General features: G+C 38.3%; 1 protein-coding gene across 1 annotated transcript; it reads right to left on the bottom strand.

The window, feature by feature from the left end:
- Window positions 1-247: 247 nt before the first annotated feature.
- On the bottom strand, window positions 248-40,936 carry FAM241A (family with sequence similarity 241 member A). Its single transcript, XM_059066663.2, has 2 exons — window positions 40,609-40,936; window positions 248-5,647 (listed from the first exon to the last, which is right to left on the bottom strand). Exons 1-2 carry the CDS (start codon window positions 40,765-40,767, stop codon window positions 5,402-5,404), a joined length of 405 nt encoding a protein of 134 aa, XP_058922646.1. The 5' UTR covers window positions 40,768-40,936; the 3' UTR covers window positions 248-5,401.
- Between the last annotated feature and the right edge of the window lie 20,012 nt (window positions 40,937-60,948).

The following is a 60,948-nucleotide window of genomic DNA, read 5'->3' as shown; positions in this document are numbered from 1 at the left end:
TCAATAATTCTAATTTACACAGTAGTCAACAGAAAGAAGAAATACAATTTCTTGATCTAGATTTTCCCACTACTCTATTGCCTGGGAAGCCATACATACATCAGGCCTTGGCTTTCTGCTCCAGCAATATAGATGAGGAAAATAAACAAGCTGTTTTCACTCTCAGGTGACAGTTTCCAAACTTGATGTGGCAGCAATTAACTGACAAGTAGAACACAATATAAGGAGTCAGAAGGGAGACTCAGAATGCAGGGTTGTGAAAGAGTATTATTTATTAGAAAGAATAACAAAGTATTTATTCTGGAGCCCAAAATACCAAGCTTACATACTTGAGAATTCCTGCTCACAATTCTGAGATTTTTAGAAAATTAAAGTTTAGTAAATAAAGGTCTATTGAAAAATACTGGAAAAATATGAAATTCAGGTAACATGAGTGATCCAATGCATTTTGGAGAAACAGTGATTCCAGCAAGCACAGCACTGAAAATACATTTTCTCCTAAAAAAGGCAAGCGTATAGTAGAAATACTGTATATGTATGCAAATAACAGCAATATTCTTCCATCGAAAGTGAATAAACTTTATAAATGATAACATATACATCAATCACTCTATGCACAATAAGTACATTTTTGGAGTCAAAAAACTCTAAAGTACAGCCAACTCTAGATCTTCTGTTAATGCACTCTGGGGAGAGCATGAATAAATGAAGCTGATTTATTCATTTGACAAAGATTTTGAGCACATACTGTATGCCAGGCATTGTTAGGCAGTGCAGTTATGAATGCGAGAGACATGTTTTCTGCAGTGTGAAGCCTATTGTTTAATGGAAGAAGCTGACCATAAGCTTTTACAATATAGCAATAGCATGATAAATGCTGATAGGGGAAATACAGGGTTCTCTGAAAGCACATGAAGTACCAAAACTGGATTTAAAAGAGTCAGAGAAGTTTTCCCCGGGGATGCGATGTCTAAATTGAGGCCTTAAGTTGTGGATATGTTGGTCAGTTTGGTAGGGAGGAGTTAAAGAAAGAAGGTAAAGTATGCACAGAGTCATGGAAGGGAGAAACACATCACTCAACTGAAAACAAAATCAGTATAGTGAATCTTGGAAAGAGAAAGTGGAAGTATAGAGAGGTGAGGTATATAAGAACCAGTTCATGAAGGACCTTGTAAAACATATTAAGGAGTAAGGATTTTATCATAATGGTAACAGGAAGCCATTGAAGAGATTTAGGCCAAGGAGATTAGAGTCACATTTTAGAAAGATTATTCTGATTATAAAGTGGAAAAATGAAGGCAGGAGACCAATGAGGATTCTGAGATAGCAATCTATGGATGGTGGTATGGACTAAGTGATACTGGGAATGGAGAGAAGTGGAAAGATGAAAGATATTTTTAGGAAGTAAAAGAGCAGGGCTTGGTGACTGGTTACAGTGTGGGCAGTGTAGGAGGGGATTTTGTCATTTGCTGAGACTGGAAACATAGGAAGAAGAAAAAGTTTGGGAGAAGGATGCTGAGTTCCTTTTTGGACATATTAAATTTGGGGTACTAAGGGATAAGCAAGTACAAATGTTGGGCAAGCAACTGAATGTACGAATCTTATATTCTGTATGGAACTCTCTGAACTGGAGATGTAGACTGGAGGGCTGTTAGTATGAAATGGTAATTGAAGCCATGGGAGTGGTAATATTGCCCAGGGCAAGGTGTTGATTCATGAGAGAACAGTCAAAACACCAAAAATTAAGAGTTGGGCAGAGAAATAGGACTTACAAAATACACTAAGAAATACACTAAGTCCAGCAATAATCATAAAGCCATAATTTGTACATTAGTTTATATTCTCCTTGGTCAAGTCCAATACTAGAAGTCCTAATAGGTATGAAAGTCTTATTTGATTTTTTTCTCTTCTTTGACCTTGTAAAGCCATTAATTTGCAATGAAAACATTTAAAATAAAGTGAAATCAATAAACTTTTGTAAAATAACTCAGAATAATCACAAACCAAACAGTCCTTTATTGCTCAATACCTAGCTTTGATTATTTTGAGGTTAATACTTTACAACAGACCTTTACTTATGCTGTAATTTGCCCTCCATCAGTTCTGTAACTGTTTCTTATTTCCTGATCATCTGGATCATCTTTAATGGATTTGCAGATTAGTGATAGCCCGGAGAGATTTTCTCTGATCAAAACGTGATTAAACAGAGATATATGTTGGTCAGAAGACAACCATAGTCCATAGTTCCCACATGGAAAAGATTCAAATACAGTTTTGGATGGGTCCATGGGGATTTCCCTTAATATGTTTCCTTTATATTTGTAGGAGTAGAAATGGAAATGTGGCCTCTAGAGTGGCTAATCAGTGATGTGCTGGTATATGCTTAACAACTGGCTTGCCAGGAAAAAAGAGCCCTGATTTGTTGTGTTTGCCAATTTTTATAGTGTAAATACTGCTCCCATACTCAATGACAAGCTACCAACTTGATGTCACTGCAGGCAGAGTAGGGATAAAATGTATGCAGTTGGCTCTTGCAAGCCAGTGAAAGCTGGCTCCAGCACACTACTGGACCAAGAATGATCTGACTGGTGCCTAGGAATGGAAGAATACCTTGTATATGACAGCTTAACATATGAGACAACTGAATTCTACAAAACTGAGTTTTTCCCTTAATGAAAATTGATTTATTCATCTATAGTCAGTTTACTTGTATCTTGACCGTTTCCCTTTGAATTGAGGGCTGGTGGTATGAGTGACATATACACTAATAATCTAGTAATGCAGCCTTGTAACTTCTATCTCTTTATTCATAGCAGTACTAGTTTCTAAAGCTGGCTCGTATCTGAGATTGAAATGATTGAGAAACATTTTTTTCTCCTCCCTCGCACTTTTTTTTGGCTGCACTGTGTGGCACGTGGGATCGAACCTGGGCCCCCTGCAGTGGAAGCACGGAATCTTAACCACTGGACCACCAGGGAAGTCCCTGAAAACCATTTTTGAACAAATTCCTTATACCAGTGGTCCCCAACCTTTTTGGCGCCAGAGACTGGTTTTGTGGAAGCCATTTCTTCTATGGACAGGGTGAGGCGGGTGGCAATGGTTCAGGCGGTAATGCTAGCGATGGTTCAGGCAGTAGTGCGTCGCAGCAGAGGAAGCTTTGCTCACTCGCCCGCTGCTCGCCTCCTGCTGTTCCTAACAGGTTCCCGACTGTACCGGTCTGTGGCCCATGGGTTGGGGACCCCTGCCTTATATCATGGAGCAAAGAAATGACCAGTTTCTTTTCATTTCAAGATATAAGTATAATTTGCATTCTATTATATTTCATAAGAGAAAATATTTTATTTCCATCAAATGAGCAAAGTTTGTTTTTTCCCTATAAAAGCAAATAATTTGATGGTATACTGCTCTAATAATATATGCAAAAAGAATAGCAGCAAAATATCTCATTTCTTTATAGAATTTAATATATACTCTATTAACAGCAGTGTGCAGATGCATAGTATTTGACAGTATACTAAATAATTACAATTAAAACTTACTTTCAAAATATTTTCAATATTAGGCACTGGTGGAACCAGAGCTTTTATTATGCATACTATATCTTTTTACATTCCAAAAGGAAATTAAAATTCTTAGTAGTATTAGAAAAGAATACACTTTTTAATATTGAATGCAGATATACAAAATCTTATGACTTCTATTAAAAACCTCTCAATTCTACTGGACACAAATAAAGACACCTTTTCAAATTACTCGCACTTATGCCAGGTTCTATAAAATATTCTATAAAAATATTACAAATCCAATAAAAACACAATAATATAGTGCAAAGTCTTTTTCTTTAAGTCAAACTTTAAAAGTGCTGTATTTATACAAATGCACAATACTTTTTAGTGCCCTCTGACTGGTATTGTTGGTTCAGGATGATCTAATTTTAGAAATCTAAATTGAACATTTTCATCATTTTTCTGCTTCGGAATGGAAGACACTGAGAACTTACAGAATAAATTTTAAAACTAGGATTGGATAAAAACTTTATAAAGTAGAATAGTAAACACATTACACACTTTAGTTATTGCCCTGCCAAAGATAAAAATGCTCCATTGTTCCTCTATTTAACTTAAATTTCTAGATAATTATCTTAACTACCTATCCTTTGTCTACATAGAAAGTCTTTCAGATGAAAGTGTAAAGATTTTAGATTCTCTAACAAAATCCAAAATATCAGTAAGCCATTTTCATTTTCTAAGTATATTGAAAGAAATGCTTATTTCAATATAAAACCCCAAAGTGCTGAATTAAGTCACATTAATAATATGCCTGGCTGATACTGTCTTGGCTTTAGCCTTAGAGGAATATTATACAATTGGCTGCTAAGTTCCAAATTTAAGCATTTGGTTTTATACTGTAATACTGTACTTTCTAATACAGAGATCAAAGAAAATGAGATGATTTTTTTTTTTAAAGGAAGAGTAAAGAATTTAAGCCATAATACAAATCAATTTTGGGGGGAAAATATCCGTATCAAGGTAGGAAATAGATTTTTAAAATCTTAGAATAATTGCTATAAAAGAACTATAAAATATAAATTTCTGAAAAAAATACACTGAAAATGTCTCTCTAGGAAAAAAATACACAACTGGTTAGATACAAGAAAATATTCATTACCATGGGGTACAACCAACTATGAACCTGGCTTATGAGACTTTAAAAATTCACAAAAAGTAATTAGCACCAAAACTGTCTAAAACTTCAAATGACATACTGAAGTGATTCTAAGCCCAAGTATTACATTATAAAAAAGTTACATTTAACTTGAGAAGTTTCCCCAGCAATAATAAATATATTTCTTTTCAATCTTTAGAAAATGTGCTAGCTTTACTGATTTTCATCAAAATATTAAGGTAGTATATAGAAGTTATCATTTACATTGGTTTCAGCTAAGCAGGGACAATGGAAATTCAAATTATTTCCCAGATAATATGGGTTTATTTGGTGGGGGTAGGTGGGGTGCAGTTCTCCAATTACAACTTATTTTTAGCTCCTTGTTTCATCCTTTTTCTTCTAAAATGTTTTAGAACATTTAGAAGAGTGAACAGGGGAATATTCCCTGCTCACTTTTTGGTGTTATTCAAGATTTGGCATGGGAATAGGAGTGTTTAAAAGTGGGCACAGATCACAGTAGTTAAACAAGAGTTATGAATAAGCTACAAAATATATATTCAACCCTGTTATAATCGAGTTGAGTTTAATTTTATAACAACATCAACTTATAAATTTAATTACAAAACAGCACACAATTTGAAACAAGGCAAAATTTTCAGCCTTTATGTGGTGACATACATAACTTCACTAATTACGTATATGGCTGCCAAATGTCAGTAGTTCATTCGGCCATATTTCACTGTTGCACATAAATAATGACAAGGCAAAGAACAGCAACTAGTCCAAGGGCTGATAGGCCAAGGAACCACAGCATAAGCCAAAAGAAAATGACTATTACTGGTTCTACAATTTGTTCTCCAAAATACATCCTTGTGAAGCCCATGTTGAGGAGGCTTTTGTTCAGTTCACCAAAAAGTGTTCCCATCTTTTTGTAGTCATCTCCAACAGGCTCGCCAGCTGGGTTTTGTGATTCTTCAATATCCTGAAAAGAACAGAACAAGACAAAACAAAACATAAACATAAAATGAGAAATAGGTGAAGGTCTTTAAGGATAATGACTATCTTATAGTTCTTCTTTATCTTCCAAAGTAGGTACTGGGCATACTTCTGATAATCATTCAGTAACACTTGGGAATGTTCCTTTTGATTGTCATAAAAAACAACTGTGTCTGTGCCCACCTTTCAGGAATATGAAAAGCACTGATTTATTGATTTGTGTGGACTCAGCATTGACTGGACACTCAGCTGCTAGAACACTGATTTACAAGATGAAGGAAGTAGCTGATTCATTTCCATTCATTGTCTAGTTGCCTGGAATTGCACAAAGACAGCTTCTTAAATGAAAAATCATGTTTGAATTTCTCTTATCAATGACTGTGATTTCAGAACAACCTTTTTCTACCAATCTCCTGTTTTTTTTTTTTTTTTTTTTTTTTTTTTTTTTTTTTTTTTTTTTTGCGGTACGCAGGCCTCTCACTGTTGTGACCTCGTCACTTGTGGAGCACAGGCTCCGGACGCGCAGGCCCAGCGGCCATGGCTCACGGGCCCAGCCGCTCTGCGGCATGTGGGATCTTCCCGGACCGGGGCACGAACCCGCATCCCCTGCATTGGCAGGTGGACTCTCAACCACTGAGCCACCAGGGAAGCCCCAATCTCCTGTTTTGAGGCAGGCTCTGGATTGCTCTGTCCTGGTAAATAAGCCTTTTTTTTTAGTCCATTCCTTTGACACTAAGACTTTAAGGAACCCAGCCTCAGTTGACTGGAGCAGGGCTTGCTGCTACTATTGAGCCATCCTCAGCTATTACGGCTGTGATCTTTCAGTTTTAGCTGGGTAGCTAAGAAGACTTCAGTGTAGGTCCTTGCGTATTTTCCTGTCCAAATTCTATAGCTGTCCTAAATGTTTCTTATTAATCTCATCAGGAGAAACATATAGTCTCCAAATAGGAATCATTTTGTAAAATAAGCCCAAAAGTCTACCTAGATATCAGTCGCCTAGAAGATGTCCATCTGTACCCAATTATAGATACCCCAAATTAAGTACTATTTCTATTACCTCTCAGTCTTATTACAATTGTGGTCTTTTTTTCCCGTTGCGGAGCACAGGCTCCGGACGCGCAGGCCTAGCGGCCATGGCTCACGCGCTTAGTTGCTCCGCGGCATGTGGGATCTTCCCGGACCAGGGCACGAACCCGTGTCTCCTGCATCGGCAGGCGGATTCTCAACCACTGCGCCACCAGGGAAGCCCCAATTGTGGTCTTTATGCCAGTTAATTAAGCTACTATCTCTCAGCTTCAACCCCACCCTTTGGAATTCTGGAAACAATCTGTCTCCCTGTTAGTCTCTGCCAATAGAGGAACTAGAGAGACATTGCACAGCTGGAGGAGGAAGGGATTTGCTCTTTCCTTGTTTGCCTCTCATGGGTTTCTTGATCCTGTCAGTCTCTAGTGATAGTTCACTCTGGCAGTTAGTAGGCCCTTCCGGTAGCAGCCACTGATCTCAATTTAGTGGCTTCCCAACACTTGCAGAACCAATCTCAATGTGCCTTCTTGAGACACCAGACCAAACTCGTGGGTTCCTTTTCCTCAGATATCTGGTTCCCAAGGCCTATGGTGTCTCTCTTTGAGCTCAGAAACACCAGCACCAGGTGAACAGTGATCGGTTCTTGGAGGTGAGTTTCAGCTGCGTGGGATGGGGCCTTTCCCAGTCTTCTCAGTTTTACTATTCTACCTCTCTTCTTTACTCCTCAGGCCCAGGAGTGGTCGCTGCTTCCTGCTGTTACTATCTGTGGCCCTCTAGCCTACTTTAGTGCAGTGTTTTTAAAATTTAGCATAAGTTACGATCCCTTGGAGGGCTTTTTTTTTTTTTTAACATCTTTATTGGGGTATAATTGCTTTACAATGGTGTGTTAGTTTCTGCTTTACAACAAAGTGAATCAGTTATACATATACATATGTTCCCATATCTCTTCCCTCTTGCGTCTCCCTCCTTCCCACCCTCCCTATCTCACCCCTCTAGGTGGTCACAAGCCACCGAGCTGATCTCCCTGTGCCATGTGGCTGCTTCCCACTAGCTATCCACCCTACGTTTGGTAGTGTATATATGTCCATGCCACTCTCTCACTTCGTCACAGCTTACCATTCCTTGGAGGGCTTTTAAAGTATGGATTGCTGGCCCACTGCCAGGGTTTCTGATTTAGTAAGCCATGAGTGGGGCTTGGAGTCTGAGAATTTGTACTTCTAGCAAGTTTCCAGGGAATGCTTATGATGCTGTATTTTCACCATCTTTTGAATATCACTGCCTTAATGTTTTTGCCTTTTCTATTCTTCAATGCCTACTTAACAATTCTTTATATTAGATTATCTTTGTTAAAATAATTGGTATAGTTTCCCTCTCTTCACTAGCCCCTAAGGCAGTCACAAAAGAAAAACTGTCATGTAGATGACATAGTTGTAATTATAATTTATTAAACCTAATTTCTTTTAGGAGTGATGATTCAAATCAGTAATTATTTATTGAACATATACTTGCTCATAGTAGGTGCAAGGTAGAAAGTTACTTGTGTAAAAAGAAGACTTTGGGTACAGGGTTTCACATAATAACAGGTAAGTATTAAATGCCATTAATTTTGCTGTCTATGCCAAAAAAAGTTAATTAGCTTAACTTGAGGCACTCTTCAAACACGTGAATCAAACTTAGATTCCTTTAGTAGAAACCAAAGCTTAATCATTTCAGTAATCAATACGTAAATAACTAAAAATATTTTTTCATTTAAAAATGCCTTATTTTCTGTTGTACATATACAGTTTAAGGAAAGAGAGTGAAAAAATCTAATTTTATTTGCAATAGTCAGAAAAAATGATTTTCAATATGATTTTAAGGTGGTGTGTTCCCATATAACAGTAATTTGTGTAGCACACAGAGTGTCATTGGTGTTGTGGAAAAATTAGACTCAAAGGGGCAACACTGTTAAGTCTATATTTTAAGTTTAAGCCAGATTTTTGAGTGAACAAGTACATATAATTTAATAAATTACTTTTGGATTTCCATTTCTACCAAAAATAGAGAAAAACCATATGTTGTAGAGATATCTGGAGAGTTCAAATCTAGTCTCCCAACACTTCAACTGAATGACCTTGACCAAGTTACTTCATTTTCCTCAGCTTCAGTTTTCTAATCCATAAAATGGGATTTATATGAACCCCTTTTGATACTGATAATACCCTCTTGAATTATAATTTATTTGTTAACCTTTCCTTATTTTTTGTATTTTAACTTCTAAATTATGTTTTCCTTCACTGATGTGCTGTAATCAATTTTATGTTTCTCAGCTTCTCATACTTTTCTATGTGTTCCATTATAATACACTATATTAAAAAAGAAAAAAATCTTGTTCTTGCCTGAGGTTAAGGCTTTCTTTTCTTTAGGACAGAACTTGAACAGTTCTTGATTTAGTTTGTAATTCTTCTGGTCCCTCAACTCTCTCTTCTACTCCAGTGTCTAGCATTGCTGGTATCATTGTTTGCCTCTTTTTTGCATTTTTTTTATTAAAGTTTTTTTTTCTTTTTACCACCTCTAATTTCTTTTAATCTATGCACTTATTGTACTTTGGAGTTTTCTGTTGTTACTGAACCTTTTTAAGACTTTTTCAGTATTTTTGTGGTTTTAGTACAAAGCAAGTACCCTAATCTGAAACAGTTCTTTCTGAAGATTTCTTTGAATTCTTTTACAAGCTGCTTGTGGGTTTTTCAGGGGAAGAAGTAGGTGTTGCAATGCTTAGTTAACTCCTAGAGTCCAGGTGGGGAGGCAGCAGTTAATCATATCATCTCAGATCCTGGGAGCAGCTGGGGGCACTGAGAAGGGAAGTAGAAGGCCCAATAAGTACTGGCCTAGGCGTGCTGTGGCAGCCTGCCGCTTCTTTTTTTAATATGAAAAATTTCAAACACACAAAATTAGAGAAAATAGTACAATGAACCGCTAAATACCTATCAACCAGATTAAATAATTACTAAAAATTTGCCACTTTACCGAAGCACTTCTTAATCTGGGCAATCTAAAGGAGAGGAAAAAAGTAAAGTCACTGGAAGAATGCCTAAAAGCGGCATATGTTCACAAATGAAGTTCTGTGGAAATGTCAAAGATATCCAGCAATGAACTGGTTGGGGGTTTGAATAATCCTAGAGGAAAGACACTTAAAAACATGGAAAAGAAAATAGGCAGCATTCTTAAATCACTGGCATTACAGTTAATCTCATTATGGTATTTTCTGTATCAGTAAATATTTGTTGAATAGATGGAGAGAATTTATCACGTGTCAGGCAAGCATTAAAGCAATATCTTGATAGGTTTTCTACCTGCTCCACTTTTTGCCAAACAAAAGATGGTCTTATTTTTCCAAAGTATTATTTATTATAGTAATCTCAAAACAATGTATCAATTTTTATGGAATTAGCAGTCTTTTTTTGTGGTGGATATTAATAAGCATCCATTCACTCACTCTTTCCTCTTTCCTATTAGAACCTTAATCCAGTCTGCATTCTTTATGTGAGGAAAATCCCACTTACAGCTTCAGAGGTGATGGGTCTAAGGGTAATCCCCTTCCCTTTAGTAGAAGCTGGCTTTTGGAAAGGCCATGTGATCTACTTTGGAATGATGACTTTTGTGGGTTTTCTGGGAAAATTCTTCCTAGCTCTTCTGATACAGCTTTGGAAAGTGATCCTTCTTCTATTTCTCCACATATAGACCTTAAATAGAGAGAATTTACTGTATTTGTATTAATTTTCTATTGGTGCCATACCAAAGTACTCCAAATTTAGTGGCTTAAAACAACACAAATGTATCACTTTATAGTTCTGCAGGTTAGAAGTTATGTCAGCAGGATTGTGTTTCTTTCTGAAGGCTCTAGGAGAGAATCTATTTCTCTACGTTTTCTAGCTGCTAGAGGGTGTCCATATTGCTTGGCTCCTGGTCCCCTTCCTCTGTATTCAAAGCCAGCAATGTTGCAGCTCTCAGACCATCCTTCTGTAGTTAACTTTTCCCTCTGACCCCAGCAGGGGAAGGTTCTCTGCTTTTAAGGACCCATGTGATTAGGTCTAGCCCAGTTAGATAATCCAGGATCATTTCCCCATCTCAAAGTCCTTAAATTTGATCACATCTACAAAAATCTCTTTTGCCATGTAAGGTATCATATTCAATAGGTACTAAGGATTAAGATGTGGACATCTTTGTGGGGGTGGGGAGAAACCATTATTCTGTGCACCACGATATTTAATTTTAAAATTATTTCTTTATATATTTATTTCTCACTATCTTTGATAGGAAAGGTCAAGTCATTAAAGGCAAGAACCATATCTTATAGTTCTAACATGAGTACTTAGTATAGTGCATTGTGCCTGGCCCGTTGTAGGCTCATAATAAATATTTGTTGAATAAACAATAGAAATATTCTATAATAACATATCAGGTAAAAAAAAACTCCCCGAAAAATAAAAACAAACTTTACATGTAACATGAATTATTTTATTTTCCCATGAGTACAGTTGTGAATTTGTTCAAATATTTTAAGTAAGTTCTAGATTTAGACTATAAGATATGGGAGCTGTTAGCTGAAATTCACATGCTCAGTTTGATTCCTAAACCACTGTATTTTAAGAGCAGAGGCTAATATGAACGGATGAGTTCTTGAGTCCTTGACTCACTCTCAGATGTGTGCAATTTTCAGAGTAATAGTAGTGGTGGCACTATTGTTAACGGTATAGTAGAACAGCTAACACTCAGGGCTTACGATATGGCAGGCACTGTGTTGTGCGTGCATTCTCTTGTTTAGTCTTTCCAACAGGCTGTGAGGGAGGCACTATTATTTTCCCCATCTGCAGATAAGGAAACTAACTTTCAGGGGAGTTAAATGCCTGGCCATTGACTTATACTTAGTAACTGAAGGAGCTATGATATGAACTCAGACATTCTTACTCCAGAGACAACACCATTAATCCCTATTGTTATACTCCCTCCAGTTATTATTATATTATTAATAGCTAGCAGCTGTCTAATGCTGCAGAGAGAAATATTGATCTCTGAAAAAAGACAAGCTATGTAAGCACATTTTCATTTTTCATAGAAAGAGTACACTTAACATAGTGAAATCAACATCAGTATCTTTTTTGCATTACATCGTTTTTCAGTTTACACTTGAAGGTGAGTTTATCAAGCACAAAACTTGCTCAAATTTTAATTTTCATCTTATATAAAAATTCAAACAAGGTAAAGCTATTTGCAGCAGTTTAGCAAATTTTTCATAGCCCTTTCAGTATTGACTAGAATTCAGATTCAAATGTGAGGAAAAAAAAAGAAAGACTCCAAGCAAGAATGAGGAGATAGGCTTGGCCGAGTTGCAATAAGGCAAAAATCCAACCAACCAACCAAACATACACACACAAACACTTCACACATAAAATACACCAATGCAAAAATGCAGATGGCATTTCGCCCCTGTTCTAATATTAGTCACTTTGTGTCTTTACCAAATTTTATTCTTTGTATGTGAGGTCCCAATGGAAGAATATTTGTCAAATGTACAGTTTCCTTCATGATCATATGATAGTACTGACTAATGACATGCACATTAAAAAGTGTTCTCACCAAAATAGTGATATTATTTTTGTCCATGATTAATGACATAGGGGTGTTATAATTAATTGAAAATCCTTCTTTAAAAATATGCAAAATTAGTGATGAGAAATTAAAGGTGGGGACTTCCCTGGCGGCGCAGTGGTTAAGAATCCACCTGCCAAAGCAGGGGACACGGGTTCCATCCCTGGTCCAGAAAGATTCCACAGGCCACAGAGCAACTAAGCCCATGTGCCACAACTACTGAGCCTGTGCTCTAGGGCCCGTGAGCCACAACTACTGAGCCCTCGTGCCACAGCCACTGAAGCCTGCGTGCCTAGAGCCCGTGCTCTGCAACAAGAGAAGCCACCGCAAAGAGAAGCCAGCGCACTGAAACGAAGAGTAGCCCCGGCTCGCTGCAACTAGAGAAAGCCCGTGTGCAGCAACGAAGACTCAACACAGCCAAAAATAAATAAAATATAAAAAAATAAATTTATTTTAAAAAAATAAATTAAAGGTGAACCCTTAAATAATCATAGGATTATTAAGAGCAAAGGATCCTTAAAGATAATTTAAACAAAGCCTCTTACTTCAGAAACAAGAAATAAGAGGTTAAGTCACACAGCTTATTAACAAAAAACACAGGCTTTGGAAGCAAGGTGGACAGATTCAAATCTTTCTGTCACTTATAGGAGGCAAATTACTTAACCGCTGACCCTCAGTTTCCCCAGGTATAAAAGGAGCATATTAATATCTACCTTATAGAGTTGTGATAATAAAATGAGGAAGCAGACAAAAAGCTTTTAGAATAGGTACAACAATCATTCAATATATGGTAACTAATATTATTACTGCAGTTTTGGTAGAATTTATATCTTGTGATTTTTACTTCTATTCTCTTTCTATTGTAACATGCTGCCTGAGATAATTAATACCTTATGATCACGTTTCTTGTGATAATTAAATTCAGTTGTATTTTTCTTCAAGTGTTACGACGATTTAATTATATAGAAGTTGAGATGGGATGTTTTCTATGGCACATCCTTACCTATGGAACAATCTGTGCACATTAGTATGGCAGAGCCTGCTTATTTACTTTAAGAAGAGTACAAACTACATGCTATACACAGGCTTTCACTGAGTGGGTGACAATTTAAGATTCACTTTCAGCTGTTTTCACGAGTGCAGTATTGGAAGTCTGCTGTTTTTGCCTGTCTGATTTTTATGCTACTTTCTTCCGCAGGTACCACCTTGATTTAACTTTGGGAAAACCCTCCCCTGCCCACTCTTGGTCCATGTGTTTGGTTGAATGTGTGCCCATTCCCCAGTTCCAGGCCTGGACAATCAGAACATTTCATTTCCTTGGGCATATGATTAGTTAAGGAATGAGCATGTGACCCAAGCAGGCCAATGAAAGCTCTACCTGAGACTTTTGCTGCAACTATTGAAAAAGTGACATTTTTTCCCCCCACTGATATTGGTTAGCTGGCAAAATGGAGGGCATCTTATTGGGCTGGCCAAAAAGTTCATTTGGTTTTAAGTAAAAATAAAAGACATTTTTCATTTTCACCAAGAACTTTACTGAACAACATATTCATTAACTGAACTTTTTGGCCAACCCAATATTACAATGAGGAGAAAGCTTGCTATGAATGAAGCTAATATAAAGTAAAGCCAAGAAATGACATAGTTGATGTTGTTTGAATACTTGAATCCAGCTAGGGCATCTACCTGTTTGTTTGTTTGTTTGTTTGTTTAATAACATGAGCCAGTAAATTCCTATTTTGCAAAACCTAGTAAAAGTTGAATTTTTGTTGCTTGGAGCTAAGAGTTCGGACTATAGATGATGATGATGATGATGATGATGATGATAAAAAGTAGTAATAGCTACCATTAGGGACTTCCCTGGAGGGCCAGTGGTTAAGACTCCACACTTCCAATGCAGGTCATGCGGGTTCAATCCCTGGTCAGGGAACTAAGGTGCCACATGCTGTGCAGCGCAGGCAAAAAGAAGGGCCTGAAACTTGGAGGCAGAAGTAGGGTTTGGGACTTCCCTGGTGGTCCAGTGGTTATGACTCCATGCTCCCAGTGCAGAGGGCATGGGTTCGATCCCTGGTTGGGGAACTAAGTTCCCACATGCCTTGCAGCCAAAAAAAAAAAAAAAAAAAATAGTAGTAACAGCTACCATTAACTGAATGTTTTCTACTGTTAGATACTGTGTTAAGCACTTTACATTCATTATGCCATCTAATTATTATTTATTATTTTGTTTTTGTTATTTATTTATTTATTTATTTTGCGGTACGCAGGCCTCTCACTGTTGTGGCCTCTCCCGTTGCGGAGCACAGGCTCCGGATGCGCAGGCTCAGCGGCCATGGCTCACGGGCCCAGCCGCTCTGCGGCCTGTGGGATCTTCCCAGACCGGGGCACGAACCCGTGTCCCCTGCATCGTCACCGGACTTCCCAGGGAAGCCCTAATTATTATTTATTATAATAAGTATTATTAGTTAATTTTTAACTAAGTGCTCAAGAACTTCCTCATTAATTTGGTCTTATTGCTACTAGCAGTAATTAACATGAAGAATGTATTAATAATATTAAAAAATAATAATGGGGGTTATGTAAGTAGAAATTTTTAGATATAACTTTCTAAAAGTGTTTAAAAACTACGCAAGAATACATGGATAAATGGTTATTGTATTCAGATAACACGAATACAGAGTAAAGACTAAGATGCTGATTTCTCCTTGCCACTTTAGGTTAACCTTCCCTAGCTATCAAGCAGAGACAGCCTCAATAACCCAAGCCCATGGAAATCATAACTGGGAAGGTAAATTTATTTTGGTATACATATCAAGATGTATACTGAGCAAAAGTATTTTTGGATAGCACATAGTAGTCTGTGAACTGAGGTTTATTAAATGAATGAAGAAATGAGTGAACAGCTCCTAAATCTTCTTGCTGCAACCTCTTCTCCTTTCAACTTGTTTATTCAACTGTAGGTTTCCCCTGCTATCCAAAAGTAAAGTGTTCCTATAAAGGCTTTCGTAAACCGAAATGGTATAAAGCAAAGAAGTAATTATCTTAGGGCACATCTTGCTAATGGATACACAAAACAAACTGAGAAAAAGCACAGATGCTCACAGACACAGTTCAAAACTATGGTGGCCTGATGCTGAGTGTAGTTCCTGGGGAAGGAGCTTGATCTTGTCACTCTAGCTACTTGGGATATGTGCTGCCTCTCTAACTCGCTACAAAACAAATGCTGAATGCTATTTTCGCTTTACACCTTTTTTTCTTAAAAGCAAAAATCCTCTTTGGATCGCTTTTGCTTATCGAAAACAGGTACAAACTAATGTAGGTCTTTCATAAAAGTGAAGTGGCAGAAAGCAAATTTTCGAAAGCAGGGAATACCTGTACTCCCACTGTTTTTCAGCTTCACTGGGATTGTAGTCCTGTCTCTAACTTCTCTCAATCCACTAGCCCTCTTCTTCACTTTCCACATTCAGCTTGATTTCTATGACCCAAAGTTTAAAAAACTTTAATAAAACTCCTTTGTCTCATAGGGGAAACCCTAATCTTACAGTAACAACTATTTTCTATGTCTGCACCTGAGTACCTGTGGTGCTAGAGAAAGTCACACCATAGGGTACCAAGAGTTTATGACAACCCCAAACAGATCTTCAAGTACATTCCTACTTCATTTCTCTGCTCTACTTTTTTTGTGTTTGGGGGGTTTTTTGCTCTCTACACAGGGCTGTTTCAAATCTCTTCTTTTAAAAATCTTGAACTGCCTCCTACTCCTCTCTTTATCCCTCTTTTCCAGCAAATTACCTGACCTCCTATTTCTCAGGAAAAAGAGAAGCAGTCAGAAGAGTTTCCTTAACTTTGTGTTACTAAATGTATCAACTACCAAAGTTTACATCCAACTTCTCTTCATTCTCTTTTGTTACAAATAAAGAAATAAGGAAGTATTCCTCTTTCTATGTCCAATTCCTCTTACCTATGCTTAGGCTCACATCCTTTCCTACCTTATATTATCCCTTTCCCATTATCCCTCTGTCTTATATATATTCAGTCTTTTCCTTTCAGTTGCCTGCTTCTCATCAGTATTTATACATGCTTAGATTTTTTCCCCCTTAATGCCACTAGCTCTGCCTTGCCTTTTCTTCTCCTTCATAACCAAACTGTTTGAAACAATTCACTCTGCTTGTTTCCATATTTTCATCTTTGTCAGGAACTGTGAAGGGACTGATGTTTTATCCTACTTGCAAATTAACAAGTTAGCCTGTCTTGGTTTCATGGATACTGGCAGAAGACACAAGCCTCCTCGGTCAGAGACAAAGGACTTTATTACTCATGCCACAGAGAGCAGCCTGAGTTTCATGTTGATGTTGGTTCCCTTTACCTCCTAAGTCCCACAGGGTGACAGAGTGGCACAGGTAGATGCTGCAGGCAGTGGGCTTATGTCTCAGCTGAAGAACTCTGAGCTTAGGGAACTCTCATCTTTTACAATGGGCTGTAAGCAAATCTGCCTGATGTTTGTCCCAGAGGGAGACATCATTTTTATTACACTGGGTAGCAGACAATCTGCCCTCTGCTCCAAAAGGAGACAATATTCCTATCTTCCAAGTCTGTTCATTTAACAAGCATCCTTGAAAAACAGTCCTAAACAAAAGTTCTCAATGCAAGAGATCCATGGAGAATTGCTCCTAACAATCTTCCAAGTCAGACCTCAACTTAGTCCAGTGTGGCCTCTGTTCCTATTAAACCACCAAAACAGTTCTTGAAAAGATTACCAATAAACTGCCATATCAGTAAATTAGAGGGTTTCTTTTGGTGGCGGCAGGGAGGGTCATTCCCTGGCGGTCCAGTGGTTAGGACTCCACGCTCTCACTGCCAAGGGCCCACGTTCAATCCCTGGTCAGGCAACTAGGATCCCACAAGCCACGCAGCAGGGCCAAAAACAAAAGAAAAAAAAATTAGAGTTTTTCAGTTCTAATTTTATTCAAATCCTAAGCAGAATTAATAACCATTTTTTTCTTTTCTTTTGAATTATATGGTATTACATTCTTCTGGTTCGACTCGTTCTATTTTCATCCCTCTGGCTATGCCTTTCTCAGTCTGCTTTGTGGGTTCACCATCCTCAACCTATTAAATATTGATCCTCAACCTCTGGTCTTAAGCCCTTATCTCTCTCTTTTTAAAAACTAAATTTATTTGTTTATTTACTTACTGCTTTTTGGCTGTGTTGGGTCTTCGTTGCTGCTCATGGTCTTTCTCTAGTTGTGGTGAGCGGGGGGCTACTCTTTGTTGCGGTGCACGGGGCTCTAGGAGCATGGGCTTCAGTAGTTGTGGCTCGCGGGCTCTAGAGCACAGGAGCAGTAGTTGTGGTGCACAGGCTTAGTTTCTCTGCGGCACGTGGGATCTTTCCAGACCAGGGCTCAAACCCGTGTCCCCTGCATTGGCAGGCGGATTCCTAACCACTGAGCCACCAGGGAAGTCCCCAGCCCTTAACTCTTTTCTTTCCGTATTCTCTTTGCAAATAAGCTCATCCAAACTTTACACTTTCAATTACCACCAATAAATCAGTTATTTAAGTATTATAGCCAGCTCAGACCTTTCTTCTACACTCTAGACCCATATATTCAACTGCCTTCTCGACATTTACGCTTGGATATCTTGAATATACTTCAATATTCAACACACCCAAGGCCAAACCCATGATTTTCCTCCTTAAAATTGGTCTTCATTCAATGAACAGATTCTCAGGAATAAAATCCATCCTTAATTTCTGCAAGTAAGAAACTAAGGAATGATCTGCAAAACCTTCTTTTTCCTAATTTCCTATATCCAAATTATCAGTGGGTTCTGTTGATTTTAAATCCTAAATATCTCAGGCATTTATAGTTTTCTAATCTTTCTTGTTTGTTGGCTGGGTACAATCTGTCTTCTCAACACCTTCCTTTCTGGTTCTTTTTATTCCTTCCTGTGGATGTGAGTCACTATTTGGTGTCATTTCCTTACTCCAATACAACTTTGTTTCCACCTTTGTATTTTGTGCTGATATTGTCAAATATATTATATTTCAGTATGTTATAGGCTCAACAATACAATTATATATACATATGGTTTTATGCAACTGCTTTTAAATCAGTCAAGAGAAGATGGTGCGATTATACTATCTTTTGTAATTATCTACATTATTGCCTTTACCAGTGCTCTTTGTTTTTTTGTGTGGATTCAAAGTACTGTCTGATATCAGATGCTTTCATCCTTATAATTTCCTTTGATCATTCTTGTAAGACAGGTGTGCTGGCAAAAAGTTCTGTTTTTATCTGGGAATGTGTTTTACCTTTATTTTTGAAAGATAATTTTGCTGGATATAAGACTGTGGACAGGTTTTTACTTTCAGCACTTTGAATGTGTTGTCCAATTGCCTCTGTCCTCCAAGTCTCTGATGAGAAACCAACTATTGATCTTAGTGGGGTTTCCTTTTATGTGATGAGTTGTTTTTGCCTTTGCTGCTTTCAAGATTTTCTCTTTCTCTTTCAACATTTTGACCATAATGTGTCTAGATGTGGATCACTCTGTTTATCCTCCTTGGATTGCATCGAACTTCTTGTATGTGTAGCTTAATGCTTTTCATTAAGTTTGAAACATTCTCAGCCATATATATCTTAGAATACTTCTTCTGTGCCTTTCTCTCCTCTCCTCATAGTCCCATTATTTGTATGCTGATGTGTTTAATCATGTCCTACAGTTCTCTGAGGCTCTGTTCATTTTTTCCATTCTTTTTTCTCTCTGTTCTTCAGATTGCATAGTTTATATTGCTCTCAGGTTGTATTTAAGCCCCTTGTTCTTTGTAAGGCTTCTTCCCTGTGTTGATGGGTCTGTGTGCAGTTTAGGGAATGCTTTCAAGTCTGCCCCACAACCTGCTACAATTGTTCCTGAGTGGGTGCAGCCTAACACATGTACACTTGCCTTCCTGATCCTCACAGGTGACTATGATCCCAAGAGGGTTCTTCATGGCTGACTCTTTCCCTGGTTCTTTCTTTAAAACCTCTGGCTGCTCTGTTGTTTTGATGTATTATGGAGCTACCAGCCTCCTCTTAATTGCTCTTCATCAAGATCTATACTGTTTTCAACAACACCTTTAGGCATGGAGTTCTCCATTCCTTCTTCCAGCTGAAGTCAGTCTTCTCAGGCAGATCCAAAGAGCTCTTTACTTTTATGGTCTGCCTTTTCCCCTGGGCAGAACAGCTGCACCACTGCACTGGAGTTGGGGGCAGGGACCCTATTTTCCTAGAGTGACAATCTGGCTCTATAAGGAGGTCCTGGGGTTGGGGAGCAGCTCTTGGTCGTGGCTTGCCTCTCTTGGTGTGGAATCTCTACCGTGTAGTGAGTTGGGACAGGGAATTCGGCCTCAGTGTTCTCAGCATGCTGTGCCTAGGGTGGGGGTTGCTTTCGGGGAGGGAGACTTGGTCCTTTCAGCCATGCCTACCTGGAATAGACTTCCTGTAACATGGAGCTGAGGGGGAAGGGAGGAAAGGGATGAGAAGGCCTACCCTTGCCGGTGAAACTGTAGCCCTAGACTGGGAGTTAGGGGGAGAGGGGAACTTCAGCTTCTTGGCTACACATGCTGGGGATTCTCAAAGATTTTAAATGATATTTTATTTTTAAATAATTTTCACCAGTTAAATTGTTGTTTTGCTGGGATAAAATCTACTGAGTTCCTTACTTCATTGTTCTGGAAGTCCTGCCATGTTGTTTCTGGACATTAATTACTTCTGATGGTGAACTGAAGGATAATTCCTATAAGGATGAACCAGCGGATCCTGGGTAGTACTCAAGCTAGTTTTCTGGAATCATCCATAGGACCTTAAGCACTTTGAAGAGTGTTTATTTTATTTTTTTTAAACAAAGTGAAATTTGAGGGATATTTTGGCTGCATTGGGTCTTCGTTGCTGTGCGTGGGCTTTTCTCTAGTTGCAGCGAGCCAGGGCTACTCTTGTTGTGGAGCACAGGCTCTAGGTGTGCAGGCTTCAGTCGTTGTGGCCAGCTAACATATTTGCTAGACTCTGCTAAGCAAAGAAGGAAAACTGCCTCTTTAATGGTTGGTAGGAAAGGAAATGAGAAAGGAGGAAAAGAAACCCATTGTTTTTTATTCATTTAAGCTTTAAATATAAGTAAATATTTAAAGACTTTTTAAAAAAAACAGTTAGTGAAGAACCATATGATTAAATGGAACTTCAAAAGTTGAACTTCAGCTGGTAATTAACTCATTTTAAAAAAATTAAGTCTAAGGAAAGTTAACTGGAAATTCAAGTCTCAGAATAGTCCTATTTTCCCTTTAGTTGCATCTAATACATTAAATTTTACACCCAAGTCTGTATTTTAAAATAATTTTTAGCATAATAAAATACTTTTTATCAGTATTTATAACTCTCTGGAAAAGTTTCTAAGAGTTGCAGAAATGTCAGAAGTAAATCAAGAATGCTTTGTGAGCATTAAAATCATCTCCTCTTTGCTAACTCCCCATATTAAATCTCTGGCAGCCCAGAAAGAAAAAAATAAACAAAGAAATAAATATACTAATACATATAAGAACAAATAAAACTATCTTAAGCTATCATATATATTCAGTAAAACATTTAAAATTATTTTACTGTAAAAACACTTCTGCTTTATAGAACCAATTCAATTCAACAAAATTTTCCTGATACCTAAAATGTGTTAGATAAATAAGACTATATCCTTAACTTCAAGAAGCTAACAATTTAATAAAAAGGTTAACATTTATAAAAAAAAGTATATTTTAAGGCAAAAATATGATGTGTTTAATAGGAGTTGCAAAATGCTTGGCATTTAGTTCAAGAAGGGTCAGTATAGTCAAAAAATTAAATCAGGAGAGCTGGAAAAAAAAGTTAATGCAATGCTTTCAAATATTTAGATGATGCTTTAAAAAAACGATATTGCATGTTTAACTGCTTTTGTCTTATTATATAACAGAATAGTGGTTTATAGCACTAATGTACTGCAAATTGATTCTGTGGTTAAAACATCTTTACTTCAAAAAAAAAAACCAGGCTTCCCTGGTGGCGCAGGGGTTGAGAATCTGCTTGCTGATGCAGGGGACATGGGTTCGTGCCCCGATTCGGGAAGATTCTACATGCCGCGGAGAGGCTGTGCACGTGAGCCATGGCCGCTGAGCCTGCGCGTCCGGAGCCTGTGCTCCGCAACGGGAGAGGCCACAACAGTGAGAGGCAACCATCTTTACTTCAGCATTTAGTTACAGGCAAAGACTCATTTTTTGCTTTTTATTCCTCTTCATTGCAAAGGCTGGCTCTTTGTGGAGATGCTCTGATATATAAGCCTTAAATACAATAAATAATGTTAAAATGAAGTTTTGTGGGGGTTTTTTTTGTTGTTTTTTGGTTGTTTTTTTTTTTTTTTTGCGTTACGCGGGCCTCTCACTGTTGTGGATCTTCCCGGACCGGGGCACGAACCTGTGTCCCCTGCATTGGCAGGCGGACTCCCAACCACTGCGCCACCAGGGAAGCCCTAAAATGAATTTTTAAATGAATTTCACAATATATTTATTAATTTTAAAAGCCCTAATACTTATTGAATATCTGTTATGTGTTGGATAGTGTCTTAAGTACTTTGACCTTCAAAACATAAAGAAAACTGAAGAAGGATTATGTAATTTATTCCAGATCACCTAATAACTGGTGGAGTGAAGACACATATTCAGGCATTCTGCCCTAAAACCCATGTTCTAAAACCCTATACGATATGCTATCTTATAATTATAAAATCACTCTGTAATCACTCACATTCTATTTATTTTATTTATTTATTTTAAAAAATATTTATTTATTTAGTTGTGCCAGGTCTTAGTTGCAGCAGGCGGGCTCCTTAGCTGGGGCTTGCGGGGCTCCTTAGTTGTGGCATGCGCGTGGAATCTAGTTCCCTGGCCAGGGATCGAACCCGGGGCCCCTGCATTGGGAGCACGGAGTCCTAACCACTGCACCACCAGGGAAGTCCCTCCTTCTATTTATTGTAATATATCAGTTTCTAATAGCAGTTCAAACAGTTACACTTGTTTTGATTAATTTATATTCAGTAAAAATGTCATTTAAAAATGGTTTTGTGATGGTTACATTTGACTCACTGTACAATATAGCAACTGGTCTTAATTGTGATACAGTTTAACCGGATTTAAAATTTTTCTTTCTTTAACACTAAAAACCAAACCAACATCGAATTCTTAATTCCACCACTTCTCCCCATAAACTGGCATAAAGACTAAGCACATAGAACACTACTGAAGTAGATTTTTGGTTTCATTTTTCTAACTACATCCAGTGAAGAGAGAAACATATATTTTATTTGGACATAAAATAAACTTTTCTTTCCCTTTGAAATTTTCTTGCCTTCGTAGTATGAACAATGAACTTCTAACATAGTAGAATGTGCTCCAATGATCATAGAAAGGCTGCCTTTATAGATAATGTAATTTTTGATTGAATATAATTATGGAGAGACAAAAATGAAGGATGAATGACAATAGAAACAAGCTGGGAGTCAGTTTCAGAGAGATTTTAAACTGAAAGTCTTCCCCTCCAAAATACTGTAATTTTGTTTCTCTCAATCCACCTCACCATTCCACTGGACCTCTCAAAAGAAAGACCTGTTTTGAAAAAGATCTTGTTGCTTTCTTTTAAAAGGGCAGGAGTCTCACATTTGCAAAACATCAAGAGACAGTATCATACTGCGATAAACAAATATGTGAAAATAGATATTAAGAAAGAAGTAGTTATAAAATTTAAAAGCCTCTGGATTTGTTATAGATTTCGCCCTTTATTTTCTCCTTGCAGTTTAGAACCCACAGTCTACCATTTCAACCACAAATTCATAGCCACATATTCTCCCATAGTTTCTGACTTTCAGCAGCCTCCAATTTCCCTGCTGCTTCTTCTAGGCTGCTAAGTGTTGTTGTTGGTAAAAATTGTGCTCAGATGCCTCGTTATAAAATCATGTTGTCTCAGTGTTCTTGGTACTACTTCTATACTCTTAAGTGGAGAGAGTCACCTCTCGGTAACTATCCGTCCAATTCCAAATATTTATTGTTCCAAATCTTTCCCACTCTTATCATCTCCTTCTTAGAGGTGTTGCTGTTTGTTTGTAAGGTTAACCAAGATTCATAATCCCCAATTTTTGCATCCATACATCTAAGAACAAAAATGGATTTTATACTGTAACATACTTTCATTCCTAAAGCAAAAGAAGCAAAACAGAGATCCTGATTGAAACTGGAACATTTGTGCATTAGGCAAGTCACACTTCCTTTTAAGAAAAAACCAAGAAAGGCAAAGATATTACAAAATCAAAGACACTGGTCAGAATCTGAGGCATTAAGTAGGTGAGGACTGATTCTTTTTTTTTTTTTTTTGCGGGACGCGGGCCTCTCACTGTGTCTCTCCCGTGGCGGAGCACAGGCTCACAGGCTCAGCGGCCACGGCTCACGGGCCCAGCCGCTCCTTGGCATGCGGGATCCTCCTGGACCAGGGCACGAACCCACGTCCCCTGCATCGGCAGGCGGACTCTCAACCACTGTACCACCAGCGAAGCCCTGGAGACTGATTCTTAAAAGCACTGGGTCTGTCACTGCTGTTCCAGTTGCTTGACCATATCTATTTAAAGAATCATCAACATTTGTGACTTTGTGAATGCCCTCTTTTAAAATTAAATTTTATTGTAGGAGTTTTAAGTTTGCAAAGGAAGTATTTAGCTTTATGAAAGTTTGAAAATTCTACTTGCTTATGCTATTAAATATCTTTTCCATATTATATTTGAAGAGTTAAAGATAAATATGGCTGGTATGTCTAATAGAACTAGGCAAAAATATGATCCATCCTTGTTAGAATTAAGTTGCCTTTAAAGTTAGCTTTTTATAATTAATTTCTTACTAAGATCCATAATGGGATTTTGTCTCAAAGAAAATTTAACAGTACTTATGAGTGGGACAATCTTTAAGAAAGCTATGAAAATGCCACTCACATAACAATGTTTGGGAGTTGTTTATTGTGTTCTGTACAATAACAGCTTCTTGTTTTATGTACTGCACTTTTTGTCCAATCCAGTGACTTGGCTGATATTTTTCTTTGTGTTCTGAAATAAACACTGCAGTGCAATACTTATGAAATGAAATGCCTGTTGAGTTATCAATCAACCATTTGGACTAAGTGGGGAAAAATTTTAATTGCTTCTCATTATTTATGACATTAAAGAATCTGTAGGAATCTAGTTTTGTAAATAAAAGTATGTGGATTTATAAAATTTCTTATGGAAGAAATTCTTTGAAAAACAGTATATCCATATAAAGCCACCTTATTTTATAATGGAATATATTAGTTATTTAAATTTTGGGTCAATAGTGATATAGTGAAAATGACAAGTTTTCTGCCTACTGTAATGAAGTCTGTAGTCATGTTCTGACGTTATGATCCTCTCCTCTCAGCATGTTTTACATCTGCATTTTATGCAAGATGTGTTGTGCCCTACTTGTGGCAAGCCTGCACAGACCTGACTGATTTGCCAGACTGACAGCTGCTTACTTTCAGGAAACCGCACTCTGGTTCTTAGTGTGTGTCATGTCCTCCCTGAGTGTCACTAATCTTTGATTACTAAATTCCAACTCTGATCATCACAGCCCTTGACTCACAGAATAGTCTGGCTTGCAAAGTAAATCCTTTAGGCAATTTAGTTCAATTCAATAAATAATAATAGGATGCCTACCATGAACAAGGCAAGTGCTGTGAGGTACAGAAAGCAAATAACCTATACTCCTTGCCATTAAGCTGCTTAATACATAAGGAAAGATATGTACTCAAATCACCGTATTCAAATCCCCTAACAATTAAAATGACCCATACTTTTATAAAAGATTCATAGTTTCCTTCTGATCTTTCTCAGCTCAGGCAATTTTTCAGATTTCTAGACTTGTATGCTCAATTGCATGTTCAACATTTCCCAGATGTCTTAGAGGACCTCAAACTCAACATGCCCCGTATCAAACTCATAATGATCTGCCTTAAAGTTGGTCTTCCTCCACGCGTCCCTTACCTCAGTGAACGGCACAACCCAGAAGTACAAGCAAGAAGCCTGCTAGTCGTTCTAGGTGTCTTTACCTCCTTTGTCTTGCTTGGTCGACTTTTGCGGGCTCATCTCCCTCTGAGTCTGTGTTGGAACTTCTCAGGGACTTACCTATAGGCCTTCTTCTCTTCTTACTCTACAGTCTCTCTTCATGGAGCTTTCATGTACTCTAATGATTTTATTAATTCTTAGATGGTTTATATGCTGAAGACTCCCACTTTTTAAATCACACCCTGGCCAAGAGCAAATTATTAGTGAAATATTTTTAATTTCTTCAGGAAAAAAATTCCTGTAGTTTTGATTCTCCCCCCACCATTTTTTAAAAATAAATTTATTTATTTTATTTATTTTTATTTTTGGCTGCATTGGGTCTTTGTTGCTGTGCGCGGTCTTTCTCTGGTTGCGGCGAGCGGGGGCTACTCTTCGTTGTGGCGCGCAGGCTTCTCATTGCGGTGGCTTCTCTTACTGCGGAACACCGTCTCTAGGCGCGCGGGCTTCAGTAGTTGTGGCTTGTGGGCCTCAGTGGTTGTGGCTTGCAGGCTCAAGAGAGCAGGCTCAGTAATTGTGGTGCATGGGCTTCATTGCTCCGTGGCATGTGGGATCTTACTAGGCCAGGGCTCGAACCTGTGTCCCCTGCATTGGCAGGCAGATTCTTAACCACTGTGCTACCAGGGAAGCCCTCCCCCATCCTCTCCCCATTTTATTTGCTTACTAGTCATTTGTTCAATAAACTTATTAAACACACATATTCCAAGCATTTGCTCCTCACAAAAATACCGTAAGGTGGATATTACTAGACTCTAGAGGTCAAGTGACTTCCCCAGAATCAGACAACCAGCCAGAATTTGAGCACAGGAGTCTTCTGACTATAAATTCTGAGCTCTTTCCAATAAACTGCACTGCAGACCTCTAAATCCCTTAGTACAAAGGAACTAAACCAGGTATTAAGAAGAAAACAAAATATTTAAACAAATTCATTATAAGGTGTGATTATATAATACTCCTTAAGAAATATACTTTTTAATATACAATGGAATATTACTCAGCCATAAAAAGAAATGAAATTGAGTTATTTGTACTGAGGTGGAGGGACCTGGAGTCTGTCATACAGAGTGAAGTAAGTCAGAAGGAGAAAAACAAATACTGTATGCTAACACATATATATATAGACTCAAAGGAAAAAAAAATGTCATGAAGAGCCTAGGGGTAGGCAGGAATAAAACAGACCTACTAGAGCACAGACTTGAGGATATGGGGAGGGGGAAGGGTAAGCTGTGACGAAGTGAGAGAGTGGCATGGACATATATACACTACCAAACGTAGGGTGGATAGCTAGTGGGAAGCAGCCACATGGCACAGGGAGATCAGCTCGGTGGCTTGTGACCACCTAGAGGGGTGAGATAGGGAGGGTGGGAGGGAGGGAGACGCAAGAGGGAAGAGATATGGGAACATATGTATATGTATAACTGATTCACTTTGTTGTAAAGCAGAAACTAACACACCATTGTAAAGCAATTATACTCCAAAAAAGATGTTAAAAAAATTTTTTTTTGCGGTACGCAGGCCTCTCACTGTTGTGGCCTCTCCCGTTGCGGAGCTCAGGCTCAGCGGCCATGGCTCATGGGACCAGCCGCTCCGCGGCATGTGGGATCTTCCCAGACCAGGGCACGAACCCTCATCCTCTGCATCAGCAGGCAGACTCTCAACCTCTGCGCCACCAGGGAATCCCGAAATATACTTTTTAAAAGATGAAGTCTTTAGTTAATTTACTTAAGTCCATAATTAATTTGGTTTTTCCTCTCATCTTTCCACAAGGGATTTTAATTTGCTTATAGTAGGAATAAATGAATAAACTAGTAATAAAATATAGAAAACTGGAAGGGGGAATGGATGAGAAGAATTGAGAGTCTAGACTGGGGAAAGATATGTTACCATGATTACTAAGACTGAGCCTCAAATTTGGCTCTACCCACCATGGAGTCAAAGCAAAAGGAGGGGGCCAACCAGTAATTCTCACTTCCTTAAGACTCTGCTCATATTTACCTTAGTGAGCATTTACATGATCATCTTATTTAAAATAGCACCCCTACCCCATACACATACTCCCCCATCCACCTTCCCTACTTTATTTTTTTTTCCATAGCATTTATAACCCACTGATGTACTTGTTTTTTTATTCATAGTCTCTCCCTACTACAATGAAAGATTAATGAGAGGAGAGATTTGGCCTGTTTCTGTTTGTTTCTTTGTGTCCCGGTGCCTACAGCACTGCCCAGGAAATAGTAGGAGCTCAATAAATGTTTTGAGTGAATGAATTAAAAGCTACCAAGAAAATAAGGAACAAACAAATAACAAATAATAACTGATAAATAATAATAAATAATGAATACAAATAATAAATACAGAAAACCATCCATAATACAATGACTGTTATCAGTTGTTAAAACAATTGATGTTCCATATGACACAAATGGATAAGGAAAATATCTTTAGTATATGGCCAGGTTGTTAGCACAACTGAAGTCTTAAATTAGTAGCCTAACATAGGGTACTCAAAGGCTGATTTCCAAATACTTAGTCATTTAAACTACTTAGTCATTTAAACTCCAAAGGGAAAATACTATCATCCAGAAATGGCACAATCATTGTACTATTTTTATGATGTTACTGTTAAATAAACTTTACTTACTGAATAATAAAGAAAGAAGCTTAGTATTTAATTTTTTCTTCATATATTTATTCTCAAGTATTTTACACTGAGTATTTTTATTGATATCAAAAATGGTTATAACTAACTGGTTAATCGCTATGAAGAAATCACTTCATTCTTGCCCTCCTTTAAATTTAAAAGCTTAAACCAAATGTGCCTCTACACTCCCATGAAACTCCTTAGTAGACAAAGTTGTCTGTGAAGCCAATAACCATTCAACATGTGGAGAAAGTATGCTAGGATGCTAGGAACAAGCAATTGGGATTTGTGTGCTGAACAAAAACTAGACATGGATATGGAATCCTTGGAGCAGCCATCTTGTTCTTATCAAAATTTGTTTTTAGTAGTTATCTGACTATCAGGTTAATTTTAGTTATAACTCAACAGAAAGAACTTCAAATATAAATCAATCCTTGCTTTTCCCATGCATACAAATCATACATTTCCACATGTACATTGAATGTATGTATACAGTACTACCATGGAAGAAGACTAGAATAGAATTAATCTTTTCTAGCAGCATGAGACATTGTAAAGGGAAAGATCAAGTACCCTCACTATCCACAAATTAATCTACTCTGTGTAGCAAATTTTAGAAATTACTTTTTTTCTTTATTACTATAAGAAAATTAAGAATAAGCAAAAAAAATTATGGCTCTCTCCATGGAAAACTGCATAGTTTGTAATACTACTGTTTGGTCTTTATGGCTTTTGAGATATTTTACAAGTCTGTAAATTACAGATAACCAACAGCAATGCAAAATAATTCATATCTATAGACAAGCAAACAAATTCTGTTCCAGTAGAGGTTCAACTGTCTTTCCTCTCTGCCTATGGAAAAAGCCAGTCTCGTGGCCATTTGTAAATTCATTTCAACATACCTTTTCTCCACATACATTTCTGACTGATTTCTCCTTTGAAGCAGTTGTAACAATTGCCTGGTTCCCTCTTTAATGACGAGTTAAATAAACTCCTTAACATGTGTTCATTTTATATTTAATGAGCACTATAATTTTACCTCTTTTTGAAAATTATCCTTTAACATTTTGCCATTATTGAAATGGCTGAAGGGCTTCCCTGGTGGCGCAGTGGTTGAGAATCCGCCTGCCGATGCAGGGGTCACGGGTTCGTGCCCTGGTCCGGGAAGATCCCACATGCCGCGGAGCAACTAAGCCCGTGAGCCATGGCCGCTAGGCCTGCGCGTCCGGAGCCTCTGCTCCGCAACGGGAGAGGCCACAGCAGTGAGAGGCCCGCATACCACAAAAAAAAAAAAAAAAAAAAAAAAAAAAAAAAAAAAAAAAAAAAAGAAATGGCTGATCTGAATTTAAATCTATGTTAGCTTTGGGTTTCATTTACTGTCTTTCCTATGTTTAGTTCAAGAAAAATTAAAAACAAAATTGCAAGTTTTTACCAATTACATAAATTAATGCCAGTTAGTATTCCAAGATTCTGTTTGTCAGCCTTTCACCTTCTTGATATTGTGGTGGTTTTTAAATACATCACATCAAGGAACGCAATCCTTGCCTAAATTCTTACAAATGTTTTACAGGGACCTTTAGCTCAATGCACAAACTAACACCACTCGTTTCTTTTCTGTTGATTCTGACAATAGAGTATGTTCGTGTTACACACAAAGTCCTCTCTCTCTTCAAAACTAAATTTTGTTATGAAAGTTTCCCCTGGGAAACCACATTGCTTCAGCAAAAACATCAATTGAGTTTTTACCAGCAGTGTTATTTTAGATTGAAGTTTTTATAGACTCTGTACTACCTCAGAGATGCCAAAATAAATGTCTGAAGCATTTGCCTTATGCAATCTCTGCTCTCATAGAGATGATGTTTTAGTGTGAGCCTGTGAAGGAGAGAGTGGGAAGTGGCAGAGAATAAACATGTTAACAAACAAATAAATAAAATACTTTCAAATAGTGTGAGAGCTACGAGGAAAATGAAAGAGTAATGGAAGAGAGGAAGAGGGCGTAGACTGGAGGTTCTTTCTATATATTAGAGCTGAGCTGAGATCTCAGAAAGGTTATAGTTAAGCCGATGATATGAAGATCTGCCAAGGGAAGATTTGGGGAAAAGAGTCTAGGCAGAGGCCTTGAGACAGAATTGAGCTAGCTGGGCTAGGGCTGTGATCTTGATTGTGATCCACAATAAGATATTTTGTTTCTTGACCCAGTACATATAAATTTCCATGAAATTACATTCATACCATGTGTGATGCATTCTAACAATTTCTGTCCTATCCTATCCTGTTCACAATCCACTAAATTGATTTCATGGACCAACACTAGCTTGATTGTTAAGAACTCAGGCTTCAAGCATGGGTTTGAATCTTAACTCAGCAACTTACTAGCTGTGATACTTTCAATATGTTACTTAACATCCCTGTGCTGCAGTTTTTACACCTTTAGAGTGAGGGGCAACAGCAGTCTCTACCCATGAGGTTTGAAACCAGATTTCCCTCCAGAAAGACTGAATCAATTTTACTTCTAACTTTAGTGTATTCTTATTTCATACACTGTTTATTTAAACCCACACCATTCATCTTTTTAATCTTTATCAACTTGATAGGTGAAATATTATTCCTAATAGTTTTAATTTGAATTTCTTTTATTTAGTGATGCTGGACATGTTTCCCTCCTCATTGGATACTAAATGTAGTTGCAGTTTTTAATTTCCTACAAAATGTACAAAAATAATATGTTAAATATAAAATTTTACTAGGTATTGTATTTATAACTTTTTTGTCATTTTTAAATTAAATGCAAAGTTATAACATTTATTTACACTTATCTTCCACTAAATTACATATAACCAATAAAGGAAAAAATCTTTTGGGGGGATGGATACAAATCAATGAGAATATCAGCTAGTTCTTGAATAAGTCTTTGAAATGATTATAAATGGAGAAATACTAAAATTTGTATTCATTTTCATTTTAACCAATAGAATTCAATATTTTAAATCATAGTTACAAACGTAGACAAATGAAACCACCTTCAGGCATACCTACCAAAAATATTAAAAGAGTTGCCTATTGTAGTAGAAGAGAATGGTTCTGCAATGAAAAAATAAATTAATTAATTAAAATTTAATTATGTGCATGAACTAGTGATAGATAATAATAGGCCATGAAGTGAAGAATATGATTAATTAAAGCTGCAAATTAAAAATTTCAACATTTTGTACTTTCTCTAAAATTTACTTTTTTTTTTTGTTAAGAAATGAAGTTTCTGGTGACATTACTGAGTACCTTGTATGCCAGCTGCTACCACAGGTGGAATCACTTCTTTATTTAAAGTAGCCACAACCAAACATTTTTCCTTAAAAATGACTTTCCTTCTCAATTTGTGACAGTGACAACAGCTTCTGTTATATTTTATTACCTCTGAAAACAATGGAATAAGGAATTCTGAATCAATCAAACTGATGAAATTTGCCAGCCATGGGAAATCAAACTTAAATTCCCTGCCTCTGTAGATGGTCTGCATACATCTCAGTAAAAGTTTGATCAGGAGGATAAAAGACAAGGGCTTCCCTGGTGGCGCAGTGGTTGAGAGTCCGCCTGTCGATGCAGGGGACACAGGTTCATGCCCTGGTCCGGGAAGATCCCACATGCCGCGGAGCGGCTGGACCCGTGAGCCATGGCTGCTGGGCCTGCGCGTCCAGAGCCTGTGCTCCGCAACGGGAGAGGCCACAGCAGTGAGAGGCCTGCGTACCACACACACACACACACACAAAGACAAATTAATTGGATTAATTGGAAGAGGGAATAAAAAATATTTCACAGATGTTAGAAAAAATGATATCAAATGGAATATAGTAAAAACCACAAATGGAAATTTAATTTTCTTAACACTGTTTTAAAAAACATTTAGGTATTAAGTATTAAGAGATAATAGATATTAAGTATTAATAGATTTGTTTAGATATTAAGTATTAATAATTAGTTTATCCTTCATTTCCCGTAAAGTTCAAAATATTTGCACCATGCTTTCTCTTTGATCAGAAATCTGATAAGATCAAGTTGTTGCTATAAGAAAACAGCAACAACAAATAAAGCCAACCGTTTCCTCTTCCTTAGCCAAGATAAGGCACAGCTGACAATGATGTTAAATGGAAAAAAAAAAAACCCAAAACACTGGATATAGGAAAAATTAGATCAGCAGATAGAAAGTAACTTCTGCATTAAGTTAATTAGAAAATCAGTTTCTCTGCTCGGATGAAACTACTCTTTGATTATCTTATTAATTGCCTTACACACACGCACACGCACACGAACACAGCACACACTTAATGAAACAAAACATGACTAGTGGAGACTCTTAAGGTTTTTTGAAGATATGTGGCTGTTACTGCAAGACAAGACTATGACTCCAGAGAAGACAACGACACGGAGCCAAAGCTAGTGTGGCTGGGGCTTAAAGAAGGCCTGGGAAAGATACAGTTTCTACTTAGGTCTCTGAGGGCAAGGTTAATGTTATGGTACTACTTTAAGTTTTACCCTTTAACCTTGCTTTACCACTTCTCTTGAATAGTAAATTGAGAATAACTTATACAGAGGAGGGTGGGTATTTTTCTCATCAAGGGTCAGTGATCCACAATAGAAAAAAAATATCAACTGGTGATATATACAAAAAGCAAATTATTAATAATTTAGGTTGGTGGGTTAATTTTTTTTAAAGAAATATGAAACACATCTGATCTTTAGATTAGGAAATCTTAATATTTTGTTCAATAAATAATATTTATTCTATAAATCTGAAAATTACATGTACTAAAAATACAGTTCTATGATGTGGTTAGTTAAGAAGAAGAAGAAAAAGGGAACCAGAAAGAAAGATGGGAGAGAAGATCAGGGCAAAATAGGGAGATGATATTCACTGAGGACCTACTATATGCTAGGTATTTCATACACAATAAGTTACTGAATCCTCATAAGAACTTTAAGTGGATAGCATTATACTCATTACAGTGAGGAAACTGAGTCTCTGAGGGATTAAGTTATTAGGATGACAAGGCTTGAACTTAGAGCTGTCATTACCCAAAACCTTCTTCATTGCTCCATAATGCTCAGCTTCTACAGAAGGAGGAGGCAGTGGGGTGGAGAAGAGGTATGGAAAAAAAGAGAAAGTGGCTGAGACGGGAGGTGGGGAAGAATAACAAACAATGGGAGAATGAGACACAGTAGAGAGAGAAGAAAAAAAGATGCGTGGTAGGACAGAGGGGCAGAAAAAGAATATGAGAGTATATGGCTGTTAGCATAACTGATGCCATCCAGGGCCCGTACAGTTCCTCTTGTCCTTCCGCCAATCCCACCCAGGACTGTACTGTGAGGTAAATCACATCTCTGTTGTCAAGGACTTTGTAGCTAATAGATATTGTTTAATAATCATTGGGACCAGGCTGGCCTCTTTGCTCTGTAATCCTCAAACAGTGATGAAAACCTTTGCTGACTTATTCCCTGTGTCCACAACCGGGGTCCCCAACCCCCGGTCTGAGGCCTGTTAGGAACCGGGCCGCAGAGAAGGAGGTGAGCCGTGGGTGAGCGAGTGGAGTGAAGCTTCATCTGCCGCTCTCCATCGCTCCCCATCGCTCCCCGTCCCTCTCCGTCGCTCCCCATCCTTCCCCTCGCTCCCCATCGCTCCCCATCTCTCGAATTACCGCCTGAACCATCCCCCCAACCTCCGCGGAAAAACCGTCTTCCACGAAACCGGTTCCTGGTGCCAAAACGGTTGGGGACTGCTGGTCCACAAGACTAGTTACCCATTCATAACTATTGACTTAGGAATGCATTTCCTGTTTCCAAGCACATACCCCTCTACCCTATGTTAACTATAAAATTGCCTCGGTGGCCCCTTGGCAGTGTGGAGTGCAGCTGCAAATGCTTACAGATCATCTGCCTGACCCCACCCTGTGAGCAAGTTACCCTGTAATAGACTGATCCATTGATTATATGGAGCTGCCTGCCTTGTTTTTCAGTCTCAAGATAACTTCTCAGTTTGGTGGGCACTTTTTGTTCCCTCTGTTCTCCAACAAAAGGGAAAGCAAATAGAGAAAGTTGCATATAAGGAGTTGCTGGAAGAAGAGATGCAAGAAAAGATCTGTAGGGAGACTACCTGTTTGGAATGTAGGTGTCAAAAAAATACACAATTATTACCTATCCATTGGAATATCTATCAACAGAGTAATTATTCTTGACAACTCAAACCACTATAATCCTAATATATTTTGAGCAGAGTTTCTCAACGTCAGCACTAGTGACATTTTGGGTCAGGCAATGCTTTGCTGTAGGCAACTGTTCTGCACATTATAGGATGTTTAGCAGTAACCCTGGACTCTTCCTATTAGATGCCAATGGTACTGTACTCCCTTAGTCTTAACATTCAAAACTGTCTCCAGACATTGCCAAATGTCCCCCGTGAGCAAAACTGCCCCCAGTTAAGAACCACTGATTTAGAAGTTCCATTCTTGAAATAATGATAAAAAATGGACAAAAGATATCTACCATATACAAAATTATTCCCTGAGTTAGTGACTAGATGCCCATTGGAAAAAAATTAGATTAAGTTTAGGGCTGAGTTCATCTAAACTCAAAGCACTTGCTACAGTATTGCTTGCAAACTGCTTTTAAAATATGTGAAAGGAAGTGGGTATAAACAAATATCTATTTTTGAACCACACAATCTAAGGAGGAACAGCAGATTTATCAGACTGTTCTCCCATCATAGGTGAGGGCTCTTTGCATTTCTGAAACAAAAACAAAGCCGGCTTTGGAGTTTGGAGACCTGGGTTCTGGTGTGCTCTAGTACTAGTTAATTGTAAGACCTAGGGCAAATCACTTGGCCTGGAGAAGCAAGCCTTGTTGGCTTCTTACACTTTACCAAGAGTTCTAATATACCCTTCTAGGGAAATAGTAAAATAACTTCCTTATGTATATATATCTATTACTGATACTATGTCGAAGGGCAAGTTTGTTGAATACTGTGGATTGGTTTGCTTATTATTCCCTTGCCACTCGAAGTGTGGTCCATGGGCATAGCATCAGCATCACCTTAGGAGCTTGTTAGAGATGCAAAATCTTGGGCCTCACCCCAGAACAACAAAATCACAACCTGCATTTAACAAGAGATTATTTGTCTACACATGAAAACTGAGGAGCACTGTTCTATTCCACCTTCCTCCTAGGGTGGCTTTCTAATTGCAGAGTCTGGAAAACTTAAAAATCACATTTCTCAGATATCTTTTCACTTAGGTTCTAGTTGAAAATTAGGTCCAAAAGCTAATCCTTACATGCTTATTATATGCTAAGTACTGCTCTAACACTTTACATATATTACATACATACATATAACAGTTCTATAGGGTTGATACAACTATTATTCCCTTTATACAGATGAAGAAACTGAAGGCCAAAGAGGTTAATTAACTTGCCCAAAGTTACAGTTAGTAAATGGCAGAGTTAGGATTCAAACCTAGGTATTCTGGATCTACAATATGTACTGCTAATCATATCTTTGATGATAGATCAAAAAGGAGGTATGAGGCTTCCCTCTGGTACCATTTTTTTTTTTTTTTTTTTTTTTTTACAGAATGATCTCATGGAACATTCTTTGATAAATGCTGTTATACAGGTTCCTTCATTTATTTACGTAAATATCTATAAGCCAGCATTTATCTGAAAGTTCCAACATTGAAAAAGGCAAGAAATAGAAATGAAGCATTACCATCTGAAAGGAAGCAAAATCAACCTTATCTATAAAGTGGATGATTATATACCTAGAAGATGCAAAAGAATCAAGTCTAAGAGATACTAGTATATATTAGCATTAGCATTAACAAAAGAATTCAGAAAGGTAGCTAGTTTAAAACTAAGTAAATAAAAACCAATAGCTAGAAACCAGCAGCAAAAACATGATGTGGAAAAAGAAATCCCTTTCACCATGCCAACAGAAATGTAAAAGCTTAATATAGACTTCAGTATTTATAACTACTATAAAGGATTGCAAAGCCAGGGAGAAAGTGGATTATTCAATGATTAGGAAAAAAAAAAAAGATCAGCTCCATACCTCACACAATACATAAAGTCATTCTAAAGAGATTAAATATATAGAGTAAAAAAAAAAAACTATAAACACACACATAAGAAAATAATGGTGGATACTTTAAGTGTAGGATTAGAAAGAATGTTCTAAACAAATATAATAGATATATGTATGTATGTGTGGGGTGTGTGTGTGTGTGCATGTATGAGGGTGTGAGATGTGTGTGTATGAAATTAACAAAAAAATTCCTTTGGCTAATAAAAATTTAAAGCATTTCTAAGTCAAAAACATCATAAACAAAATTATAAAGTAAACAGCAAGCAGGAAAAATAATTATAATCTATGTGAAATATGAGTTTAATATCTTATAATGCCAAAAGAAAAAATGGTCAAAGAACACAATTAAAAAGAAATACAAATGCTCAATAAATATATGAATGGTTTAGTAAACCTCTCCAGCAGTATCTTATGACAATAAGATAATTTTTGCCTATTAAGTTGGCAAAGATTAATCTATAAATTATACTGTTTGTTGCTGGAGTGGATGGTTTCCAATTGGCACTCTTACATACTAATGCCAGAAGAGTACAGTGGTGCAACCTTTTCTGAATGTAATTTTTAGGATGTTTCAAGAGGATTCAAAGAGTTTGACTTATTGACCTAGTTCTTCCAGTTCTAGGAATTTATTCCAAGGTGGAACTGTGAAAAAAAGGTAGAACTTTATAAGCAAAGATTTTTATTACAGCATTATCTACAAAAGAAAGTTTGAAGCAACTTAAATATGTAGTATTAGGGGGACGATTATTAGGCAGCCCTAAAAGTAATTTTTACAAAGAAGTTTTAATAACATGGGAAAATGACACAACATGCTAAGTAGATAAAAACAAGATACCAAGTTCAAATATTACATTAAAACATGTTAAAAAATATATGTGTATATACGCATATACACACATACAGAGAGATATATGAATGTAGTAGTAACGTCAAATGTTTCATATTTTATAGCACAATATTACTCAGTGAGATTTCAAATGCTTTTGTTTTCTTCTTTAGATTGTTTTATAGTTCTACATTTTCCGAAGTACACATTACTTTTATAATCATAAAGAAAGACCTTAGAGCTAAAAATAATGATTCTAAAGTCAATCCAAGGATGGTGGGACCTTTCTATCCCACCTAAGGCAGGGCCATCTTATGTTATTCAGGTTGTAAAATGCCACATACATACATAAATGTAATAAAAGGACTGGAGATATTTAACCTTCCAGGTATGCAGCAGGGCAGAGACTCTCTTACCTAAAGGGACCTGGCCTTCACAGTCATGAACATACTTGGATCATCTCTCATGCACACAATTACCAACACACATATAGGACAGCTGTGCCCTGTCCCTTCAGTTCCTTGGGTGTTTTGCCTCTCTCCTCGGCTTATCTTTCTTAGAGGCCAAACTCCTACTTCAGACTTGACAGTTCCTTCATCTAGGGAACCTGGTCCAGTCTTTCAAGTCCTCCTTTCCTAGGATAGAGGCTGCCTTGTCAATCATGTACCTGGAAAGATTTAGGCCAGAAAGACAGAGGAACCTTAGTTTTCTATCAGATGGAGTAGTACTTAAGGATAAATAGTAAAAAACAAAAACGATGCTTATAATATCTTAGTTATTAAGAAAACACCTATATAAATACCGGTATTTTGGTATTACATGAAATAAATACCATTTTGATCTGGTATCATAATAACAATGAGCCAAAGATATGTTTTGTAAAGTCAAAGCTGATGCAAGAGGCTTCCAGGTACAGGGAAGGGCATGAGTCTTTCAGACAGGAATAGAAAGAAAAATCAGTGAAGGTAAGGTTGTATGTAGAGGAGACTTTAGGCTAGGGAATAGCCAAAGGAAGAAAGCTCCTTCATCAAATGATCAGGTAAGGGCAAACTGTGAAGGAACTAGAAATAGAAAGGGATTTAATACAGCAAATTAGGGGCTGACAAAAATCTTTGAAAGAGCTAGAGGAGCAAAAGTCAGGTGGCTTCTGGAGCTGTTGCATTCAAGAGCACACCACCTGTAACCCTGATCCAGATATAAAGGAGCCTCTGCTGTTACTGCTGCCGCTGCGACTACTACCAATTCTCTCTTAACATCCACGAGGCTACTCAGATTCTGGAACATTATGTGAGTGTGCTAATAAGCAGAAAGGACAGCAGGGAGGTGGCCTCTGTCTCATTTCCAGCTAATTAGTTTTGGTTCTGTTTCTGTTTATATCATTGTTTCTATGGAAAAGTTCACTTTAAGTTCTAAACAACAAGTTTACAAACCAAGTTTTCAAAAATACTCCATTTGTAATTTGAAGTCCATGTGTCCTTAAAACAACAAAACAAATACACACCATCTGCCTAAAGAAAAGCAAAATAAAACAAATCCTTAGACTATGTTTCATAGCTGTTAAATTTCATTTACCTCTCCCTCAAATATCTTTATATCTCTACCATCATTGCAAGGCAGTGCATACAAATTTTAAATTTCATTTTCAGGACTTGAAAAAAAACTACACTTATTACCAAGAAATGATTTATCACAAAAGCTTGCTTTTTACACCAATGAGTTGGGTTGTATCAATTTTTTGTTTATTTTTGACTTCTTTATAAGAAGTTCTTCTTTGGTGCTGATATAGGAGGAAATGCATATCTCAGGTGTAATTTTCAAGTATTGTGTATGTGGACTTAGAGTACATAAATAAATCATGTGATAAAAATAAATGATAACATTTACAAAGGAGTACAGTAAAATAAATTTACATGACATGCAATGAAAGAAGCAGGTATGCAAAGTATATCTGTTTTCTAGGCTATATGTTTCATTCTTTCATCGTTTCATCCCTTTTTGTTGTACCATAAGCAATTTTGTTAAGACCAGAGCTACTGATGATGAAAAATCCACAGAAGCTCAAATTAAGTATTTTACATGTTCCCTTAAAATCACTTGAAAATTACTTTGGGACCTTCAGCTCAAATACATCCGCCCCCCCCAGCTCCTCCCCAGGGAGTTCCTGTTGCTGTTTTCTTCACTTCTCCAGTTGAACAACTAAAGTAAGAGGAAACAGTCCTTTAGCTACTGAGTCATGATACAGTTAATGGGGGAAAACTACCAGGAAAGCAGTCAGGAAGATCTAGCTACCAATTATTTGCTTCAGTCACCATCTCTTACATTGTCAAAAGAATGAAAAATTACACTTCCACATGGTGAGCAAACCTAACGCTAAGGCATATTTTGTGTGCGCCACACAATTATTTCTGTTTTCTAAACAATGCTGAGACACTAGAACTTATACTTTATGTATTAATGCATTTACTGATGATGTTGGAGTTTGTGAAATGTGACAAAAAGAACAGATGCAGGAGGATAATGAGAGGAGACAGGCATCAACTGATCTCAACAGTATACACTGTAATAAAGGCAAATAATCATTTTAATTCTCGGTCTTTAATGTGATTCTGAAGGCTAGCTTATCTCAGGTATTTTTGAAGGTCTAATTACTGTATTTGCTGGTGAAAATTGATACCACATATAATTCAATTTCTTTTATTAAACTTCTTGCCTAACCTTGAAGATAAATGATGTGTTATAATGCCTATTATAACACATACTTAACTTAGTGAAAGCAAATTCTGAGAGTTTCAAAAACTACCCAACTTCTCTTTTCCCTATTTTGGCTGGACTCATACTTTTTCCCCCCTTGGTACCAACTGAAAGCAATTTTCTTGCTTTTTCAGTTTTTTTTTTCTTTCTGCCTGAGGCATTATTTTGTTAACTGAATTATTACTCAGCTTTTTCAGTTTTTAAATGAAGTTTAGATCCCCTTTGGGTTCATGTGAAAAACTTGCTCTCGGAGAGTCCCTGTCAAGACACCTATTGTAATACTAGCTCCTACACGTCTTCAGATACAGATTGCATGTCTAGAGAAATACACCCACACCTTACAGAGGCGCTAGGTGTGAGTTCAGAAATGACAAGATGGAAGTCGGGAGGGGAGCCGCTGGCCCCTAAAACACAGCACCGGGGTATGAACTCGAAGTTGAAGAATGTTTACATGTAAGGCTTTTAGATAAGTGACCGTTATGGAGGGCACTTCCACAGACCCCCGGGCTCCGGCCTGAGAAGCCTCTGCCCGACGGGTGGGTAAGGGCGGCGCTGACCCCTCCAGGCACCGACTCCGGGCCGGCACTTGGCAGCGCACACGCGCGATCCCGCTGCCCGGCCCCGAGGGCTCCGTCCAACCGCTCTCCGGGGCCACTTCCCAGAACGCCGCGGCAACCAGCGCCCCACGCCGAGCACAGCCCGGGCGCCGCCCGCCCGCCGGGCCACTTCCCTCCGTCGCCGCGTGAGGCTCGGGAAACCGGCCGGACCGCGCCGCCCCTACTGGCTCACCTGCTCTTGCTCCTCCTGCGGCCGCCGGCCGCGCCGCCGCGGGCTCGCTCCGGGCTCCGGTTCGGTCCCCGCCGCCGCCCGCTCCGCCAGCGCGTCCCCGTCCTCGTCGCGCTCTCCGCCGCCGCTGCCGCTGCCAAGCAGCTCCCCGGCCGAGCACATCCCGCCGCCAACTCCCGCCGCCCGGGACGGCCGCCGGAGGGGCCAAGCCGCGAAGCTGGAGGCAGCGATCGCCGCCCGAGGGCCGCCCTGGGATCGGCCGCGCTCGCAGCTGACAGGAGACTACGGAGCGCGCCCCGGCGGCCTGGGCGCCGCAAGTACCAGCCCGGCCCGGCCCCTCCTGTCACCGGCTCGTCCCGCCCTCGGCCGCCGGGGCGGAGCCCACTCGGGGGGGGAGGGGCCAGGGCAGAGGCGGGGCAAACGGGGCGCGCGCGCGCACGTGTGTGTGTGCGCGCTCACGCGTTTGTGAGAGACTATGAGTGTGTGTGAGACTATGTACATTACAGACTGTATGAGAGAGATTGTGAGAGAGAGGCTCTGTGTTTTGTGTGTGTGTGTGAGAGAGAGAGACTATGAGAGAGTGTGTATGAGAGACTACGTACGTAAAGACTGTGAGAGATTGTGTGTAAGAGATTGTACGTGCATGAGACTGTGTGTGTGAGAGCTCGTGTGTGTGAGAGCCTGATAGGCACTGTGTTGAGAGAGACTGTGAAAGACGCGGTGTATGCATTTGTGAGGGAGAGAGGAGAGCGTGTGTTGGTAGGTGTGTGAGAGAGGGAAACACACGCAGACACAGAGTTCCACACTCCAGCGGGACCCCTCTGTGCTTGCCTGGCACTGCAGTGTGCCTGGGTGTGATGCTGGCTGCCTGTCCTGAGTAGCTGTCCATCCTTTACAAGTAATACACATTCTCCGTCTATTTTGTTCCTTTTGCCTCCTCTCTGTGTCTCTCTGAAGGTCTCTGTTGAGTGCTTCCCTGGTGTGTGTTGGTTGTTGGAGCCTTGGGAGCACTTGGTGGTGTATCTGCCTTTGTGTATATTTCTATAAATGGGTAAAAATATGTCACTCAGTGTGTGGTAAGGGAGACATCTAGTTTATAATTCTTTTTCGTGCTACCTGTGGTATAGCAATTTATAATAAGAAATGTATATATATTTTGCCTTTGTCCCCATTCCTGGTGCAGAGCTGCTGAAACCTTGGGAGTTTCCTAAGTGGTGAAAGGGATAAAGATGTCTTTTGTTATGTTAATGAGGCAACTTTTAAATATCCCCCTAGGTAACTTAAGGGTGGGGCTTGGTTGTCAGAAGAAAGAGCCTTGTGATTAGAGGATTGGAACTTTCAGTCCCCCCTCTGATCTCCTGGGAGGGGAGTGGGGCTGGAGGTTAAATTGATCACCAATGGTCAGTAGTTATCATGCCTTTGTAATGAAGACTCCATAGAAACCCAAAGGATAGGGGTTTAGAGAACTTCCGGGTTGGTGAACACGTGGAGATGGGGGGGAGAGTGGCAGCTTAGAAAGGGCTTGGAAGCTCTGCGCGCCTTCCCGCATACCTCGCCCTATGTACCTTTTCATCTGACTGTGCCCCTGTATTCTTTGTAATATCCTTTATAATAAACTCCTAAAAGTAAGTAAACGTTTCTCTGAGTTCTGTGAGCAGCTCTAAGCAAATTAGTGGAACCCAAACAGGGGATCGTGGGAACCTTCAATATATAGGTGGCTGGTAGAAGCACAGGTAACAGCCCGGAGTTGCAATTGGCAGCTGACGTGTGTGTGGTGGGTGGAGTTGGAGCGAGGGGGGGGGGAGGGGCAGTCTTGAGGAACTGAGCCTTGGCCTGTAAGATCTGTGAACTTATCTCCAGATAGGTAGTGCCAGAACTGAGTTAACTGCTTAGTGGTGTTGAAAAACACACATCAGACTACCCTACCCATTTTGTTAAAGGGAAGTTGAGGGCACTTAAATAAGGTATCAAATTTTGTATATCTCTTATCTGTATTTTGAAAAGATAATAGACTATTGTATAGATAAAATATCAGGCTATCTTTTAATGGAAAGTAAATATGCCTAGGTATGGAGAAGACTGAGTTATCTGAGATGTTCTATTAAAATGTCTCTAGGCCCAGAGGGAATTAAAATAGGTGGGAATGTAAAGACATTTTAAAGACCTGTTTCCTGGTTTTGGTAATCAGGACTGTAGAAGCTAGAAAATATCCTTTGGCTATCACAAATTAGAAAGAAAATGAATCTGGTTTATTTCCTTCCTTAAAAGCCTTTAAAACCCCAGAGGAAAGTATTTAATATTTTATATATTTATATAATCAGAAACAAACGTCACCATGGGAACCCAAAAGCATCCCTGTTGGACCTCATTGCTTTCCTCTAATGACATTTTCATTCTTGAAATTTTGCTTTGACTCTTAGTAGTGTTTCTTATAAAAATGACCTTATATATATATTTAAAACGAAACTTTAGGATTATGTATGTGGCACAGAGAATATCAGCTTTTTACTGCCAACTCTGTGGAGTTTAAGGCACATTTTGAAGTTCACCCTCTTTTGGCTTGTAGCTGTTAACTTGATAAATCGAGCGGCTATGCACTCTTCAATCAGGTTACAGACTGAACAGAAACTCCTTCTATACTTGAGGACTCAGAAGGCATGGAATATATATATCTGGCCAGGAAAAAAAGAATAATACAGAATTTAGCTTTGTTCAACTTAGGGGACAAGTCTTACTTAAATGATTTAGAACATACTGTCTGGCCTTTTGGAAAGTCAAGCTTCTCGATTCTTTGAGAAGTGTATTCATTCAGTTTTGGTTTGTCGATGTGGTGTTTAGCATGAGTGACTTCATATTGGGCCTAATCTGTTTACCTTAACTGTTTTATTATCTTTTTCTGGTGTGACTTCTTTGCATCAACATGTACTACTGAGTTCTCTCCTTACAGTAGGAATGTAGATTAAGAGTTGTGTTTTCACTAAAAAAAAAAAAAAAAAAAAAAGAGTTGAGAAGGCTATTCAAACTCACTAGTAGAGAAAAAAATGGAAAAGTAAACAATGATAAAGTACTACTTAATATATGTTAGCAATTTTTAAAGTGTTGAATAAAACCTAATGTGGACAAGCCTTAGGGAAATGGTTAAACTCAATTACTGCTAGTAGCACTGCAAACTGATGGCATTCTTTTGGCGGTACATATTCAGAACCATAAAAATATTCATACTCTTTGGCCCACTAACTGCAGACCTAGAAAAAAGTTCAAAAGAGGTTAAAAAAAAAACAAACAAAACTGTTTGGTGTTCAAGGCAAAGCTATAGTGAAAAGTTGAAAGAAGCCTAAATGCTCTCCAGTAGGGACATGTCTGAGTAAACTATGGAATTCCAACACAATTAAATGTATAAGGCCTTAAAATAGTAATGATAAAGATTTTATATCAGTGTGATAAACACATTTAATATGATGTTAAGTGGAAAAGTGCAGCCTGATAGTAGCAGAGCCACTTAGCCTGTATCTCAGGAGCTGGGAAGATAAAAAGTGTAATACGGAACTTAATTCTGTTCAACTTAGGGAATAAGTCTGACAGAAGTGAAATTATGTAAACATATAGATCAAATTTGGAAGAGAAATTTTTAAAATGTTTTCTGGGTTGTGTGTTTCCTAGTAAAATTAATTTTAATGTTGTAATTTAAAAATAATCATCTTTAAAGATCTGTTTCTGTTTTCTTTGTAAAATTGGATGGCTGTCACGCAAAGTATGGTTGCCTCAACTTCATAGCTGAAAGTTCTGTTACCTTTTGTTGAATAATTTAGTTGTTGAATGGGTTTGGATCTTTTATTCATGCTGTTCTCAATAATTTAGAATCTTAAGTTGGAAGGAATCTAAGAGGCATTTTAGAACAACCTCCCACCACTATAGGGATTCCTTCTACAACATTCCTGACAGACGGTCACCCTCCTTCTGTTTGAAGGCTTCCAACTATGGGAAACTCATTACTTCATGATGCCACCTGTTCAATTACTGGATATCTCTAGTTGTTAGAAAGTTCTTTACATCTACTGAGTTGAATCTGTATCCTTGTCTCCTCTGCCTACTGGTCCTAATTCTTTCCTGAAGTACAAGAGAACTGATTAATCTTTTTTTCTTTTCCCTCAAGACAATCTTTTGAATGTTTTGGGGGTTTTGTTTTTTGGTTTTTTTTTGCGGTACGTGGGCCTCTCATTGCTGTGGCCTCTCCCGTTGCGGAGCACAGGCTCCGGACGCACAGGCTCAGCGGCCATGGCTCACGGGCCCAGCCGCTCCACGGCATGTGGGATCTTCCCGGACTGGGGCACGAACCCGCGTCCCCTGCATCGGCAGGCGGACTCTCAACCACTGCGCCACCAGGGAAGCCCTGAATGTTTTTTAAAAGGCAGTTTTTGTCTTCTCTTAGCCTTTATTCTTTCAGCTGTTATTTATGGATAGACGTAGAACTTGTAGATTTTGCCATTTATTATCTGTACCTACTTCTTATGTTAATAGTACCCCAACTTTTTTTATTGATTCAACTCTCTCCCACTCTGTCTGTGATTTCAGTGAAGATGACTCTAGTCCTGGATCCAGGAGTGGAGAATATGACCTTTACTAAGTAAATCAAATGCATTTCACCCTTCCTACCTCCCATAGCTATAGTGACTGATTTGAGGAAGTGCACATGGCCCAAATCAGGACCGTCAGGGCCAGTGAAGCTCAATTCTGGGATTTTTGTTTGTACTGTAGAAAAAGCAAAGTCTTGTCTACAGGATTGGTGTGTGGTGATATGAGCTTGGAACTACAGGAGAACCATCTTATAAAGGCCTGAGAATGAAGTCTGTCCAGCAGAATGAATGACTGAGATATGAGCTTCTTAAAGCCAGTTTTTAACTATTCCAAAAGTTGAGCTACCCCTGTATGCCTTTTTCAGATATGTTAGCCAATAAATATATCACCATAATGCCACTCCCACTCTTTTTTTTCTCATATGCCATCTTGGGTTGGCTTTTTATCACTTACTGAAGAAGTTAGAATGATACAAGCTCTAAACTAGGGTACAGAGGAAATGAAGTAGTTCTGCTACTATCAGACTGCAGAAATGTGGGCGGTTCATTTAAAGTCTCTGGTACTGAATTTCATCATCAGTAAAGTGAACAAGTTTAACTGGACAATTTGAAAAACCTCCTCCTGCTTTAAACTTCTATGATTTCTGTATGACTTTGCCTCTAGATCTAACCTGAGTGTCTTGGCTGCTGTCATTTGCTTTTATTCCAATTGGTCAAGTTGTTCTTCTCGGAGAGGTTAACTCTCAAAAGCAAAAGGATAGAAGGAGTTTTCCTATACTGCATCTTTTTTTTTTTTTTTTTTTTTTTTTTGCGGTACGCGGGCCTCTCACTGTTGTGGCCTCTCCCGTTGCGGAGCGCAGGCTCCGGATGCACAGGCTCAGCAGCCATGGCTCACGGGCCCAGCCGCTCCGCAGCATGTGGGATCCTCTCGGACCGGGGCACAAACCCGCGTCCCCTGCATCGGCAGGCAGACTCGCAACCACTGCGCCACCAGGGAAGCCCTGCTGCATCTTTTTTTATTCACTCATATTTAAATTATTTTCCCTATTCCCTACCCCTCAATCTTTTAAAATGTTTTAATGAACATATAAATTGTCCTAATATGATTCTAAGACATCCATAATTTTAAGACTTTGTCATGAAATAACTCCCTTTACTCAGTGAAAATTAGGTCTATTACTCTCTTGTCTCTAACTTTTCATTTTGAAAAATTTCAAACCTTCAGAAAAATTGCAAGAATAGTGCAATGAACACCAGCAGAGCTTTTGCCTAGATTGGCCTGTTGTTGATATCTTTCTGTATTTGCTTTCCTGTGTGTTTTCCTAAACAAATCTATTATTCTTAATGTGTCTTTAAAACAGTATGTATTAAGAAAACTAAGGACTTCTAAGAGGATTTCTGGAACCATTTAGAAGGATCTGGAAAAGTAGAGTTGGTACAGGGTAGGGACTAACAATTCAGAGTCTTGACTTTTCCTGAATTTCGATCCTGGCTCTCTCTAATCTTCAGTTCTCATATTTGTGAAATATGGGTATTATTGACACCTATTAATTAGTGTTAATATTAAATACATTAATTAGTATTATTATGTGAGTAGAGCTCACATGAGATGTGTGTGATTTTTCATTGCTTGTGGGAAACCATTGTTATCTGTGTTCTGCTAAAGACGTTGGACCTTGAGTTTCCTCACATGGGGAATAAATTTGTGGTTGGCTCAAAAGGGAATACAAATAACTGAAACAGAAATTAAAGAATATGTGTTTTTGGCTGGGCAAGAAATTATACCCCATGCCGAAAATTTCAAATAGCATCTGTCAGCAAGGTACTAGTGGAAGTAAAACTAGATAAGGGTAGCAGATGGGTTTTATCTCATGTGCCAATTACTCTTCATGGCTGCCTGGTACACTGTATAAGATAGCTTGTGAGAACTTTTTGGGAAAGAATAACCTCAATGGCACGGGAGATAGGAGCACTGGCACAAGTGCCATGTATTTGCCTCTCTGATCTAGGTCTGAAAGACAAAGGAGGCAAGTTTCAGGAATGGGAAGTGAGCTTGACAACTGGCTAGTAAATACATTTAAGACTGAGGAGATTTTCTGCCCATTCCTGTGAGATGGAAGCTTCCCTCCAGCCAGGCTGCTGGCAGCCAGAGCCTGTCCCTTTTCCTCTCGCACCCAGAGGAGTGTTTGCACTCTTAACCAGAGCTCGCGGGGTGTCTGCAGAGATTACATCCTGCTGCATCCTTGACTTTCCTGCTGCTGTGCCACCTTGGTGCCACAGTCCCTAATTATCAGGACGAAACCCGTTCCGAGAAGCAGCATCTTCCCTCCCACCCCATCCTCCCTGTGGGTGTGGGGGCAGCATCAGTGTTTGGACGCCAAGCGAGGACCTGTGCTGTGTCTCCAAAGGCAGTTGGTTCTGTTAGGGATGGAGATCAACCCAGAGTAAGGACTTGAGTAATTGGGGGCCCACATTAGAAGACCCTGAGCCTGGAGGAGAAACAAGATGGCAGAGAAGAAGGACGTGTTCTCAGTTCCTCTTGTGAGAACACCAGAATCACAACTAACTGCTGAACAATTATTGACAGGAAGACACTGGAACTCACCAAAAAAGATACCCCACATCCAAAGACAAAGGAGAAGCCACAATGAGACGGTAGGAGGGGCGCAATCACGGTAAAATCAAATCCTATAACTGGTGGGTGGGTGACTCACAGACTGGAGAACACTTATACCACAGAAGTCCACCCAATGGAGTGAAGGTTCTGAGCCCCACGTCAGGCTTCCCAACCTGGGGGTCCGGCAACAGGAGGAGGAATTCCTAGAGAATCAGACTTTGAAGGCTAGCAGGATTTGACTGCAGGACTCTGACAAGACTGGGGGAAACAGAGACTCCACTCTTGGAGGGCACACACAAAGTAGTGTGCGCATTGGGACCCAGGGGAAGGAGCAGTGACCCCAGGGGAGACTGAACCAGACCTACCTGCTAGTGTTGGAGGGTCTCCTGCAGAGGTGGGGAGGGGGGCTGTGGCTCACCGTGAGGACAAGTACACTGGCAGCAGAAGTTCTGGGAAGTACTCCTTGGCCTGAGCCCTCCCAGAGTCTGCCATTAGCCCCACCAAAGAGCCCGGGTAGGTTCCAGGGTTGGGTTGCCTCAGGCCAAACAACCAACAGGGAGGGAACCCAGCCCCACCCATCAGCAGTCAAGCAGATGAAACTTTTACTGACCTCTGCCCACCAGAGCAACAGTCAGCTGTACCCACCACCAGTCCCTCCCATCAAGAAACTTGCACAAGCCTCTTAGATAGCCTCATCCACCAGAGAGCAGACAGCAGAAACAAGAACTACAATCCTGCAGCTGGTGGAACAAAAACCACATTCACAGGAAGATAGACAAGATGAAAAGGTGGAGGGGTATGTACCAGATGAAGGAACAAGATAAAACCCCAGTAAGACAACTAAATGAAGTGGAGATAGGCAACCATCCAGAAAAAGAATTCAGAATAATGATAGGAAGATGATCCAAGACCTTGGAGGAAGAACGGAGGCAAAGATCGAGAAGATGCAAGAAATGTTTAACAAAGATCTAGAAGAATTAAAGAACAAACAAACAGAGATGAACACTACAATAACTGAAATGAAAACTACACTAGAAGGAATCAATAGCAGAATAACTGAGGCAGAAGAACGGATAAGTGACCTGGAAGACTGAATGGTGGAATTCACTGCTGTGGAACAGAATAAAGAAAAAAAAATGAAAAGAAATGAAGACAGCCTAAGAGACATCTAGGACAACATTAAATGCAACAACATTCTCATTATAGGGGTCGCAAAAGGAGAAGAGAGAGAGAAAGGAACTGAGAAAATATTTGAAGAGACTTATAGTCGAAAACGTCCCTAACATGGGAAAGGAAATAGCTACGCAATTCCAGGAAGCACAGAGAGTCCCATACAGTATAAACTCAAGGAGAAACATGCCAAGACACATAGTAATCAAACTGGCAAAAATTAAAGACAAAGAAAAATTATTGAAAGCAGCAAGGGAAAAATGACAAATAACATACAAGGGAACTCCCATAAGATTAACAGCTGATCTCTCAGCAGAAACTCTACAAGCCAGAAGGGAGAGGCATGATATACTTAAAGTGATGAAAGGGACGAACCTAACAACCAAGATTACTCTACCAGCAAGGATCTCATTCAGATTCGATGGAGAAATCAAAAGCTTTACAGACAAGCAAAAGCTAAGAGAATTCAGCACCACCAAACCAGCTCTAGAACACATGCTAATGGAACTTCTCTAAGTGGGAAACACAAGGGAAGAAAAGGGCCTACAAAAACAAACCCAGAACGATTAAGAAAATGGTCATAGGAACATATATATCAATAATTACTTTAAACATGAATGAATTAAATGCTCCAACCAAAAGACACAGACTTGCTGAATGGATACAAAAACAAGACCCATCTATATGCTGTCTACAAAAGACCCACTTCAGACCTAGGGACACATTCAGACTGAAAGTAAGGGGATGGAAAAAGATATTCTATGCAATGGAAATCAAAAGAAAGCTGGAGTAGCAATATTCATATCAGATAAAATACACTTTAAAATAAAGAATGTTACAAGAGACAAGGAAGGACACTACATAATGATCAAGGGATCAATCCAAGAAAAAGATATAACAATTATAAATATATATGCACACAACATAGGAGCACCTCAATACATAAGGCAACTGCTAACAGCTATAAAAGAGGAAATCGACAGTAACACAATAATAGTGGGGGACTTTAACACCTCAATTATGCCAATGGACAGATCATCCAAACAGAAAATTAATAAGGAAACACAAGCTTTAAATGACACAATAGAGCAGGTAGATTGAATTGATATTTATAGGACATTCCATCCAAAAACAGCAGATTGTACTTTCTTCTCAAGTGCACATGGAACATTCTCCAGGATAGATCACATCTTGGGTTGCAAATCAAGCCTCAGTAAATTTAAGAAAATTGAAATCATAATAGGCATCTTTTCTGACCACAATGCTATGAGATTAGAAATGAATTACAGAGAAAAAACCGTAAAAAACAGAAACACATGGAGACTAAACAATACGTTACTAAATAACCAAGAGATCACTGAAGAAATTAAAGAGGAAATAAAAAAATACCTAGAGACAAATGACAATGAAAACACGATGATTCAAAACCTATGGGATGCAGCAAAAGTAGTTCTAAGAGGGAAGTTTATAGCTATACAAGCCTACCTCAGGAAACAAGAAAAATCTCAAATAAACAATCTGACCTTACACCTAAAGGAACTAGAGAAAGAAGAAAAAACAAAGCCCAAAGTTAGAAGAAGGAAAGAAATCATAAAGATCATATCAGAAATAAATGAAATAGAAACAAAAAACAATAGCAAAGATCAATAAAACTAAAAGTGGTTTTTTGAGAAGATAAACAAAATTGATAAACCATTAGCCAGACTCATCAAGAAAAAGATGGAGTGGACTGAAATCAATAAAATTAGAAACCAAAAAGGAGAAGTTACAAGAGACAGTGCAGAAATACAAAGCACCCTAAGAGACTACTACAAGCAACTCTATGCCAATAAAATGGACAACCTCGTAAAAATGGACAAATTATTAGGAAAGCACAACTTTCCAAGACTGAACCAGGAAGAAATAGCAAATATAAACACACCAATCACAAGCACTGAAATTGGGACTGTGATTAAAAATCTTCCAACAAACAAAAGCCCAGGATTAGATGGCTTCACAGGTGAATTCTATCAAACATTTTGAGAAGAGTTAACATCCATCTTTCTCAAACTCTTCCAAAAAATTGCAGAGGAAGGAACACTCCCAAACTCATTCTACGAGGCCACCACCACCCTGATATCAAAACCAGACAAAGATACTACAAAAAAAGAAAATTACAGACCAATATCACTGATGAATATAGATGCTAAAATCCTCAACAAAATACTAGCAAATGGAATCCAACAACACGTTAAAAGGATCATACACCATAATCCAGTGAGATTTATCCCAGGGGTGCAAGGATTCTTCAGTATATGCAAATCAATCAATGTGATACATCATATTAACAAATTGAAGAAGAAAAACCATATGATCATCTCAATAGATGCAGATAAAGCTTTTGACAAAATTCAACACACATTTATAATAAAAACTCTCCAGAAAGTGGGCATAGAGGGAACCTACCTCAAGGTAATAAAGGCCATATATGACAAACCCACAGCAAATATCATTATCAATGGTGAAAAACTGAAAGCATTTCCTCTAAGATCAGGAAAGAGACAAGGACGTCCACTCTCACCCCTATTATTCAATATAGTTTTGGAAGTCCTAGCCACGGCAATTAGAGAAGAAAAAGAAATAAAAGGAATACAAATTGGAAAAGAAGAAGTAAAACTGTCACTGTTTGCAGATGACATGCTACTATACATAGAGAATCCTAAAGATGCCACCAGAAAACTACTAGAGCTAATCAATGAATTTGGTAAAGTTGCAGGATACAAAATTAATGCACAGAAATCTCTTGCATTCCTATACAATAATGATGAAATATCTGAAAGAGAAATTAAGGAAACACTCCCATTTACCATTGCAACAAAAAGAATTAAATACCTAGGAATAAACCTACCTAGGGAGACAAAAGACCTGTATGCAGAAAACTATAAAACAATGATGAAAGAAATTGAAGATGACACCAACAGATGGAGAGATATACCATGTTCTTGGATTGGAAGAATCAATATTGTGAAAATGACTATACCACCTAAAGCAATCTACAGATTCAATGCAATCCCTATCAAATTACCAATGGCATTTTTTTAGAGAACTAGAACAAATCATCTTAAAATTTGTATGGAGACACAAAAACCCCGAATAGCCAAAGCAGTCTTGAGGGAATAAAACGGAGCTGAAGGAATCAGACTCCCTGACTTCAGACTATACTACAAAGCTACAGTAATCAAGAGAATATAGTACTGGCACAAAAACAGAAACATAGATCAATGGAACAACATAGAAATCCCAGAGATAAACCCACGCACCTATGGTCAGCTAATCTGTGACAAAGGAGGCAAAGATATACAATGGAGAAAAAAAACAGTCTTTTCAATAAGTGGTGCTGAGGAAACTGGACAGCTACATATAAAAGAGTGAAATTAGAACATGCCCTAACACCATATACAAAAATATTATCTAAAACTCTTAGAGGAAAGTATAGGAAGAACTCTTTGACATATATCACAGCAAGATCTTTTTTGATCCACCTCCTAGAGTAATGGAAATAAAAACAGAAATAAACAGATGGTACCTAATTAAACTTAAAAGCTTTTGCATAGCAAAGGAAACCATAAACAAGACGAAAAGACAACTCTCAGAATGGGAGAAAATATTTGCAAATGAATCAATGGACAAAGGATTAATCTCCAAAATATATAAACAGCTCATGTAGCTCAATATTAAAAAAACAAACAACCCAATCCTAAAATGGGCAGAAGAGCTAATAGACATTTCTCCAAAGAAGACATACAGATGGCCACGAAGCACATGAAAAGCTGCTCAACAGCACTAATTATTAGAGAAATGCAAATCAAGACTACAATGAGGTATCACCTCACACCAGTTAGAATGGGCATCATCAGAACATCTACAAGCAACAAATGCTGGAGAGGGTGCGGAGAAAAGGGAACCCTCTTGCACTGTTGGTGGGAATGTAAATTGATAGAGCCACTATGGAGAACAGTATGGAGGTTCCATAAAAAACTAAAAATAAAATTGCCATATGATACAGCAATCCCACTACTTGGCATATACGCAGAGAAAACCATAATTCGGAAAGACACATGCACCCCAATGTTCATTGCAGCACTATTTACAATAGCCAGGTAATGGAAGCAACCTAACTGCCCATCAACAGACGAATAGATTAAGAAGATGTGCTACATATATACCATGGAATATTACTCAGACATAAAAAGGAATGAAATTGAGTCATTTGTAGAGACGTGGATGGATCTAGAGACTGTCATACAGAGTGCAGTAAGTTAGAAATAGAAAAACAAGTATTGTATATTAACACATATATGTGGAACCTAGAAAAATGGTACAGATGATCCGGTTTGCAGGGCAGAAATAGAGACACAGATGTAGAGAACAAACGTATGGACACCAAGGTGGAAAAGCAGGGTGGTGGTGGTGGTGGTGTGATGAATTGGGAGATTGGGATTGACATGTATACACTGATGTGTATAAAATTGATGACTAATAAGAACCTGCTGTATAAAAAATTTTTGTTTTGCCAATATGATAGGTATAAAATGGTAATTCACTAAAAAAAAAAAGACTGAGGAGAGAGAAAAATTAGCAGATTTAAATGAAGTATTCTGTCAAGGCTGTTAGCAAAGCAGTAAAATGTTCATATGTCTATCCTAGCATTTACCACATTATATTGATAGTAACTCCTTAGTTTATGTCTTTGTCTCTCCAACTGGAATATAAGTTTCCAGAAGGAAGATCCACTATTATCCTTCATGCTTTACAAAGCGCTAGGTATGTAGGAGGTACATAATTAATGTTTGAGCTGATTCAGCTATATCTAAATTTTTATTAGGTTTGGGTTGAAAGTCCTTATCCTGTAAGGCTTATTCTGTTTCTATACTTATTTTGGAGCCTCCTGCTCTGTTTAGTTTCCTATTTAAAATATCTTTGGAAAATTCCCATCTTATAGCAAGTAAACTAAGAGCAAAAAGATGTTTGCCAAACTTTAATCAGAATAGAGAGGGAGCAGTAAGTCCCTGATTACTAAACCCTTTTTCAGAGTTCATGTAGGACAGAATTCAGGTAGGGAATAGAGATATGGAAGACCCTGGAGATGCAAATTTTAGGCCTTCTGTGCATACTAACCGGCTCCTTTCTACTTCTGCAACCCATTAGACACAGTATCTATTAAAAACTAAAAAACAAAATCAAAATTCTATGATTCCTTGTCTTCCTAAATATTAAAATTGTAGATAGTCCTTAAGTCATAATTTTTGAGACTTTGTCCAACTTATAATTTCCACATCATTAATTGAAACTCATAAATACAATGCGTACTGTTATATTCAGCAGCTGAGAATGATTTTTCTGAGCCAGTAGAGGAAGAGGACCCATAGCTCAGTTTTGGCCCCATTGTCACCTTTTTCTGAACAACAGTGACAATTTATTCAGTTGAATCTTGAAATAACATTTTTATAGATATGAGGCAGTGTTCTATAAAAATTAAAGTTCTGTTGAAACATAAGAGGTATAGGCCTCATAAACTTAGTTGCAATTGGGCAAAGGTAAAAATCATCCAGCATGTCCCTAATGGCACAATTTTGGCATTAACAGTACACTAGCTTTAGCATGTTCAGTTTATGTGTGAGATTCATTTATCAGGGAAGGTAAAAATAAAGTGTTGATACAAATTGCTACACATGTATTTTCAAACTGCATGACATATATTTTCAAACTGCACCAATTAGATGTACCTACATTTTCTTATAGTCTTTAGCCTTCTGAGAATGTACAGTTTCGTTTTTTTTTAAACATCTTTATTGGAGTATAATTTCTTTACAATGTTGCGTTAGTTTCTGCTGTATAACAAAGTGACTTAGCTATCCGTATACATATATCCCCACATCCCCTCCCTCTTGCGTCTCCCTCCCACCCTCTCTATCCCACCCCTCTAGATGTTCACAAAGCACGGAGCTGACCTCCCTGTGCTATGCGGCTGCTTCCCACTAGCTATCTATTTTACATTTGGTAGTGTATATATGTCCATGCCACTCTCTCACTTCTTCCCAGTTTACCCTTCCCCCTCCCCGTGTCCTCAAGTCCATTCTCTACATCTGCATCTTTATTCCTGTCCTGCCCCTAGGTTCTTCAGAACCTTTTTTTTTTTTTTTTTAGATTCCATATATATGTGTTAGCATACGGTATTTGTTTTCTGAGAATGTACACAGTTTACTCTCATATAGATCTTCAGAAATCCATTATATGCAAAAGTACGGGGCTGCCTATATTTATTTTCTTTGATAGTTGCCTCTTCTCAAGTTGTACTTGAATTTCTTCAGTTTTTCTTGCTTTAATGATGTCTTGCTGTTTTCTATTCCTGCCTCTTAATAACCTTATCTGTCGAGAACACAATTGAGAATAAAGAACCAAACAAAAGACCTTCTGAAAGACTCCTGAGCATTATAGTTCCTCTACTCAGAAAAAAATGCTGCTTGGGTCCTTACTCAGAGTCTGTTTATTCACAATCTATTCACATTCTAACAATCTTGGTGCAAAAAGACACCTATATATTGTTTAAATTCTGTATGCAAGGTGGTTGTGTATGGAATGATTTATGTGAAGGGGCACAAAGAATATTGAGACTCTTGTTATTCTCAGGTGGTTAAACCTTAATAAACCCTATAAAGCATTTACACAACTAAGAATAAAGCGGTGTGGAATGAGGAAAGCGTCATAAGGAATTACAAATGAAGTGCTTTGTAGTTCAGAAGAGAGGGAGATTACTTAGCTACCTAACTTCCTTAACAGTATACATCTGAAATAACAAATTTAGAAGAGGGAAGAACTGCTATATGCAGGCATGCTGTCAGCCACTACCATTACAGCTGATAAGTTAACATCAAGAAGTAAGTTAGCAATATTCTAGATAGCAGGTATGTGAACTTAAAATGTCCAGGAGCCACTTAGTGTAAGGTCAACTTTTAGAGGCTTTGAGGACATCATTGAATAATGCAATAATCAGTGCTGTAAAATGATTCGTAGATTTTTAGAATTAGAAGTTCTCTTAAAGCTTGTCTAGGCTCCACATTTTATTTATGACATTTAGAAAGGGTAAGTTACTTGCCTCAGCCTAGCGGGGATGAGGGGCTCATACTTGACTCCTTTTTACTCTTTCCCTCACCTTTCCCATTCTTCCCACCTGCCATCTCCACCTAGGCAATCACCGTGTCTTTTTGCCTCCATTTTCCTCAAATTTATATTCCCTTTCCATTTCAGTTTTCACTGCCTTATATCGGACCTTTAATATCTCTTGCCTGGAATTGTTCCATGGATTCCTAACTCATCTCTCCTTCCATTTCTGATCCTTCTTAAATCTGTATACCACTTATCCAGCCAGAGACATCTGGCTGAAATGCAAATCTGATGGTAACATTCACTGACTTTATTGCAACAGCTTCCCAGGATGAATTTGGAACTCCTATCCAGCCCTTCCCTGCTTTCTACCACTCCTTATACTATATGTATAATGGGCGGGCGGGGGGGGGAGTTGGCACCTTGTCCCCCTCTCCCTCCTCACTCTCTCTCCAAATTCACTTGGCTAATATCTCAACCTTTAGGACTCACTTCATATGCCATCTCCTGCAGGAAGCCCAGGTTAAGGTAGAGGAGGTCTTCCTTGTCCAGTGATGGATTTTCATTACGTCCTATTATTGGACTGACTTATACTATAATTACGTATTTGGCTCCACTGTTTGGATGTGAGCTCTTTGACAGACCTTGTTTTATCCATCTTTGTATACCGAAGACCATATCAGGTGCTCAATTTTAGGACATATCAGATGTCCAATCATTGTGGTTGAATGTGTGCACAGTTCTGGGAAATAAAGCTACCTGAATATTAATGGTCAGGCAAGTGTTCTTCCTCTTATACTCTCGGTTCGTGAAACTGGCTGTGAATTAGAATCACCTGGGAAGATTTTTAAAAGCACAGATTTCTGGGCTTCACTCCTGCGCTAGTAAATCAGAATATCTTCTCCATATTTTTATGAGGTTTTCTCAGGTGATTCTTATGAGTCAACCCGGAACCTGATCTCAGGCTGGAGTTTGTTAATCATTGCACAATGTTTCTTATCATGAGCCTTTAAGAATAAACAATTTAAGAAGTCAAAGTAATAGAAAATAACAGATCATAAAATAATAGATTTAGAAAGATTTGCATTCAAGATAGTTAAACTTCTCTCAAATGTGATAGTTGAAGGATAAACGTCCAGCTCTCGAGAAATCTCTGCTCACCATATTTCATTCACTAGTGATGCTGGAGAGACAAGGTTTTAATTTTTGATAACATTACTCAAAGTTTTTTTTTTTCTTTTCTAACTCCTTTGAAATGGATTTTATTTCTCATATTAGTTTTCTTTATGTGATCACTTAATATCTTTTCTACGTTTTCCATTTATAATTAGGTAAATACCATTCCTTTGTGTTTAAAGTCTCCACTTCTAATGAAATGTATCTTTTTATAGCTTTTGCTTTTTAAAACTCTTGATACTTCATTCATCTGCTCTGTGGGTTGGTTATGCATCTGCAATATACCTAAACATTTCTGTTTACAAGAGAAGTGGGTCTTGCTTTCATCTCGCCGTCACATTGAGCCATTTGGTTTCTGTGGGTTGTCAGGGTGCTGCTGAGGAGAGGAACTGGTGTGGGTGGGAATTTGGCTGACTTCACAGTTTTCCATATGCATGTGATCCTCGAGCTTGAGCTGGAAGCTTGTCTCCACAGGCAGACGTGGGAGCAGGAAGACAGCCATTGTGTAGGTGGTTTTGAAGGAACCTCACTCTGCTTTCTCTGTGCCCAGCTGGTTTTAAGTTTCTGGGCAGTAGTGCTAAAACAACCTTCAAGTTTTGCCTTTGATTTAGTAAGATTTCAGGCCCGTGTTAAAGATTGCCCTTGGTTCTGGACCTATATTTTCATGTATTTTACAAGACTGTTTATCTCCAGCTTTGGTGTTCCATTAGATACATTTAATACACATGTTTATTATTTTTAGTTTTACTTATGTAATTGGGTGCAAATCTAATGATCTCCCAATGAAAATTTATACTACTCTCACCCTAATTGTGGGAGAGGGAATAAACTGGTTATAATTTTTGTTTGTGTTATGATTACATGGACTTAAGTTACATTCTGCATGAAAGGCATGAAACTCTTAAATTTTTTGTAAAATACCCCCTGAAGTTTATAGCTTTCAGGTCACCAAGAATATAGGCCAACTTAACATTTACATCTTCTGATATTGTTTTTCTTGTTGTTTTGCTAGCTAGCAATACGTACTTAACAGATCCTCCTTGCTGTCAGGTGCTTAAAATCTAATAGGGACTATAAAACATTTACACACTAAGAATAAGTGTTTTGGAGTTGAGAAAATGTCAAAACAATTTAATGGAACACCTCTAGGGTCTTCAAAGAGACCCTATTCTGAAAAAACATCTTTGTTCTGCCTTGTTCTAGACCTACACTGGGTGACTCATGTAAGGAGAGGAGGACACTTATGGTTAGAAACCATATGATTATTTACATTTGTTAACTGGTTACTGTATAGTCCTGAGCATTTAAATGATGCAGTACTCAGCAATTTTTATTTAAGTGTTGGTGAAGTGCTTCACTTTGGTTATTTAATGAAATGTCCTTTATTAAATTTTGCTTGGCTTTTCTATATATCTCCAGGAAAATCTGCATTATAATCTTGCATATTAACTTACCATATTAGGTTTCAAGGTTAAAACCTTAAACCTATTATTAGTTAGGTTTAAAACTCCATAAAGGTCTATGACTTTCTCCAAGGTAGTACATATTTAGGTTATGTAGGTGGTCTCTTTTAAAGTGATAGTAATAGTAGCTACATGCTGTGCTAATGTATCTTCCCAATGCTGAAAAAAATGGACAGTTTTACATGTATATGTTATATATACGTATATTAAAATTCTTTTTAAGATTAAAAAATTTGTTTTTATAAATTTTATTTATTTATTTTGGCTGCGTTGGGTCTTTGTTGCTGCGTGTGGACTTTTCTCTAGTTGCAGCGAGCAGGGGATACTCTTCGTTGTGGTGTGCAAGTGTCTCATTGTGGTGGCTTCTCTTGTTGCGGAGCACAGGCTCTAGGCACACAGGTTTCAGTAGTTGTAGCACGCAGGCTCAGTAGTTGTGTCTTGCAGGCTCTAGAGCGCAGGCTCAGTAGTTGTGGTGCATGGGCTTAGTTGCTCCGTGGCATGGGATCTTCCCGGACCAGGGATCGAACCTGTGTCCCCTGCATTGGTAGGCGGATCCTTAACCCCTGTGCCACCAGGGAAGTCCCTAGATTTAAAAATCTTGATAGAAGTTTTATTTGTTTTTATTATTAAAAAAAAATTTTTATCAGTTATTTCATTGTTTTATAGATAAGCGCTGTAGCACTTTTTTAAAAATTGGAGTATAATTGCTTTATAATGTTGTGTTAGTTTCTGCTGTACAATGAAGTGAATCAGCGATATGTATACCTATATCCCCTCCCTCTTAGGCCTCCCTCCCACCCACTTCATCCCACCCATCTAGGTCACCACAGAGCACCCTGTGCTTTATAGCATGTTCCCACTAGCTATCTATTTTACACATGGTAGTGTGTATATGTCAATCCTGATCTCCCAATTCGTCCCACCCTCCCCTTCCCCACTGTGTCCACATGTCCATTCTCTACGTCTATGTCTCTATTCCTGCCCTGCAAATAAGTTCATCTGTACCATTTTTCTACATTCCACATATATGTGTTAATATACGATATTTGTTTTTCTCTTTCTGGCTTACTTTACTCTGTATGAAAGACTCTAGGTCCATCCACATCTCTACAAATGACCCAATTTCATTCCTTTTTATGGCTGAGGAATATTCCATTGTATGTATGTACCACATCTTCTTTATCCATTCATCTGTCATTGGACATTGAGGTTGATTTCATGCCCTGGCTATTGTAAATAGTGCTGCAATGATTGGTGTACATGTGTGCTTTTGAATTATGGTTTTCTCAGGGTACATGCTCAGTTGTGGGATTGCTGGGTCATATGGTAGTTCTATTTTTAGTTTTTTAAGGAACCTCCATACTGTTCTCCAAAGTGGCTGTATCAATTTACATTCCCACCAACAGTGCAAGAGGGTTCCATTTTCTCCACACCCTCTCCAGCATTTATTGTCTGTAGATTTTTTGATGATGGCCATTCTGACTGGTGTGAGGTGATACCTCACTGTAGTTTCAATTTGCATTTCTCTAATAATTAGTGACGTTGAGCATTTTTTCATGTGCCTCTTGGCCATCTGTATGTCTTTGGTGAAATGTCTATTTAGGTCTTCCGCCCATTTTTTTACTTGGGTCATTTGCTTTTTTTTGATATTGAGCTCCATGAACTGTTTGTATATTTTGGAGATTAATCCTTTGTTGCTTTGTTTGAAAATATTTTCTCCCATCCTGAGGGTTGTCTTTTCATCTTGTTTATGGTTTCCTTTGCTGTGCAAAAGTTTTCAAGTTTAATTAGGTCCCATTTGTTTATTTTTGTTTTTATATTAATTACTCTAGGAGGTGCATCAAAAAAGATCTTGGTGTGGTTTATGTAAAAGAGTGTTTTCATATTTTTCCCTCCAAGAGTTTCATAGTGCCCGGTCTTATATGTAGGTCTTTAGTCCATTTTGAGTGTATTTTTGTGTATGATGTTAGGCAGTGTTCTAATTTCATTCTTTTACATGTAGCTATCCAGTTTTCCCAGCACCACTTATTGAAGAGGCTGTCTTTTCTCCATTGTGTGTTCTTGCCTCCTTTGTCATAAATTAGGTGACCATATGCACATGGGTTTATCTCTGGGCTTTCTATCTTGTACCATTGATCTATATTTCTGTTTTTTTGCCAGTACCATACTGTCTTGATTACTGTAGCTTTGTAGTACAGTT

The sequence above is a fragment of the Kogia breviceps genome, chromosome 6, assembly GCF_026419965.1.
Source record: "Kogia breviceps isolate mKogBre1 chromosome 6, mKogBre1 haplotype 1, whole genome shotgun sequence".
Taxonomy (NCBI): Eukaryota; Metazoa; Chordata; class Mammalia; order Artiodactyla; family Physeteridae; genus Kogia; species Kogia breviceps.
The sequence above is the reverse complement of the archived record's forward strand: the minus strand, read 5'-3'. Positions and strand labels throughout refer to the sequence as shown.

Excerpts from the sequence above, each read along its gene's own strand:
- FAM241A (XM_059066663.2), bottom strand. The coding sequence starts at position 40,767 with ATGTGCTCGGCCGGGGAGCTGCTTGGCAGCGGCAGCGGCGGCGGAGAG. Across the intron at positions 5,648-40,608 it reads CGCAGGAGGAGCAAGAGCAG|GATATTGAAGAATCACAAAA; the intron begins GTGAGCCAGTAG and ends TGTTCTTTTCAG.